The following is a 71,289-nucleotide window of genomic DNA, read 5'->3' as shown; positions in this document are numbered from 1 at the left end:
CCTCCTGCTGACACCAATTGAGTGTCGTCCCATCTAATATGCTTATGAGGCTCACGTGGGTCACTGAGTATCGATAAGCTGTCACCAGAGTCTGGAAACGCGAACGTGACGGCCGGTCCATAGATACAGGTCACGACATCCTCTAGCCCCCGGATCATCCCTATGGGGTCCGATCTCATGGCCAGGCATAGGTCCGTCAACAGAGGCATGCCTCCATTCACTTTCCTCCACTCGTCTCTTGTCTTTGGACTCTTTTCTTCACCAGTCAGGTGATGGTTTTGCATCAGTAGGTACTGCACCAGCAGCGTCTTTAGTCCGGCAGCACACTTATACGAATAGGTGTCAATACTCGAGTGTGCTCTTCCCATCGACAGAGGCTCTCCGTACTTCACCACCAGTTCCCCGTGGGTTAGAAGCACCAATGCCAAGTACCCGTCAATCCGGAGTGTGTCCACGCCCCGACTGAACATGTACGCTGGACCCATATTGAACAGGTACCTTGGGTAAACCAGGTACAGTGCCAGCAACAGACTGATGGGCATATTCAGTATTTCCTGTATGAAGGCTCCAAAGATGGTCTCTTTCGCGCTGTACACTCCAGCCAGGAACTCCTTTTTCCAACAAGGACTCAAGAACTCAAGAATCTCGTGATCCCTCCTCGTCCTCAGCTCACCCCTTGCGTGCTCCCTTCAGAATCCACCAATCGTGACTTCGTTGGCTGCTGTGACGAACCTGCCAACCGTCATTTCCCTCTTCTCGGTCACTTCCAGCTGCTCCTCAAGAAAATCCCAGATCTGCTTCACCAGAAGTGGTGCACCTTCTCTTGTCTTCTCCGTGACATTCTCCAGCCTTGGTGTCAGGAAGGGCCACCTGCCTCTTTCTTGTGTCAGTCGATACACCATCGACTCCAGCTGCTTCTCCGCTGCGGCCACGTTCTTCCTCTCGTTGCTCGGCCCTCTAGTTTTACTGGTGGAGCTTGTGATGGTCAACTCCGTGCTTCGAAACCACAGACTGGCCGTCAGGTGAGTCACCACTGGATGATCATCCCCTATAATTGGACTGAGCTTGAGTTGCCTAGCGAAGTTGGATATCTCTAGCAAGAGGACCTCGTCCATTACGATGAGGATGTCAGCCAACTCGTAGAAGCCCCTCAACGCGTGGGACACATCCGCCCACGCCGCCGCCAGTTCTGATTTCCCAAGTCTCAAGTTCGTAGGTTCCAGCTCCCGATTGGGAGCTGCCATCAGAACACGCCACCCATTGCCCTCTGCTATCAAGATCAAGATCGCATACACAAATTGCAGAGCTGGGGGCATGCTCGCGTACCCGGGGGACGTCGTGAACGCTACTTTTGTCTTGGAGCCAAATCGTGAGGCAACGTTCTCTTGTACTTCATTCATGGCCGCAAATAATGTCTGGATGGCTTCCCAGATCTTCTTCGGTGCCGGTTCATCACCCTTGAGCTGCTCAAGAAACCCCATCGCATGCAAGTGATCATTCATCCCTGCAAACAGCAGTAGCTCAGGCTCGCAAGGCATCTCCGATTTTATCGCCACCACCAGGGTTAACATCTGGTTTAGCTCCGCTCCCGGCAGTGAATATATCAGAGTTTCCGGCCAAAATAACTTGGAAGACGTTCCCTCAAAGTCCGATCCCGCCACGATGACCACCCTCGCAGCGGCTGGGTCTGCCCTGTCATAAACTGCCAAGGTTTTGGCCAGCTGCGTATTCCCGCAGGGTTTCCCATATCTGGGGTCGTTGGCCAATCTTGCACCTTCATACGCGGCGTCTGGTAATTCCATTTCTCTCGGATCCATCAGTTTTTCCACCACCCTCAACTGTGCTGGAGTGGCCACCCTAATCCTGGCAATGCTGGTTCGGTGCTTGGGAGGCTCCGCCACGAGTCCCGGACTCCCTAATGACTTGAGAGGTCTGTAGTTGATAGGTCCCATCACCGATTTTGTGGGAATCCCAGTCAGATCCGCCGTCTCCGTCATTTTCGCTCTCGAGAAATGTGTCTCGTGAGCCTTCAGCCAGTCCAAGCACTGGTGTCTACCCAAGTCTTCGTGCGACACCCGCTCAAGACCCAAAGCTTTCGCTAACTCCAGCCTGCATTCCAGGTCTTCCAAGTCCAGCTCCTTCACCTTCTCCACATATCTCAACCTGCTGGTCTCCGCCGGCCTCTCCGGTTTCTTCTTCTCCGCCACCACCACCGAGGATATTACTGATCCCTGAGGAGTTGATGACGTTGCCTCCTCCGCCTCCATGGGCGCGGTGCCCGGCAACTTGGTCCGGCTGTTCCTCGAACTCTCTCTAGAATCGGCCATCGCACCCAAGCGACTGGACAAAGCCTTCGGGTTGAAGAAGGGTGGATTTGGGGGTGGTCCGAATGTGACCTGTGCCGTCTCTAGCAACTCTGCCTCCAACGCGCTTATGTGCCTTTGGAAGACGTCATTTAACCACTCCACCCCTCTGGGCCTGTCAAAGTGAATCCTATCCGAGGATGCATCGTCAGGGAAAGCAGATAGCTCCATTTGCTCGGCCACATCCAACAACCCAACGGGGAGGACACTTCTTCGGTTTATCTGCCTGATTATTTCGTTCAGGTTTCGCACTTTTGTGTTCATCTCCATTGCATGTTGGTCCGCTTTCATGTTGTAAGGGATGGTGCACACCATAAGAATAGCCGGATCCATTTGAATCCGCAATTCCTCAAGAATGCAGCTCATCTTGTCGTGCAGCCTCGTCACCTTCCTTGCTTCCCCCTGGACACGTCATTCGTCCCGACCATCAGAATCACCGTGTATACTCTTGCCATCCCTAGCATCTCAAGTGTTGCTAACATCTGCGGCGTCGCAGCTCCAGCGAAGCTCAAGATCCCCGTTTGCCAATGGGACTGGATCCGGGTCAGCACCCGCAACAAGCTGTCCCCTATGATCAAGTGGACCGCCCCCTCGGGCACACGTGGCTGCGTGAGGTATTCCACCCAAGCCGCGTCATGGAAGCAATCTCTTCTGTCTCTCTGCGCCGTGCTCCAGTCCATCCGATTGTGCCTGTGGTATCTACCTTCCGTATTCTTCTTGTAACTTGAGATCACCACACTCCTGACAGGTTGCTCCCCCCACGTCGAGGGCAGCTCCGCTCTTGCTGGACTCTCGCGACTCCTTAGCTGTAGCCGCTCGTGCAACTCTTTCAGTCGTGACGAGCTACCACTCACCTGACTACTACCCGGGGTCGAACTTGGTGTATATCCAGGGAGCGCGACGTCCATCAACGGGCGTATTACTTGTGTCTGTAGACCACGCAGGGAGGATGCTGACTCAGTCGGTATCCACACTTCCAACCCTTCGTTCATATGTTCTTGAGCCGCGCGATCGAAGTTAAATCGTCCCTTCGACCTAGGAGCTTCATCCACCTCCATACGTGACTCTGGTCTTGAGCCGGTCACCACCCGCTCTTTGGGCCTAGCCCCTTTCTGCATGTCGAGCTCGCGTTGTCGTTGCTGGATCCTTTCAAGCTCCGACTTCAGCTGCTCGCAATTCGCGGCATTCTCTCGCACCCTTTCTGCCTGTAGCTGTTCAGCTCTCAACATGTCCAGTTCTCTCCGCGCTTGATCCCTCTCAAGTTTCACCTGATCTCTCTCGAGCTTCGCTTGATCCCGGTCGAGGTTTGCCTTGTTTCTCTCCCGCTGAGTCCTCTCAAGCTCTCTCTTCATGATACTGACGTCCGGATACGCTTCCCCCGTTTGCTGCGCCCGTGACATCAATGGCGCCTTGCTCGTGCTCTGGCCCGTGGACCTGACTGATGGTCTGACCGGCAGTGGGAACTCCCCTGCACCATACTCAGTATTGTTACTCAAGCCAGGGTTCCTCGCCAAATCGAACCCCCTTATTGCTCCATCCACGTTCCAGGACAGCCACCTGGTTTGCTCTTGATTGGATATTCCATCGGTGGTGTAGCCCACCATCAAAACCGCTTCTGTCGCAGACTCCCGGCACTCGCCCTGTTCCTCCAACTGGAGGATGGCATTCAACATCACTGCCATTCTCTCATCCACTTGAGTATAATCCAGGTCCCTCAGACGTCTGTACAACTCGTCAAGCGTGGGCATTTCCGTAATTTCCAAGTGATCTTGAGTATTAGCAACTTGAGTTTTACCTGAGCAACTTGAGTTTTACCTGAGCAACTTGAGTTTACTTTAGCAACTTGAGTTTACTTCTTGAGATGTCGTTCAATTTGCGTTCTCTTTCTTCAATTGAATACAGTTGGGTAGTCAATTTGACTTTACCAAATCAATCTGAAAATAACACCCGATTTTTAGACTAACAGGCTGTGTTCCTAACCTAAAAACCCCCCTTCACTACCATAATTAAAACCCTTTCCTTTCCGTCCTACTAAAATAGTTCAACTGGAGATCTTCTAAAAACATGCAGATTCATTTTATGTTTTAGCACCATCAATCATTTAAAATATTAATTGTCATGCCAATCACCTCTAAGATTCTTTACCTGTTTTGTACCCCCACACCTAACTCAAGATTCTTCCCTCATGCCCAACTCGAGACCCCGCGTACCCGACTCAGGCGATGCTCAAGTAGTATTTCTTGTGAAGATGCACCATTATCTCAGTTTCTGCGAAGACCACGTGTAGGATAGCGTACAATTTCCTTGGGCTCAATTTCCCCCTGTTTGGGTCATACACCGGCATTGAGACCTCCGTTATCCCTCTTTCAATCATGAAGTCTCGTAGTCTCGTTAGTGCCAACATCACGTGTTCAAGATCGATCGTGTTCCTGTCATTGACCCTCGTCACTAGGAAGCACAGGTATTTGCCCGGGACTTGTGGTACTGATGGTGGAAGCGCGGCCATTCCTCCCAGGCCCGGTTTCTGTCTAAACAGAAACTCCACGTTCTGGTACTCTCTCTTGAAGTCAGCTTCCAGTCTTGATTTGAAACTCATGTCCGCCGTGGTACAGGTTGCGCTAGTCCTGTCTGACAGAATGAAGTCACTATCCGTTATCAGGATATTTTCTGAGTATTCGTTCGGTATTTCAAACTTCGTTTTGAAATTCCGTCCTATGGTAGGCTCGGTAGGCTCGGTAGGAGTTTCTTTATCATCAAATTTTCGGTGTGGGTAAGTCCTACCCCCACTCCCCGGACAAAAATATTTATCGACGTCCCCGTCGATGATGCTGGGTCTGAATTATCTGGCGGAATGTCGAGCGGGCTCTCTGTTGCCGTCCAGCCGAAAAGAGGATCCTCCGTTTTCATGTACTTCCCCGCTGATATGTCAACTTGCTGTATGCTCTGTCCTTCCTCGCTTCCGTTCTTGACATCGCGCATCCATTCTAATATCCTCAGATTCGTATTCTCCCTCCTCTCTATCTCGCTCTGTTCTAAATCCGTCTCCCGCTCCGGCGTCGAGTAGTCTTCCTGTGGGTAGTGTTCATTATCATCGATGATCCGCCATTCACCATCTGCCGCCAGCTCGCCCACACTTATTAGTTCTTTGCTGAGGTTATCGGGCTGTATCTTGTCGATCAGGAAATCGTCCCCGTTCATGTTGTACCTCATGCCTGTGCGTTTGCGATTGCCACTCCTTGTCCCCGCTGGTATTGACAAGTCTGGTTCTGTCCACTTCGGCACCTCACCTTGCTCCGGATCGTTCCAATCTTCTTCCACAAAAGATTCCGCTTCAGAGTCCGCGTCTATTTTTTCATTGTCATCCAAACTCAAGTTCTCATTGCCATCATTCTTATCTCTGGTGACTTTCTCGTTCACTTCACATGCTGGTTCCACCAGTAGGTACTCTAGTACCTCCATGTCCTTTGGTATACACCAGTCCTCTGGGGATGGGGCATGAGGCTTCAGGTTCTCATAATGTGCTGCTCGCCCAGTACTCAAGCGGTAGAACCGTCCTTGTTGGTGTACTTCAGTTATCATGAATGGTCCTCTCCATTTCTTGAGTAGTTTCTTCGTCCCTTTGGGCGGTATCACATTCTGGAAAACCCACACATACCAGCCCACTTCATATGGCTTTGCCTGTAATATTTTTTCATCATACTTATCCCAGTCCGTCATGTATCTAGAGCAGTATACCCTCAGCATGTTCACCAACGTTCTTTTCTGTCTCTCTACCAGCCCGTTGGTCTGAGGATGGTAAGTCGTTGAGTGCGCTTGAGCGATGTGCGACCTCTTCATTAATTCCTTAGTCAAGTCCCCCACAAAGGCCTTGCCGTTGTCTGACTGAAAAGTCTTTGGACAACCATACCTTGATATCCAATGGGTTATCAAGTGGTCACAAGTCTCCTCCGCCGAAGCTGTTTGACACGGCACAGCTTCTGCCAGCTTTGTGAAGTGATCAATTATAACCAGTATCTGGTTATACCCCGACTCCGTCATACAGATCTTCTGATGGTCTATTTGCACCACTTCATTAAATTCCGAGCTTTCCACCGACTTGAGTGGGAATTTCATCTTCCTTGGCTCTTTCACTTGCAAGCATGCCAGGCATGCATTCACCCACCTCTCACAGGCTTTCCTCAATCCTGGCCAATCAAACCTGTGAAGTATCCTTTGTTGCACCTTGTCTATCCCCTGGTGCCCCATTTGGTCATGTGATCTGAACAGCACCTCTGTCTGGTACAATTGTGGTAATATGATGAGGTTGTGTTTGTGTAGTATCTTGTCCTCGTCTTTTCTCTTGCATGCTACCACCCCGTCAGCCGTGTGATAGAGTAACTCTTTCCTCTCTTTGTAGAACTGGCTTAGGATCTTGTAGCTGTCTTCTTCAAATTCCCCTTTCTCCTTGGACCCCGTTCGGATCCATTTGGAGAGATTGCTTGTCATCTTGTCTTCTAAGCTCTTATCAGGTCCGACAGCCTATATCTCGCCTTGACATTTTCCTTCAGCGCCATGATCTGCCCATTCATCTCCCCAGGGTTGTGGACGTCGTCATTCAGCTTCACGCATACTATCCTCCTTACTACCTTCATGTCATCTTCTGGCACCAGATTTGTTCTCACATTTGAATTGCATGATAGTTCCCTGAATGGCTTCCTCGAAACTGCAATCTTCTCAAGTTCTTCACCACCTCGTATTTCCTGCACGTCCAAGTTGAAGGTTCCTGAGGACGGATCTGTTTGTAATTCCCTGTCGTGGTGTCTGATCTTTTCTTCTGCCAATATCATGCAGAGACTATCTTGATTGTGACTGCTCGCTTCCGAGTCCTCATCCCATATTTCACACTCCCCGGCAAATTTTCTCCTTCAGTGTTTTCTTCTTCCGTGGACGTGAACCGCTCCCCGGACTCTTGACCTAGTCCCAGGTATTCAGCTTCTTCCTTGAACTCCACTCTCTTTCTCCTAACTCTGGTCTGTTCAAGTAACTCGGCTGGGATCTTTTCAACCAGTGACTGCACCACTTCCTTCCCATCAAGGTTAGTCACCTTCGAGGTATTTCCATCACTAGCTGTCCCGCTCTTTCGCAGTATTGTGACCTCAGGTTCCTCCTTACAGCTTTCTTGAATCACGGGCTTATCATCTGCTAGTTTCTCGAGTAACCTCTTTAAGTCATCGTCTATTTGTGCTTCCCCCGTCTCTACCTGGTTGAGTTTGTAGCCTTTTGCTTTGAGCGTCTCCCTCACGATCTTTGACTTGAGCATTATTCCTATCGGCATCCCTCGGTTCTTTTTCAAGATTGTTTCTTTCGTAGTATCTTTTGGTAACTCGGGGTGATCTTCTATTGGTTTGCCTGATTTGTCCAACCATCTCGTGAGAGGAAGACTGTCATACGTTTCCTTGTCCATGAAGGAGGAGCCATCCTTGATCTCAGGTCTATCTACCTCCCTCTGTTCTTGTCTCTCGTTGAACTCCGTCTTCTTGCTCAAGCTGTCAGCATTTTGATGTTTGTCTCGTGTTCTATGCTCAATTATCATATTGTATCCGTCCAGGCGAACTATCCACCTCCCAATGTAACTTTGGTCCATTGAGTACGTCTTCAGCCAGCTTAGTGCCCTGTTGTCGACTCGCAACTTGAATGGCTCACTGCCTAGGTATGCCCTATATTTCTCGACAAAGGTAACCACCGCGAACATCTCTGCTTTCGGTGCTCCGTACTTCACTTCCGTGTCACTTAGGACTTTGCTCCCGTACGCTATCGGTCTCAAGACTGTCTTCCCGTTCCATTCTTGTTCCTGGTGGAGTATTCCCGATATCGCTACTACCGACGCGTCCGTATCCAGCACGTACATCCCTTTCTCTGTTGGCATCCCTAGTACTGGTGCCTCGCACAACTCTTTCTTTATTCTCTGGAATGACTCTTCCGCTGCGTTGTTCCACGTGAACTTCTTGCCCTTGTGCCTCATTAACTGTTGCATCGGATAAACCTTGTCTGCATAGCCTTTGATAAATTCTCTGTAGTAATTTGCAAAACCCAGGAAGCTCATCAATTGGTGTTCCGTTTTCGGCGATTTCCAAGTTAGAACTGCTTCTACTGCGTCTGGATCTGGTCTGATGCCGTGTTTGTCCACCATCCTGCCCAAGTATTTTATCGAGTCTTTGAGTATCTCACACTTTGACGGTTTGCACTTCAACCCCGACCTCTTCATGCACGCAAATACTTCGTCAAGTCTCTCAATGTGGTCCTCCAGTGTGGGTGTCGCTATTACCACGTCATCCACGTAGCACATTACCAGATTGCCATACTTCTTCGTCACGCCTATCAGCGCGTGTGCCATCAACCGCTGAAAAGTGGCTGTGGCATTGTAAAGTCCAAACGGCATCCGTTTCCATTGAAACAGACCCAACTCGCAGGCAAACCCTGTCTTGTCCCTGTCCTGTTTCCTGAGTGGTACCTGCCAAAAGGCCGAGCCTAAATCAAGAGTCGTAAAAAATTTTGCATCACCTAACTTCGAGAGACTCTCATCAATCCTAGGTATGGGATAGGCATCCTTCACCGTGACGGAGTTCAGGTATCGAAAGTCACAACAAAACCTCAACTGGTCGCCTTTCTTTTTGGCCATCACTACTCCACACGCCCACGGTGATTTGGATGGTTCTATCATGTCATACTCTAGTAGCGTCTCAATCTCCTTTCTACACGCATCCGATTTGTGTGGGGTCATGCGCCTCGCCCCCTCCCTGTGCGGCATTGCGTTTTCCTCAAGTTCTATTTCATGCTCAACAAAATTACAACACCCGATGTCTGCTTTATGTCTTGAAAAAACGTCTTCGTTCCGTTCTAGTACGTCGTTGATGGCTTCGAGCTTTTCGTCCGTTAACTTGCCTCTTAAGTGTTCAATTTCCGGTAGGACCAGTTTATCACTCTGTATTTCGTCTAATGTGGGCCGTTCCGGGAAATTCGAACAGCTCGATAGTCCATCGTCTGTCTCTGACTTAAGTGACTTCACAAGACCTGATGAATCTTTTATTTTATTCAATCGTCTCAAGATACAAATTTTGTCCCTATGATTGGGACAATCAACAACTTCATTTTGTTTATGGTTTTCAGTCATTTCATATCGAGTTTTTACAGGTAAAGCATATCCCAGTTTCCTCCCCCTCTGTATCGTGATTGGCATGTCAAGGGTATTCAACAAGACACTCACGCAGAGGCCGCTCTTCGTGACCGAGAAGGATCTTCCTAAAACAGCAGCACTTTGACTATTTGGATTTTGGACTATGCATACCTGCTTGTTGTCACTTATTTCATTGTAATTTTTCATTCGTAAGCTTACGATCGCCACCTCGTTCGCCTTTAACCTCACCCTCCTACTCAAGAATACCGGTGCTTTGGTTTCATTTGCCATTATTAAATTTACCGGTTTGATTTCGTACCTCCTATCCGGGTTCCGTATCCTGAACATTGCATTGTTTAGATCAATCGCTACATCAAATTTCCTGATGAAGTCGCTGCCTAAAATGAATTGGTCAGACTCATCTAGGTTTTCTACCACAAGAAAGCTCATCCACAGGTTACGTTCCCCCAGATTGAGGGCTATTATCGGCGTTCTGCCTAACACCCGCAGAGCCCCTTTGTTTGCAGCTGACAACCGTATTCTCGAATCTATCAAATCATCTTTGTTGAAGCCCATTCGTTCCCAAGTTTCGATTGGTATGACACTCAAGACTGCTCCCGTATCAAGTAACCCACGTAAGTGAGTCTTTTAACCACTTATGTCTAGCACATGTGCTGTCACATCTGCCTCTGTCCCGATGTGCATTGCATCTTCTTCAAGCTTGGCGCAGTGTCCAATCGATCTCACTTTCAACTCTTCTTTTCCCACGTAGATTTGCCCAATTAGGTTTTCATCACAGGTTATCATTGTTTTCGTATAGATGTTGATTCCATCTATATTTAGCATCACCTCATGTGGACCATAAGCTTCTGTGTACCTGTTATCAACACGTACCGACTTGCTTCCCCCTCTCGTGAGTAGTTCCCTCAATGCTCTAGAAGTCGTCTGTGGGCTTATGCAACTCAAGTAATCTGCGTACACATCATTGTGCATTATTGTCTGATCACTAGGTTCGTTCAAGTTTCTCGTTACTTCATGGCCGCCCACAGTGATTATTGACATTATTCTTGCCCCAATCTTTGTTATGCCAAATGGCTTTCCTGTAACCATCTTTACAGTGTTACAGTTTCCATTTCTTGTCGACCCGTCAGCAGCTTCTGGTATTGTTTGTGAGCAACTTAATGCTTCGTTCATTTTCTGTCTTTCGATTTCTTGCTTCAGCAGTTGTTCTATTTCTTTCGCTGCCAGGTCCTGTTTCTAGGGCGTTCTTTGCCGTAGCCTCTATTGCACTATTAAATTGTGTTACAGCCTTCACTGTTTTTGTCGGTAGCTCCGCACTTGGCCTTTCTTGGTTTTTCGTCTCAAATTCACCTTGTCTAATTCTCTGGTTCTGTACCGCTGCTAGCGCCAACTTGTGTTTTGGATGACTCTGATTCATAACCGCCTCCCAAAACAACGGACAGTCCATCCTGAAGTGCCCCTCTTGGTTGCAGAAGAAGCATCTTGCACCTATTTTGATGATCAAGCCACTATAGAACTCGTGTTCTTCCATCTGGCTCATATCTTCCTCATCGGGAGCATATCCCACACTCTTCATGCCCTGTTTGTATGTCGTGCAATCCGCCACATGATGATCAGCTGACCCGCAGTTAGCGCATGATCTTCGTTTGTCCATGTCATCTCTGGGCTTGTACCATGACGACCTTTGTGGCTGACTCCCCCGCTGTGTATTCCTGTTGTCTGAGTACGAGTATTTCTTGGGTTTCATCAGCATGTACTCCCTTGACTTCTGCCTCATTTCTTCCGGAGTTGGTGCACTGTCTTTCGACAATTTATAGTATGTTGCTAACATCGTTCTCAAGTCATCACTATTTACCCCATCAATGAACTTTGAGGCGATGCTGAAGTTCCTTCGATTGGTAGATTCTTCCGTGTCACTCCTTCTTCTCAAGCTCTCAAGATCATCTAGGAACCTGTCTATCGATTCATCGTCCCTTTGTCTTCTCTTTTCAAATCGCATCATCGCTTGATGACCCTTCATGCCTGAGCCGAATCGATTTAACAATATTTCAAAGATTTTGTCCGCTGTATCGCGTTCCTCTTCTTTCTTCGCAACCACGCATTTCAATGCTGTGCATTCCAGATTGCTCAGTATCGCCGTGCATGCTTGTCTCTCATCGTTCAAGTTGTCTTGTTCCAAGTGCAACCTCATGACTTCTACCCAAGTGTCAATGCATCCATCTGAATCGTCTTTGAATTCTTTTGGTTCTTGAAAGTTTTTCTGGACTTGTTGCTTCCTCTGTCGCTCGAATTGGTGTTCCTTGTAGCGAAGGCCTCTAGTGTCTTGTTCATCAATTCCCAGGTGCTTGCCCATGTCATCGCATCCGGTCCCACTTTGTTCTGACTCGTGGAGTCTCCTGGACCACTAGTTGTGTTCGCTGTTCCATTTTTTATAATAGCCCTGGCCCCCACCGGTGCCGTAATCGCGGCCTCCCGGGTTGCTGCTAACGGTGTTGACTGTCGCTTGTTCCTTTGTGGTTCCACGAAGTCAACTCTATTACCTTGTGTCCGCTCTTCCGCTGGCCTGTCTTGTGGTGTTGAATTCCTCAAGATTGCGTCTAACTTTGTCTGTATAGCACTTGAGCTCTCAGCCTGGTTCCTACTCATCGTATCCATTCTCGTTTCCAAACTTCCCAACTGGCTATTCAATGCGTCATATCGCTGCTTCATTTCTAGCATGTCTTTTCTGATGTTCTTGTTTCGCTCTTCATCAGTGGTTTCTACTTTGTCAGACATCCGCTGAAGCTTTTCCTCCGTTGTTCTTGCTAGATGAAAATAGTTGTCCAGGTACTCATGTTTGTTGTTTCTCATTTCCTTCCTTATCAAATTTCTATCGACTTCGCTGTGCTTCAGTTTCTCATCTATCTGATCTAGCTTCGCCATCAAATCACCTAGCTCAAGAGTAGCTGTTCCATGGTCAGTTGTTGTCCTGTTGTTGGTTGCTGTTCCCGGTCTGATCTGGTCTTCGTTTTGGTCGGTGTCTGTCGTTCTCGTGGAAACTGTTCCGAATGTTTTGCCTTTCTCGGTTTTCGTCTCCTCCACTGCTGCGTCCTTCGATCTCATTCCGACCATCATCGCTAATATTTCAGTAAAAGACGTTCTCTTCTGAGACTCATCCTTCACCGTTTCTGGCGTCGTGTTGCCTGTTGTGTCTTCCACGTTGTCTATCGGTGAGAACTCCATGGGCTTCGGATTAGGCTCTTCCGCATTGGGCATCGGAGTTGACTCTGTCGTTTTCTTTCCCACTTCATCCACACTTTGATCCGGTGTCTCTAGATCAACCTCGATGGTGGGTTCTACTCGTTCCCCTTCCGTGCCCTCCTTTGCTCTGTTCTCCGTAGTACTCCTCGTGTTGACCATATTAACTGAAAAGTTCTTTATTGTTACCTTCGGACCCATTGATGTTGTTTTACGTAGCGACGAATTATACTGTGTTCTCGCCTCGGTAGATCTTTTTTCAGCTACCGGTACCCTGCTCCACCTCATTATTTACAATTGTTCCTATTTACAGTATTACTATCTACAAAATTCGACTCTAAGATTAAAACCTCTTTTGACAAAATTTTATAAAAAGAAATTGACAATTTGTTAAAAACAACTTTTACAAAGCTCTTGAAAATTCTATATGTTAGGATTGGATAGAGAATTTGATTTTACAATTGGTTACTTCACCCTGACTTAGTACTCTTTTAGTATCCCTCCTCTTCTTTATGCTGTTCCAAAACTTTCTCTCTACCGTCTCAAGACTATTCAGTGCTGTCCCAGTACTTCTTGTTAGTGTCCCAAGACTAATGTCCCAAGACCAAAGTCCCCAGACTAGTGTCCCATGACTGATGTCCCAAGACCACTGTCCCAAGACCAATGTCCCAAGACTAGTGTCCCAAGACTAATGTCCCAAGACCACTGTCCCAAGACCAATGGCCCAAGACCAATGTCCCAAGACCACTGTCCCAAGACCACTGTCCCAAGACCAATGGCCCAAGACCAATGTCCCAAGACCACTGTCCCAAGACCAATGTCCCAAGACCACTGTCCCAAGACCAATGGCCCAAGACCAATGTCCCAAGACCACTGTCCCAAGACCAATGTCCCATGACCACTGTCCCAAGACCAATGTCCCAAGACCAATGTCCCACGACCACTGTCCCAAGACCAATGTCCCAAGACCACCCACCCAAGACCAATGTCCCAAGACCACTGTCCCAAGACTGTTTAGTACCAAGACTGCTCTGGTCCAAGACTGTCCCAAGGCTGCACTGTCCCAAGACTGTCCCAAGACTGCTCTGTCCCGAGACTGTCCCAAGACCGTGTTGCTCCAAGACTGTCCCCAGACTGCAATGTCCCAAGAGTTCTTCGGTACTGTCCCAAGACTCGTCACTGAGTGTCTGGATGTCGGGTCTCTTCTTCTTCGTTGTAGGGACTGTTGAACCACTGTACTTTTTACCACCACTTCCCAAAATCCCTATCTTACTGGTCAAAACCCAAATACTGATCCCCCTGTATTTGAAACCCTAAATTCCCCGCAGGTATCTTGTGATCACCTGTTCGTTAAAATACCAACAGAAAATTTTCACCAAAACGTGAAAATTTAAACTGGAAAAATTTCAAAAACAGATGGATGAATTCTCCTGAAATTCAAGGTTGACCGAAAAATGTGTGGTACCCGATTGCCACGCGTTTTCCTCCCCCCTGCTAGCGATCTTATGGGGTATCACAAAAACTGTCTATGTCCGTTCCCCCCTACCGATCCGACCAGGGTACCTACCTTAACATGGGTTTAATTTTGGATATCCGCTTCTTATAACCAACGCGTGTGAATATCAAATGTAACTAAATCGACGATGCCGAACAATTAGTTACTCTAACGTGTCCCCCCTTTTTACAATTTACAACCGCTAACCTCTAACTTAACCAGCTCCCCTGCTAACCTCCCCCCTCTTTAGCCCCCCTCTTAAGCCAAAAAATCCCTTAAGCGCCGGGTGCTAAACCTCTCGAGAGAAAACCGTAGACCTGTTTCCAGGCCTGCTTGTGCAAAAACTTCCTCAAAACAACGGGGCTCCGCTTATCCAATTTTACACTTATCTCCTATAATGTAATGTGGATTCTAACGATACCCGCTGCCCAACTTGAGAACAACCCTGTGCGTCCTCTTGTAGTGATCCTGTGCTGGTTGTCTTTGTTCTGCACTTGACAGCAGCACCACTTTCCCACTTGGCTGGTCACCTCTTCCAGTCAAGTTTCCAGTGGGTTCAGCTCAGTACTTCTGAACCACTTTCCCACTCGGCTGGTCACCTTTTCAGTCAAGTCTCCTAGTGGTCCGGTTCGATCCTTGTGAACCACTTTCCCACTCGATCGGTCACCTCTTCCAGTCAAGTCTCCTAGTGGTCCGGCTAGGTTGCAATCTATCTGAAATCCCTTAACAACGCCCCCCACTAGGGCACCTTATTGAAGTCACTGGTTTAAATTGCTAGATTGATCGAAACGATCGGTCTTATAAAACAGTATGGGTATACTATTTAATTAATATAGAGGTTTGATCCAAATGGTCCGGTATCAAAGTCACTGTCTTTTACTTTTATGGTTTTTGTTCCTTTTTCTATACTTTTTTTTTGTTTTTGTTTCCCTAGTTGCCCCCTTTACTCGGTTAGCTAGGCCTCGTTCGGAGAGCGTACCAGGAAGTTTTCTCAAGTTTTCTTAAAAAGCTATCACGGTACAACCGGAAGGTTTACACGTTCCCGCTGAACCGTACCACCGGTACTCTAGAATGGGCATGCAGCCCGGAGCTGTGTCAAGTGGGTTCGAATCCGTAGTCATGATGTCGTAAAAACACCCAGGAGCGCCATAAAAACACTATGTAACAGTCGCCTACTTCAGTAACATAAGAGGCTTAAGAAAAATAGGCCCTATAACCATTGGCTCAAGAGTCAGGGAAACTATCTCTTGTGTTTTTCTACCTCAAGAACAGTCGGAGCCAATTCGGTTCGCTTGCGACATGAGACTAGAACCCGTTACAGCTTAAAGGCTACTACCAAAATATCCCCCACTCTAGAAAATAAGAACGTTCCTATACTTAGGTCTCAAAATACCCAAAATACACGAAAGCCGTTAAAAACAGGGTCGGAACAATCCGTTAAGTTACTTTGTATTGGACAGTGGAACTTTGATCCATTTCAGATGGATCAACCTAAAACTCGCCTTATCTCAACATAACGATCATAAAACACACTCGAGAAAATTAAATTAGGGACTCACATGTTGATGCACTCGAGTACAAGGAGTAATTAAATTGGTAAGCAACTCGAGAATTAGATAATATAACTAGATAAGTTTAATACTGGTGAGTTTTGGTAACAGAAGTAAATTCTGACTCTAGAATTTGAGTTTTTGGGACACTCAAGCTGTCCATCCTTCCATTGAAGGTTCACTCTGGTTTGTTCCGAATAGTTGTTCTCTCTTCTTTTTATTATCTCTCCTCCTTTTTCGGGATAAGACAGCTCTACTCGTGTCTTATTTTGTATCTGGAAATTGCGAATAGCAATTTCCCGCTGTTCTATTCAAGCACTTTCCCGCGATTGTAAATCGGTCGTTCTGATTCTTCACTTTTTGTGTTTTCAGTTGGTGCGAGAAAACAGCATGACAGGCTCCATTCGAAATTTTGAAAATAAAAACTTCACTCCAAAATCACGTATTTTCATGTCCCTCAAGGTCAAACTTCCAGATATGACCGACTGGCACAGTTACATTCATTTTTCGTAAGAGACAGGTTACGTCTTTAAAAGTATTCCAAAATCTTGAATATTTTTATTCTTCTTTTATTTCATTAGAGAAACAACAACAGTTTATGACTAAGTTCCAATTTTTGAAATAACGAATTTCGTTCCGCATCAGTATAATATCGCGAGAAATATCAAACGCGTAGCTCCAGCTTTAGCTGGGCCCTAGGTGTCATTCTTCGAAACATACGAAAATTGTGTTTCACCTAGTTTTTCAACTGCGTTTTTCTTCGGTATGATCTGTTCATTGTTTAGCTTGCTTAGATTGGTTTGATTAATTAGTTTTATTGCTCTTGCGATGAGCGTTACAAACCGGGTACTTGAGTTTTTCTCGGTAAAAAAAAATTGTTCACAAAATTTTGCAGATCTTTGTTTGCTTCACACTTAATTTAAAATCAATCAACCACCCAGCGCATCTTGGATAGAGGTGACTTACCTGGTTGATAGTTCAAAAGCTTTTGGCTCGAATGGGGCCTGTTTTTTTTTCAAATTAGACATTTTGCTATTTGGTGATATCGTCCGTCTGTTTTTTTGTCAGCTTAGTTTCCGTAGCGCGGACTTTTAATTGGAGTATCAGTTTACCTGAATTTTGGATGCCATTTCTAAAGCTCAGTTGGTAGAGGTAATTACGTTAGCAAGATTTCTTGCGGAGTTTAAGTTTATTACTTTTTTGTTACAATTTTTTTGCTCCGTTAAATAATGCGCACTGATTTTTTTTTTACGTATAACATGATTGTATTCAAAATTTTTTTTTTTTATTGTTTATTTTTAATTTACCAACTCCGGTTCGGTATAATTGTGTGTTTTTTTTGTTCACTCGACTTTGAGTTTTTTTGGTACATACTTAATTGGCTTAGTGGCATCATATTGCATCATTAGGTGAGCGAAACAATATTCCTTACGAGTGAGTCTTTTCAGGGGTTAATTGAACATTTTTGCCTCATCAGGTGTCTGCTCAAAAACTGGGCGCTTTAATACCGCTTTTTTTCAATACAAACGTAACTTATTTTTAATATTTTTTTAAATTTTACTTTCAAGACAAAGATATGAAAGTTTTGTTAGATCTTGCTTTTCTCGGTATGTTAGAAATTTTGTAAAATAGTAATATTGGTTCTTGAAATTGTTGGTTTACAAATTTCGAAAACACTTGGAAACTTTTTTGCTATCTTAAATCGTGATTTTTTATAACAAAGTTTTGTTGCTGTCAAAACCTCAGTCTACTTGAATTGAATACCGCTAGCATTAAAAAAAACGATTTTTTTGAGCAAACAGGAGGTTTGTGATAAATCAGATGAAAAATATCCTTCAAGTTCTGGAATTGCAGAAAAAATCAGACAAGTGTTTTATGTCCAAGTTGTCAATTTCTTTAGACGTTTTTCATTTGAAATATTTCTTTCACCATAGAATCGAAACATGGAGAGAAAAACGGTTTCCTTTTATTCGCAGAAATTAAATTATTTTATGGGAGAAACTATGATTGATAAATTAGCACCACTTACAAAACTGTTGTTTGAATTCTATCGGCGGCTTAAAAATGCACTATTTGAATCGCGTTCGCCCTTTTCCAAAATGAAAAGATCTAAAAACCAGTTCCAGATGTACTCGCTATGTTGCAATTGCAGAGACCTTTTCAGCAATCTTTGGGCCAATCGGATTTGTTGCAGCTGTTGGTGAATTTTTCTATGCATTGCAAATTGGATAACGCCGTCGACATCTTTATCCATTTTGTGAGCAGCTAAGATTCCCAAAATATCTTTTTTGATAACATTCATGCAGGGAATGAAGCCGTGTTTTTCGATGTAGTCTCGACTCTCGCGTCGTTTTCCGCTGAGAGTTCGAGCCAATACTTTCTTGAATGAATTGGAGTATCTACGCTGGTCGTTTGGCTTTGTTTGAGGCCCTTCGTCTTCTGTTTCTTCTTTCTTTTGAAGTTCTCTCAAAATCTGGTAGTTGTCTTCTATTGAAACTGTTTCCTGAAATGAAATTCACCGAGGTTTATATATCTGGTATCGTAGCGGTGATTTTTTGGTACTTTTCTTCTGGGGGTTTTGCTTTAAGCCTTCTGCTGAGATTTTAAGAGTCATGAACGTAGTGAATACACTTTTTATAGGTCTTGGAGATTTTTTGTTTTTTTTCTCTTTTTTTTCAGGAAAACTTAGGAAAATTTGTTCACGCTCAAATAAATTTCTCGCTGTTTTACTTTTGGTTTCTTTTTAAGTTTCGTCCGTTTCCTTTGTTTAAAGAAATGCCAACTCCATTATCGAACAGCAAGTGTTAAGGTCACGAAAAACGTGATCGACTTCTAGTTTCGAAAGGAGATTTTAATTTTCAGATCTCAGCGGAAAAAAAATTACCTCTCGATCCAGTTATCTCAAATTGGGTAATTTTATCAAAAAAAAGTGTCAATCTTAAATTGTTTTTTAAATTCAAAGAGCCTTAAAGCCATATATATATATATTTTTTTTGAAATTCTTTAAAAAAAAACAGGCAGTGTTTTTTGCTGTTTCCCTGCGTTAATTACTTTTCCAACTATCTGTTGGCTATGTTTTTTTTACCGAGGAGTTGATTTTCTCCATCAAAAAAGTCAATCATTAAACAGTTTTAACAAAATTAAATCAATCAATCTCCTCTCCATAAATTTTGGACTGTTTCCAAAAAAAAAATTAATTACTTTTTGTGTATGAATCTCAAATATTCGGAGGCTCAAAGTTTGACTAAGAGTAGTTCGTATGGATAGTTAAAATTGGGCAAAATATCAAAAAGGTTATCGAATTTTAGCACTTTAATGTGGGTTTAAATTATGCTATGAGACTCGGTGTTTCGAAAAATATATATTTTTTGTTTCCTGGGCTTACTGCAATCACAACGACTAGAACCATTTAATCTAACTGAACGATTTTCTTTTCCATAATTCTTTTCTTATATTATAAGATATAAATACAATATCTAGAAAAAAAAATGATGGAAAAGCAAATCGTTCAGTTAGATTAAATGGTTCCAGTCGTTGTGATTGAAGTAAGCCCAGGAAACAAAAAATATATATATTTCGAAACACCGAGTCTCATAGCATAGTTAAAACCAAATTAAAGGGCTAAAAATTTGATAACCTTTTTGATAATCTGATAAAACTTGCCCAATTTTAACTATCCATATATTAATATTTTTCCTTCAAAATATTTAGAACAAAAACATTTTTGTTGGTTGGTTGCCTTAAATTCATTAACGCTTTTCCAAGCTTCTTTCTCATTTTTTTCTCTACGTTGGTATTACTCCAAGGGTATATAGGTCTACGGGGAATTCTAAGGGTCCGAGTTCTTGGAGCTAATTGCACACCAACCGATTGTTATTTAATTTCCGCGAACAGTTCTTACCTTGAGTCGTTCGAACTGTGATAGTAAGTATTTCTCTACATAACTCCACACTTCGGGTAGTCTGTTGCTGTCGTACATTGGCGAGTTCAGAGAGTGCACGACTATCTGAAGACACTCGTAGTTTCGCAGTTCTTTCAGCTCCTCTGCTACTTTCAGCCAAAATTCAATTCTCTGTGCAATTTTAGTTGACTTGAGGTGTCTATCAGAGAGAATCGAAGACGGAATCTTTTCCGCTATTTCTTTGTTCAGGAGTATAATTTTCATCAGAGGAGAGTCTGCGTTTAGCTCTCCCTGGGCGTATTGCACTATTTCAAAAGGTTGCATTTCTAATAAATAATTGGAATATTTGAATGTCAGTTGTTTCGCGACTTCTTCTGGAGAAAAAGGACAAAATGATTTGCGTTGGGATTCAGGTGTGATGTTGTAGTAGCTTCTGGAACCCATGCTGTTGCTTGAGCCTATGTTTCGAAGCTCTGAAGAGTTGGACAGGCTTCTTAAAGGAGGGCGCTTTTTGGTTCTGTTAGCCAGACTCTGCACTTGCCTGTAAATAAGATAATAGTTGGAGTAAGTTAAAATTTACAAGTTATGACATGTTATCTACTAGTTACAAATGTTAGCTTTGGAGATCAAACTTGAAATGGGAAATGCATTTCTGATCATTCTGGTATTCAAAGGATCTAGTAAGCGTTTGGGTAAATAAAACGCAAGGCAAAGCAAAGCGTTGGGTCTTAGAAATGGTCATTTGATTTTGAGAAGTTTGCCCTCTGCTATTATCTAGATATAGACTTTCGCTTATATTGCTTTATCTGCACACGTAGAATTTCTGCGTGGTATGAAAGCTGTTCGAAGCGCCTTCAGATACAATTGAAAGCCGAACTGTTTTGTAGTCCGAAATGTTTTGACTTAGTTACCTAATTTTCTCGCATTACATGACAGGAGTTGCGACTGTTAGACTAACAAGTTGTTTATTTATTTGTTTGCAAATCATTCAAATTTGGGATAATTTTGGCCTAATTTGCGGCGAAAAAGTTTATCGACCTAAATTACTAAAGGTTGCCGGCACATGTACGTTTTGACCCTCTAACTGGCCTAGTTCGTCAATTAAGTTCCTGTGCGAGGTATTAGGAATGATTAAACCACCAAATATAAAATCAGACATACTGGCATCCAAAAATAGAAGGAATTAATGGTTTGATCAGTTTATGAAAGTCGTACGCTATTCGAAATATGCGTGGGTTTCGTTAAAAGTAGTCTTCTAATTTTCCCCGTAAATGAGCCTTTTCAGCGTAAATGGATTAAGGGATCCTAAGTACGTCCGCCCTTCTTCCCAAAGAATTGATTATAACGGTACCATTCAGCGTAAATATGAAATTGACGTCAATGGCAATCGTAACTTAAATTAAATATAACGGTGCTGTATGACTCACCTAGGATCTTGGCCTTGGTCGAAATTCAATCGATTTCGACTGCTTTTGGGACAAGTATCGAAATCATGAGCCGAGTTGAGAACCGGAGTCTGTTGGATGAAATTCAACTGCAGTTTGCTGGGTAAAACAGTCCTTACGTGTGCATCGTTTCCGGCCGAGAAGCTTCTCTGGGTTGGTGTTGAATCTGACGCCTGGGTTGGTGTTGAATCTGACGCCTGGGTTGCTGTCTTGATTCCGCTAGTTTCGGGGTTTGTTTCTAGAGGGTCAATGAAACATTTGACTTTAACGTCTAATAATCGTTTCTGGCGTTCTAAGGAATGCTTCAGGTGTACCGAATTTATAAGTGCACTCAGCGTGATAAGAGTCGAAAGCACTTCTAGACCTTGGGAGTCCTGGAAGTCTTTGGAAAAGCTTTCCTTCCATTTCAGAATCATAGCTTTAGCGTTTTCTTTTACTTGCTCTTCTAAATCTGAGGGAGATTTTTTCCAAGATGAGTTTGATTTTGTACTAGTCGATAAAAGACGTTTAGCGGACGATAGAAGTTGATTCGAAAGCGTTAGTTTATCAGTGAATAACGAGTATTGCTCTAAAAGGATATCTTTAAAAAATGGGTCGTCTAGTTTGCGATGAGGTGCCAGGCATTGTTCAACTACCTGTTCAAGGGTACCACTTTTTACTAAGTAGTATTTCTCATCATCCTCATCGTGCGAACTTCTGAAGACTCCTAAAAATAAGAAACATATGCTATGATATGCGCTAAAAAGTCAAAGATTTAAGTTGTCGCAGTATAAAAGAGGAGAGGACATTACATACGTTCATTGAAGAGCCTTTCATTTTTTTGATAATTAGTTCAAGCGTAATAGCGGTGTATTGATCCCTTAACCCCAAATTAGATTTTTATTTTATTGGTTAATTGTAACCGCCGCAGTCTAGCGAACGTGCTGCGAGCTTGGGGGTAATACTCTGTCCAGAGGGTAAGACTCGGTTTAGAGCCGGTTAAAAAAGTTAGAGTCGGTTATTGCCGCGAAGCGCGCCCATCGGCGACCTTAGACCTCGAAAGTCAAGGTTGTAGTGATGTTAAATGACTAAACAGAGTTGAATGGCAGTTGGTGAAATTGTGTGGAGCTAAAAGGGTAGAAACCGTTTGTTTTGTGGATTTTTATTTTGTTTGTAATAACATGCCTTATAACACTGACCTGACTTGACCCATTTACCAATTGTGCTGCCATTGATTCCCAAACTCAAACTTCCTCTTCTCAATGATCCTTTTCTCTGTTGCTGTGTTCCATGCGACTCGAAGTTTTTATCACTTTTCCCCACAAGGAACTCATGGTGATCTGATTTGACGAGAGTCGATTGTCTCTGACAAGAGTAGAACTGTGCTCTGCCGACCTTGTAAGGCGATGCTTCTGGCGATGCTCCGGGTTTCTCCACGCCATGTTCCTCGTACTCGCATTCCAATTCAGCTTCGTCAATTTCTTCGACACTTTCAGGTAAAACATCTCGGATTTCGAGTTCAAACTGCGACAACTCCTGTTGCAAAATTGAGTTTCGTCTACCGTGGAGAAACAACCCATTGGCTGCAGAAGAGTTTTTCCCTGCTTCGGAGCTCGAGGACTTAGTTGAATGATTACTGGCAGCACTTTTTCGACTGCCTGAAATTCCATTGTTGTAAAGCGAAGTGCGTCTACTGAAATTGTATTCACTGGCTTCAATTGAAGATCTCCGTCTTGCAGCTTGTTTGAATTGATCTGCGATGTCGGATCTCGATTTCTGATGATTGTTTTTCCACATTGCGTTGTGACATGAACTCTTTCTGTCCACTAAGGAATCTGATGTTTTGGTATTAGTATCGTTTGCCATAGGTGTGTTTACTTAGTTGGCCAATTAAATTATTCAACATTAATTTTGCATCAGTTGCAAGTATAACCGATCGTAAAGCAAACTGACTGTTCAAATAAGTGAAAACTGAAGATCTATGAATGAGGTATGAACTTTTCTCACTTAGTAAAATTATGATTGTTTGGTGTATAAGTAAGAAATGATATAAAAGAAGTTAAATCGTGCGCAAGCAAGTTTCAATTACGAGCCTCTGAATTGTAAGGTAATTTAATGAATGAAAGACGGCACCAATCATTGCCTTGAAAGGGCTCTACTTGGCAGACAGCCGTCAGTAACTCTATGAAATATCTGATCTCGCATTAATAAATCCGGGATTAGAATGATTGAACCAATTATATTAATCTAGACGAAGGTGCTGACTCGTTTTGGTAAGAATTGACAAGATTGAAGTAATCGGTTTTGCCATTCCAAATTTGAGCGGAATAATTATCGAACAGTAATAATCGTTTCTTGCTTCCAAACCAGTTTCAATTATTAAACTGTTTTTTTTAATGCTAGCTAGAGAAAAACTGATTTTTCGTTTCGCTGACTGCGCGTCGTATTTAGTGAAGAAAAAACCGTTGTTTATCAGATTTTTTGAATGCAAATATATCTTTTTGCACGTTGTTTTTGGTGTCTTTTTAGCTGTTGGTATATCTACATTTTAAGTGTATTAAGTAGGTAGGCATACAGCGTTACTTTTTACATGGCAAAATTTTGACATGGTTGCGCTTTAAGGCTTCAGTAACGGCGCAAACAAGCGGATTTCATTTTCTAAACGGCTCAAAACTAATATTTTATTCCACAATGTTTCATTCTGCGTCTCTAAAAAAATGCCAACAAAATAAAAAACGTGCGGTGAAAATAAGGAATTATGCAAACAGGATTTAAAAAACTACAATCAATTTGTGTTGGTGGAAAGAAATGACGTGCGGCTTTTGTGACTGTCAATGTTTACCTACGTTCATCTGCCACCATTTCCGGCCGAAAATAGAGGTTAAAAATTTACTCACCTGGAAATGTGAAAAGAACGTTTGATATAACGTGAAGAGATTTACTTGTTCACGTTTGTCATCTTTTCGGAAGTATTGCAAATTGCAGCGAAATCTGTTACTGTTCCATAGAAACCACTGAAAACTGTCAGTTAAGATGTTAGTCAAATTGTTGACATTTTTAAGTTATGGCGTGACATACTGTTGCTCATTTTAAGTAATGGTGCGCACGGTTTTAGACGTCTTGCGTCGTTTTGTGAGAGTTGGTATGAATTGGTATGTCAGAAGAGATGTCGCAATGGTTACTATGGTTCGGCTCACAGCCAGATTGATTTTCCATTTCATTTAGAGTTAAATTGCAAATTCTCTTTATAAATAAAAAGACGAATTTTGGTTTGATGCTTTTGTCTCGATATGTTAACTGTTTTATTTATTTGATTGTTTTTATCTGTTGAGCTGTTTATTTATCTTATTGAATCTCTCTGATTAATGAGACGATTTTGTCTAAAACACTACTAGTATATATTCAAATTTTGAAGTTATTTTTAATTAAATCGTAGTTTCAATAACTTTTGAAGTGCTTTTAAACATATTAAAAAAAGGTCATCTAGCTTAATTCAAATAGTCAGTTAGAAAAAGTCAAATGAGTAAATGTTCTATTTGTCAATTAGCTTTGTTTTGTAACCAGCTGGGCTTATTTGTCTGTGCGTAAAATGTACTCCTTAGAAATTAATTTTGATAGCTAGAAGAACTTAACCGGTCAAAAATTGACCAGATGCGAGAACATGAAACGTTTTTGTTTTGTTGCGATCTTTTGTATGTTTGTTCCAACAACTTCAGAGGGTGTTTTTTTTTTCGGCCGAAATAAGTTACTTCTGGGAAAATTGTTAGGGAGTCAAGCCTGGTTTCATATTTAATTTCTATTATTCGTTACTGGGATTCCAATCAAAAATGTCCAAATTTATTGTGCCAGTGTCGAGAAAATAGGTCTAATTTTTTTTTAAGTTTTTCAGACTAAATGACCAAAATTTACAAAAGAACGAAGATACTTTATTCTCATATCACTTTTAGGGCGATTTATACAGCCTCCTGCAGTATTAGGTGTTTTGTAGCTTTTTAAGAAATTCGACTGTTCTTTGCCTCACAAAATTACAAAAATTTAGATCAAAAAATAAAAACGAAAAAAAATCTGGTTTTTTCTTTTCTGCACTTATTGTGGTCGGATGTTTCTGTCCTTTTTGATTTCCTGGACGCTAAGCATTGTGGGTTATCCTGCTTTTACCCTTGCGATAAGCAAGAGCATTGTAGACGGGTTTTGGGCTTTTTTTCTCCCGTAATTACCATTAAGAGGATCTTCGATTTCAGAATCTCTAGTGCTAGTCAAGGTGCAGCTTTAACAGCTGTTTTTCTGGGCCTGGAGGAACTGAAGTGATGCTGAGTCTCCAACTGGAAAAATGTTCTCAGATATTAAAAGATTTTTTTGTCGGCTCTATGGATTTCGTTCGGCTTTCTTGCCTAGGTGTTTTTACTTCATTAACTAGTTTTAAATTTATTTTTCGATTTAATTTTAAGGAGCCGAAATTTTTTTCATGGGTTTTGGATATTTATACACGCTGAGTTTTTCTGTTTGAAAAGAAGAAAAAGTTAACGATTTTGCAGGAGAAAGCTTATTGTTGCTATAGGTTTCCAGTTTTTTTGAATACGGTTTCTGATGAGCAATGAATTTGAATTTATGTGCATCAGAATTAGGCTCTTGCACAGAAGCTTCAATTTAAATCAATTCAAGGCAATGGAACAGCGTATTGTTTTAATGTTTCACATTTCGCGAACGAAAATTTCGAAAATTTCACGAAAGTTTGTTTTGAAGTTTTGACTTGTCTGTATTGTCTACGATGGTATTTGATTAGTGTCGCGCGAGATTCAGTAGTGTGGTTCTTTTTTGTTGAACTTTTGAAAAAAAAATGATCTTTTTTTTGTGTTTTTTACCTAATGGGCGTCTTTTTTATTGTAATCTATATTTCTCATAGTTCAGCTTTATTACCGTTTCGTATAGGCTCCATGTTTATTATTATTTTTGTAATTAAGGTAAGTTAATGCTCTTCAAGTTCATAGTCTTCCAGAGTTTTTCTAAGTTTTCTGCAATTTTTTTTGATGTAATTGTTTGAAAATTGGATCTTAGTGTATAGCTATCAATGGATTGGGCCTTTTGATACCCCCAAATTACTGATGAGCATGCAGTTTGTTTGGTGCCTTTATTTCTAGCAAAATACCTTGTTCATTTTGATTTGTGATTTTTGATCGAAACTTCTTTTAATCATCTCAATCCATTAGTTATGAGAAAGAATTGAATGTATTTGATGCAGCTCGAATCGTTATTATGATTTAGGCACTTGATTTCTATAAAGTATGCAAAAAGTACACATTGATCTGGTTTTTTCAAATGCGTTGCATGATCGATATCCATCTTAATGAAACTTCCGATCAGCAATTGTTTTTGTGATTGGGCTAGATTTTTTCCTGTGCTTCGAAGAATTCTATTTTAAATGGAAATAATGACTTCGTAGAATGTAAAAAAATATGTTGACTTTTTTACCTTCCTGAAGTAATTTTTTTTTCATTATCTGATTTCTTTTGTTTTCTATTTGTATTTCGATTTTCTTTTCATTGTTTTCAAATATCATTTTTGTTATAATGGATTTTAAGTGTTGATGATTGAAACTATTTGTCCAATATTTAGTTCATATGGCTTTTGTTTATTTTTCTAAACGTCTTTAAAAGTTTCTGACGTCCCCCCCCCCCTCCCCGGGATTCGTCCCCCTCGACAACCAAAGGGTCCCCCTTTAGTATTATTTTATGACGTGCATTTTAGGCCGACCAACCCCCCTAAATTTTTCTAAAGGCACTTTTGTGGCCAATATATAATAATTTTGAAAAGGAGCGCGCGCTGAAAACCGCAAACTTTCAAAGAAAATTTTCTAAAAAGTGCACAAAAACAGCATTTTTGAACTTCTCAAAAATTTTCTGTTAAAATTAGGTTTTTTTAGTGTTCTGAGACCGCTCGGAAAATCAACGTGGTCGAGCTAAAAATGAGGTCGATAAAAATTTTGAAAATGTGTGCCCGCTTGAGAAAAACCTAGATCCACCCCTGGTTCTATATAATTCAAATTTCGAAAAAAAAATTTTGTGCTGCTTTGAATTGTTGACTGTTTTCCAGCGATTTGATTGCTTTTTTGTATTTTACGAAATTTTCCACATCTTTCAACGAACACCAAAGCTTATCATCTGCTAAAGTTTTGAGCAAAGGTGTTTCTACTCAGGTTTCTTATAAGATATGTTTTCTTTTTCAACAAATTCGCAATTTTTGTGTTCTTTTTTTGGCCTGTTTGTTCGTGTACTATTAGTTTCTATTAGCAAACATTTTGAGTTATAATTCCGTTTGAACAAATGACCTTCACTGCTGCTTGCTTGAATTTCTTAATTTACAAAAAGTGTTGGTTCGTTTTGTTCTCGAATTTCAAGGGCCCCGTTTAGCCGTTTCTTGTGTTTTTCAAATATGTTTTCACCTCTCTTTGTGTATGCATTGTGTAGGTTTTCCGTGTGTTTTCTTTCTGTTCAATTATTTGAAATAAGTGTCAAATTGAGCCATAGTTTAGCCTTGGTTTGTTCCCAAGTTTTCAGGCACTTGAAAACAGGTGTGTAAATGAAAGCCCTTTCAGTCGTAGGTCGGATTTCAAACAGTTCCATTGTCGACAAATAATGTGAATTTTTCGAGAAAAAGGCGAATTATGTTGTAAGTATTTTTAGTTCAGTATTTTTTTTGCAGTTGTATGGTGGTTTGAGCATGCTTGAAAATAAAAGCGCCTTACTTTTTTTCAAGGCGTGTATAGTATTTTGGAGGTCTAATTTTGGCTGGTTGTCGAGAGTATTCATTATAACAAAGCTCTTTGAAGTCCGTCTAATTAGAGGCTTGAAAACTGTTTCAAGGCGCAATTCAGATTTTCTGTTGCGATTTTATGGTTTTTGCTTGTTCAATACCCTAGTATCTCCGCGAAATATAATATGCATCATTAACTGTAGCTTTTTTATGTTTTCGATTGCCTTTGTGGTTTTTATATGGGAGAGGAAAATCTTGATGATTTGTCAATTAGTTTGTCCTGCTATGTAAGGGTTTTATCGCGTGTAGCGCGAAGCTTCGCCTCTCTTTGTAAAATTATTTAAGATGCAGTTATTTCAGTTCCAAGAATTCGGATTTCTTTTTGTAATTTTCAAAGAAAAAGGTTTATAAAGTATTTTATTGTTCGGTTTGTCAGTTCATCTGCAAGTAGTGAGATTCATTCATTGTTCTATCGCTTTGCTTCACCTCTGTGTTAACTTAAGCTTTAGTACTTTTTCGTTCTTTATACTGCCCAATTTCCTTCCCTCATTACCCCTTCTTGATTTTCGCGGCTGGCGCCTTGAATCGAACCCATGATCCCTGGTGTACTAATCGCGTATTTTAATCTTGTGCCACGGGTGCTTATGTGATTGAATAATTAATTAACTCTGAATTATTCGAAATGTCTGTTTTTTGTATTTCTTGTGTTAAACACGACGAGTATGGCGGTAAAAATCCATTTGCTTTTGTGTAATATTATAGTCTTTACATCAATTGAATATTGTTTTGTAGTTGCAAATTTGCCAACTCTGATTTTGAATAGTTTTTTCTTCGAGTTTTTTCGAAGAAACGGTTTCGGTTATCTGATCAGTCCACTTTTTTTGTGTAGTTTTGGTGTCAAAATAATTTCTAATGGATTGTAAAAAGTTTAATGTAAACAACTCCCCTGATTCCGGCCCTGCACTCAGCCATTTTTTAAAAGTAAGTGATTATCTATTTATGCTCAGAACAGAAGGCTTTAAGATAGTATACCTCTGATTTTAGCTCTTTCCCTGAGTTGGTTTTTTCTTTCGAAGTTTCTTTGCAATATAGGAACGAACTCTAAAAAAGTTTTCGTGTATACAAAAAATGAAGGATTATTTGTGCTCGGGCTGCTTTTCTTCAGACAACTTTTGGCGCTTTTCAACTTTCCCCCCACTTTGAATTTTAATGTTGAAAAACTATTTTCAAGCTCTTATAATGTAATGAAATTTTGTATGGTGAACAAACTAATAAGTTCTTCATACCTTACATCGTAAAATCACGCATGTAGCCATAATAACACGTAAGGCAAATGGAAAAAGTGAAAACACGTTAAGCAACTGTAAATTTTAAAAATATATATTTCTGTAAATATAAAGATTGCCAATTTGGGACAATCAACGTGCAATATAATTCGTGCTATTAACGCGTAAGCGGAGATTCAATCTGTCTTAGAAATCGTTCCAAATTGGGTTGAAGCATGTTTTTTGGTCTATTCAATCTTCTGCTATATGCAAAATATATCAGTTTGCACAGTGCTGATTTAAATAATACGGACAAAACGAACAAAACTTGAGTTTTCAAACACATTTCTCTCAAATTGCGTTAGGATTAGACAAAAAGTGAAGAGGACAAAATTCGCTTAGAATTTCATCAGAAGTTTTATGTTGCAATTTTTTTTCCAAACTTCTCAACCAAAATTTTCCCCAAAAATGGGTCATTTAGGGTTTTTCTAATTAACTCAAAAATTACGCTGAAACTGCTTTGTTAATTGATGGGTTAATTATACCACAAGAAGCCTCCTACTCAGCCAAACAAAGTTCTACAAGGATTAAATCTCCAAAATTTTGACTAAATTGTCCAAAATTTGTTTTCAAGCAAAGATTTTGAATTTTATATAGTAAAAAATCACCTTTCTTGACTATCAATCAAAAATGTTTTCTCTTACATGGGTTTTTGGAGGTTTAACCCTTTTAGAACTTTGTTGGGCCGTGTAGGAGGCTTCTTGTGATATAACTATCCTATCGATTAATAAAGCAGTTTCAGCGTAATTTTTTAATTTAGAAAAACCCTAAGTGACCCATTTTTGGGGTAAATTTTGGTTGCGAATTTCGGAGAAAAAATTGCACCATATTAATTTTGATGAAATTTTAAGCTAATTTGTCTTGTTCTATTTTTGTCAAATTTTAGCGCAGTTTGAGAAAAACATTGTTTGAAACTTCAAAATTTATTCATTTTGTCCGGATAATTTAAATCAACACTGTACTTTACATAGCGTGTAGTAGAAAACCTCAAACAAAAATTTTTAGAAACTTTTTCCTCTTTGCAAAATTCATCAATTATTTTAAATTAAACTACTCAATAGCAATTAAAATGCAGGCGGAACATTCAGGACTTCGCCCTGATACGTGTCGGAACAAAAAACATGAAGTTAATTAGGCTCCTGGTATGGTGTGACGTTTAAACACGCATAAAAGACTACGTTTCACTTTGTTGTAGAAGTACACATGCGTTGTTTTAGATACCAAATGACGTTTAATTTTGTAAGTTATAACGAAAGGCTGTGTCAGTTCGCATATTGGTTTAAAGCAGACCTTTGTTATTTAATCAACAAACTGTGTTTTAAGAATGATTAACTATTCAGCTTATTTTCTTTCAGACATTATTGTGTAACATTATGAAGTGAAATCAAGCTATTTTCCGTGTTGGTTTGAAACCTAAATTTTGGAAAGTTTATATTTTTGTTAGTATGAAAATGGTTCCCTTACATCAGAGTGCCCGCAAATTGAACTATTACGTGCGAATGTTTACTAAAGAACTGATGGATGAAATCGACTACGTTATCAAGAATTCAGCAGACGATTCAGTGCCTAAACGACTCACAAAAAGTATAGCTAAGAGCGATGACTTGAAGGTTTATGTTGACAAGTTGAAAGTAATACACTCCGAAAAGGACGATGATGTTTTGTGCGAAAAGTTAAACGAGTTTATTTCGTCGGTATCAAATAATAATTTATCAGGCGATTGGGAGACCGAGTTAAAACAATGCGTTCGTGTGTATGTTCCAGATGATAAAGTTCCATGGAAGGTGAAATTTGAGTACGAACCGACTAACTACACTGCATGGCCTGTTTTGCACACGACACTAGACCCTAGTTCTCCGAAACCCCCGTGGGCCGATGAAGACTTCACGCTCAAGTGAGTTCTGTCTTCAACTTCAATTAGATTGAAGACATGGCTGATATTAAGATTCAGTTGACGTGGAGTGCGGTCAAAAAGCAGACAACCTCTATTTCATACCGTTCAAACTAAAGGTAGACAAATACTAATATAAATACAAATATAAACCAATTAGAATCCAGAACAAGAAGCAAACTTATTTATTAATTAATGTCCTGAATTTGCTTTCTGTTCTCAATTCTGATTGGTTAATATAGTATTTGTCTACCTTTAGTTAGAACGCTATGAAATAAAGGTTGTCTGCTTTTTGACCGCACTCCACCGCACATTTAACTTTATTCAACTGATTACGTAACAAAAAGTAGACAAGTCATAAAGTATAGACATATATATGGGTGGCCAGTCAATAAGCAGAATGGTCTAAGAGCAGATTGGGTCCAAGAGCAGAAAAACAGAATAAAATTAATTTTTGCATCGGTAAATTACGTATAAGAATTGTCGGACCAAGTTAACATCCTCAATCCCCCCAAGCCGTTTGGGGGGAGGATTTTAGCTTGGTTCTAAGTTGGCAATTTTCAGCCAATCAGAATCGAGCATTTTTACATGCAGCGCTTAGCAAATTTAATGCGAATTAAAGGCTGGGGTGGAAGATCTTAACTTGGTCTATCTGGGAGGGAGGATGTTAACTTGATCCGAATTGTCAATATTACCAAAGAAACTAATATTTTATGGATAATTTGAGTAATCAAGATTTTTTAAATATTTCAATTAAAAAACTTAATGAAATTATTCAATTCATGCATAATTTATTCATTTTCGTGTTATTATTGACGATTCTATTAATTGTTTTTATCAATTAGCCCGTATAAACCACCAAAAATCATTATTTTTTTGTTTTTCTGCTCTTGGACCCATTCTGCACTTGGACCATTCTGCTTACTGCTCCAGCTCCAAATATATGGTTATTAGTTTCGGAGAAGTAGAAATATATACTTATATAAATATATAACTAATATTAGTTCCGGAGAAGTAGAAAGGATAAGAAAAATTATCGAAACGAGAGTACAATGTGTGGCCAGTTTGGTTGCCTAGCAAAAAGTAGGCACGTCATAAACTGGACGGTGAATTTCTATAGGTCCCAATATTCATAGCTCGCAAAATAAAAAATCAGTCGCATAAGTCCCAAAATTTATCTTCTTGAATTCTGATTGGTTGAAATTTGAGCCAACGAATTTATGGATTCATTGTTTACTGTTCAAGCAGCATAAACTCAAGCTGCAGAATAGTGACCGCCGCAGCCGGGCCAACGTGCTGCGAGCTTGCCACCAAAGGGTAGGACTCAATACGAAATTTAGAGCCGGTTATCGCGGCGTAGCGCGCCCACCGGCGACCTTAAACCGAGACTCGGCTAATTTAGTTTTTTGATCAATTGAAAAGATTTGGGACTTATGCGACTGCTTTTTAATGTGGGGTCTATGGGACTGATTTTTCAATTTGGGACCTATGAATACGCACCAAACTGGACACATCACAAAGTAGGCAACTACTATATTTACCAATCAGTATCGAGAATCAGACTCAAAGGGAAGACATGAAATAACTCGGCTCAAATAACTCGGCTCCATGTGCTCAAACCATGAAAGAAGGAATTTATATTCAGATTCGTAGTTTAAAATTGGAATTCAGCAACTAAAGAAGTTCTTGCTTGCGATTAGCAAGCATTATCAAATCAGAGTATAGAATTTTTTCGGGTTAACAACTAGCTTAACCAAATCATTTGGGCATCCTTCAGTTCAAATTTTTATTGTAAACGCAAGTATCTTTGATTCTTTTATTACCCTTGCGATAAGCAAGGGTATTGCAATCGGGTACTAAATTTTTTTCCATAAATAACTTTGTTCACTATGTTTTCATAAATAACAATGGTAAAAGTTAGAATTTGACTGATTATTTGTCTACTTATGTTTTGTCGGCTTATTTGCCACATCGTTTAATTGTTTCTTTTTCTGACTTAATTTACATTGAAATTGTTCTTCTGATTCGATTTAATTCGGCTGTTTGTAATTTCTTGACTTGGTATTATTTTTGGTTAAAACTATCTACCCAAATGATTTCGGTTTGTATTTAATTGGCTTAGTGGCCTAATGCTGAGTCGTGTCATATGAAAAGTATTTTTTATGCTCACCTCTGGATTATAGCGGCTTTATGGCCTCATATTGTTGCGTCTTTTGACGAGTGAAAAAAAATGTGTGTGTGTGTGTGTGCGTGTTTTGAAGCTGAGGGGGGCTTATACAGTTATTCATTAAATGTGTTTGACTTGTTTTCAGCTTTATTTTTTTTACTTAAATTTTTTGACGTTTTTTTTGGATTATAATGTTTCGGCCTAGATCATGTTGGCTCAGTGGCCTCATCTTAATTCATTTGACGGGTTGAAAAATTTTTGTATTTGTGTTTTGAGAGCCAGGGGAACCTCTCATCTTTTTTGATAAGCCTTAAGTCTTGTTCATTTTTTTTTTGGCTTCAAGGGTTTCTGCTAAGGTATTTTCGGCTTTTTTTACCACTTGGTAAAATTTCTTCCGATGCTAATTTCACATTTTATTGTCTTCGCATGTTTTTCTTTCAAAACTAGCCTGCATCGTTTTGATAGATCAAGTTTGTCACAGTTTCGAATGTTTTTTTTTTTAGTTTTTTTAACTTAGCTTTCTTTGGCTTTCTTGCCTTGTATTGTTTTGTATCGCTTCGCCTCTATGTTTAAAGAAGAAATTTGTCGAGTGTACAAGTTTTTTGTCTTTTACGGGCATTGTTGCAAATTTTCATTAGAAGTACTTTTGTCAACTTAAGTTTTTTCCTTAAAACGAAAGATCTTTAGGTCGAAAAAAAACGAGCTCAAGCATGTCAAGTGGAACCAAGAGGATGAGTTGGAAGGCAGAAAGATAGACCGGAGAAGTAGAGAGGAAAATATCAAAAAATACGAATTGGACCCCAAGACAGGACTACCCAGGAATCCAAAGGGAAGAACGGGCATGGTCGGAAGGGGACTCCTCGGAAGATTCGGACCCAACCTTGCAGCAGACCCAATTGTATCTCGGTAAGAGTTCATGTAGGGCATGGTTTCTCTGAAAGACAAGAACTAAACATATTCCAAAAAAGGGGCGTATGGCTTGAAAAACGTGAATGACCAACTTTTCAAAATATAACTTCAAGTTTCAGACTTTGAGTTTCCAGCCGACCAAAATTGTAACTGTTAACTTCTTGTCTCTAATTTGCTAAGTTTTATCTTAAAGAGTCCATCATAGAAGATTCATGATATTCAAAAAGAATTAATGTGATTTTTTTTCTAAAGTTGAAAAATGTTCACAAAGTTTTTCGGTTGCTTTGAGCTTATTAGCTTTTTTCAGGCTAGCAATTTGGTCCAATTTATCGCGTTTACTGGTTCAGTTCTATGTTTCTAGTCATCTTAATAGGTCTGGTCATCAATTTCAAAGTACCCAAAAAGTAATTTTCAATTTGTACTTGTGGGATTAGCAATCTGTGTTAAATCGGAATATATACTTTATTATTTTTTTTCAAGTTACTTAGTGAAATCAGCGAAGTATTTCGCCAGACTTATCTGGGCAAAATATTAATTTTGGTTTTCGTGAATTTTAATTTTCTGTTCTATTCGAAACGTATGTTCATGTTGGCTTAAACAAACTGATTTTTATATATTTCTTTTCGTGTTCTTCTTGCTGTCAATGGTTATTCGGCTATAAAGATTTTGGTTGATCTTACATAGACTTATCGATAATACTCATTCATGTACATGGTGGGGATATGTTAATTTTGATAATTTCGATTTGAATATTTTTCTAGCTCATTGTATTATAATTGAGTTTTTTCCGGCTCTGGGCGTCTAACCAAGTTTTGTCGGCCAAACTGCCGATTTGTGAAGTTCGTTTCGATGCTAATATCCTGCAGACAAAAAACGATTCGTTGTTGTTCATTGTTATATATTATACGATTTAACCTTTTTCTAACCCAACTCAATTTCGAGTTTAAATTTTGTACTCAATATCATTGGCTCCTGTTGCCTTTTCGCTTGTGTTCGCAAAGTGCAGCTGCGCTTGAGCTAAATTTTTGTTTTAATGTTGCTGAAAAAGTGTTTGATACGGGTTTCAGAATTCATGAAGTATTCAAAATTAATCAATGATTTTTAAATTGCGTTATTACACTTGCGAAGCAAAGTGTATAAGTACGAACTTTCTTTTTTTCCAACCTGAATCGCAAATACAAGTGCTACTTTTGGTGGGACTTTTGAATCGCTAAGCTGCGGTAGCAGTATTCTAACATATATGCTTCGTCATGTGATTAGTAAAAAGTTTATACAGCTGATGCATTTTTTATTTCTCAAATGAACTGAAAAAAGTTATGTTTCCAACAGCAGTACCATGATAAAAATTTTGATTTCAGAATTTTTTCACCTCAACGTATCTCACATATACAAAAGGCAATCACATAAAGGCAAATAATTTATACATAATTTGCCTTTATACTTTCCTATGTTTCACATGCAAAATTGTGTCTTTTGTATTGGTGCTACTTTTGGCGGCATCGAATTTGCAATTTATTAGCATATGTAGCTGCGTTATTGGTGGCTAGTTGTTGGGGATTTTACGCATCCGTGGCTGCTAGGCCGCATATTCGAATCTGACAAGCAGCCGAGTTTTTGCTAAATCGAGGCCTGTTTCTAATTTTTTTAAATTCACTTGATAGAACTGCTTTTTGGTAGTGCTCTTGATTGATGGTTATTTTCATTTTTCTATTTTAAATATGTGTTTCTCGCCTTAATAATTCTTTCGACTAGCAAGCGTCACCAAATCGGAATGTAGTTTTTTAAAAGGTTAATAAGTTGTTGAGCAAAAGTACCATTAGCGCTGCCGACATGCTCAATTTTTTCAAAATCTATTATCTATCTATTATATATTTAAATGCGGGCTTCACTATCTCGCCATGTTTAAGCTTTTTCAACGTATTATTTTTGCATGTTTAAGCTATATCGTATATTGCAATGGTTAAGAATTTTTTTTCGTCTTTCCAATTTGATTTTAGTGGTTATTTTAAACGACTTTAAATTAAGCAGCTCATTATCGAATTAGGGGTTTCGAATTTGGCCTCAAATTTTGAATGCCCGAATCATTTTAGTTAACGAGATAAGACGATCTTTGAGATTTTTTCAAAAATGTTCAGAAATTTCAAATAACAAAATAATTTAAAACTTGAAGTTCCCAACCCTGTAGTTGGGTGCTGTCAGAGTACTCTAAGGAGTTACAAATCTTGCCTCCAAATCTGACTGTTCAAATCCTTGTAGTTTTCGAGATATGACGTTTCAAAAATTTTCAGAAAACTTAAATTATTATTATGTTTTAAAAATCTGAAATTCCCAACCCTGTAGTTGGAGGCTGTCAGAGTAATCTCAAAGATTGCGATTCTTGCCTCCAAATATGACTGCTCAGTTCTTTGTAGTTTTCGAGATATGACGTTTTTTGTGATTTTTTCAAAAGTTTTCAGAAAACTTAAATTATTATTATTTTTGAAAAATCTGAAATTCCTAACCCTGTACTTGGTACTGTCTGAGTACTCTCAAGGATCGCAAGATTTGTAACGCCTCAGAGTAATCTGACAGCACTCAACTACAAGGTTGAGAATTTAAAATTTTGAGAAATAATTAATTAAAATTATCTGAAAATTTTTGAAAAATCACAAAAAGTATCATATCTCGAAAACTACAAGGATTTGAGCTGTCAAATTTTGAGGCAAGAGTTGCGATCCTTGATAGTACTCTGACAGTACCCAAGTTCAGGGTTAGGAATTTCAGGTTTTGAAAAAATCATAATAATTTAAGTTTACTGAAAACTTTTGAAAAAATCGCAAAAAACGTCAGATCTCGAAAACTACAGAATTGAGCAGTCATATTTGGAGGCAAGATTTGCAATCTTTGAGATTACTCTGACAGGACCTAACTACAGGGTTGGGAATTTCAGATTTTGCCAAAAAAAATTAAAATAAGTTTTCTGAAAATTTTTTGAAAAAATCACCAAAAAACGTCAATCTCGAAAACTACAAGGATTTGAACAGTCATATTTACAGGCAAGATTTGTTACTCCTTAGAGTAATCTGACAGCACTCAACTACAAGGTTGAGAATTTCAAATTTTGAGAAATAATTCATTAAAATTTTCTGAAAATTTTTGAAAAATCACAAAAAGTATCATATCTCGAAAACTACAAGGATTTGAGCAGTCATATTTTGAGGCAAGATTTGCGATCGTTGATAGTACTCTGACAGTACCCAAGTACAGGGTTAGGAATTCAGTTTTTTAAAAATAATAATAATAATTTAAGTTTACTGAAAACTTTTGAAAAAATCGCAAAAAACGTCATATCTCGAAAACTACAAAGAATTGAGCAGTCATATTTGGAGGCAAGATTCGCAATCTTTGAGATTACTCTGACAGGACCCAACTACAGGGTTGGGTTTTTCAGAGGATCGCGAATTTTTTAAAAATCTGAAATTCCTAACCCTGTACTTGGGTACTGTCAGAGTACTATCAAGGATCGCGAATCTTGCCTTAAAATATGACTGCTCAAATCCTTGTAGTTTTCGAGATATGATGTTTTTTGTAATTTTTTCAAAAATTTTCAGAAAATTTTAAAAAATTAATTCTCAAATTTTGAAATTCTCAACCTTGTAGTTGAGTGCTGTCAGATTACTCTGAGGAGTTACAAATCTTGCCAACAAATATGATTGTTCAAATCCTTGTAGTTTTCGAGATCTGACGTTTTTTGTAATTTTTTTCAAAAAGTTTTTTGAAAACTTATATGATTTTTTTTCGTAAAATCTGAAATTCTCAACCCTGAAGTTGGGTCCTGTCTGAGTAATCTCAACGATTGCGACTCTTGCCTCCAAATATGACTGCTCAATTCTTTGTAGTTTTCAAGACGTGACGTTTTTTGTGATTTTTTCAAAATTACTAGAAAGTGTAAATTAATTATTTTTCAATATTTGAAACTCCCAACGCTTAAGTTCGGTGTTGTCAGGGTACTCTAAAGAGTTAAAAATCTTGCCACATGCGATTGCTAAAAGAGACTGCTCAAATGCTTTTAGTTTCCGAGATGTGACGTTTTTTGATTTTTTGAAAAATTCTCAAAGAACTTATCTACAACGAAATTTAAAAAATTTGAAACTACTAACCTTATTGTCAGCGTACACCCAGGCGTCTCAAATCCTGCCTTTTAATATGAATGCTCAAATCTTTTCAGTTTCCGAGATAAGACGTTTTTTCAATTTTTTTTTCTGGAAACAGGTGTAAAAAAGTTCACAAAGTTTTGGATTCCTAACCCTATAGTAGGGTGCTCTCAGTGACTCTCAGTGGTTGCAAATCTGGCCTCCAAATGTCTCGAGAGGCCCATTAAGTTAAATTTAAAACTTCGAAATTACCAACCCTGTAATTAGATGCAGTCAGGGTACACTAAAAGTTTGCAGATGTTGTTTCCAATATATGCGGTTTTTCATGAGTTGTCGAAAAATTTCGAAGCACCGAAGGTGCGTTAAACGCTCATCTAAATTTAACTGCTGGTTTTTGTCACTAGTAACTACTGATAATTGCTATACCTGGGATTCCAACCATTTTGTATTTATCATAGAATTTCGATAATCTTTTTTTGTGATGATTATTCGGTTTCCTGGTTGTTGAAGCACTATCGGTTAATTTTTGAATAGCTTATATATTTGAATGCGGGCTTCACTATCTCGCTACATTTGAGTTTTTCAACGTATTATTTTTGCATGTGTAACGAAAGAGTTTTTACACCTTAAAGCTATATCGTATATTGCAGTGGTCAAGATTTTTTTTTTGGTTTTTCTGTCTGAATTCAGTGTTTATTTCACCATGTTTAAACGTAGCAACCCATTAATGGGATCCTGCTAGGGTACCTCCATAGGTTGCGAATTTGGCCTCCAATTATGAGTACCCAAAACCTTTTAGTTTATGAGATACGAAGATTTTTGTGATTTTTTTTTTCAAATGTTTTCAGAAAACTCAAATTAATAAATAACTCACAAAATATTTACTGTAGTTGGGTGCTGTCAGAGTGCTCTCAAGGATTGCGACTCTTGCCTCCAAATATGACTGCTCAATTCTTTATGTTTTCGAGATATGACGTTTTAGTGATTTTTTCAAAAATTTTCAGAAAGTTTAATTTATTATGATTCTTTAAAAATCTGAAATTCCCAAGGCTGTAGTTAGGTCCTGTCGGAGTACTCTCAAGGATTGCGACTCTTGCCTCCAAATATGACTGCTCAATTCTTTGTAGTTTTCAAGACGTGACGTTTTTTGTGATTTTTTCAAAATTACTAGAAAGTGTAAATTAATTATTTTTCAAAATTTGAAAATCCCAACGCTTAAGTTCGGTGTTGTCAGGGTACTCTAAAGAGTTAAAAATCTTGCCACATGCGATTGCTAAAAGAGACTGCTCAAATGCTTTTAGTTTCCGAGACGTGACGTTTTTTGATTTTTTGAAAAATTCTCAAAGAACTTTCTACAACGAAATTTAAAAATTTTGAAACTACTAACCTTATTGTCAGCGTACACCCAGGCGTCTCAAATCCTGCCTTTTAATATGAATGCTCAAATCTTTTCAGTTTCCGAGATAAGACGTTTTTTCAATTTTTTTTTCTGGAAACAGGTGTAAAAAAGTTCACAAAGTTTTGGATTCCTAACCCTATAGTAGGGTGCTCTCAGTGACTCTCAGTGGTTGCAAATCTGGCCTCCAAATGTCTGGAGAGGCCCTTTAAGTTAAATTTAAAACTTCGAAATTACCAACCCTGTAATTAGATGCAGTCAGAGTACACTAAAAGTTTGCAGATGTTGTTTCCAATATATGCGGTTTTTCATGAGTTGTCGAAAAATTTCGAAGCACCGAAGGTGCGTTAAACGCTCATCTAAATTTAACTGCTGGTTTTTGTCACTAGTAACTACTGATAATTGCTATACCTGGGATTCCAACCATTTTGTATTTATCATAGAATTTCGATAATCTTTTTTTGTGATGATTATTCGGTTTCCTGGTTGTTGAAGCACTATCGGTTAATTTTTGAATAGCTTATATATTTGAATGCGGGCTTCACTATCTCGCTACATTTGAGTTTTTCAACGTATTATTTTTGCATGTGTAACGAAAGAGTTTTTTCACCTTTAAGCTATATCGTATATTGCAGTGGTCAAGATTTTTGATTTTCCTGTCTGAATTCAGTGTTTATTTCACCATGTTTAAACGTAGCAACCCATTAATGGGATCCTGCTAGGGTTCCTCCATAGGTTGCGAATTTGGCCTCCAATTATGAGTACCCAAAACCTTTTAGTTTATGAGATACGAAGATTTTTGTAATTTTTTTGTCAAATGTTTTCAGAAAACTCAAATTAATAAATAACTCACAAAATATTTACTGTAGTTGGGTGCTGTCAGAGTGCTCTCAAGGATTGCGAATCTTGCCTCCAAATATTTTGGCTACTTTTCGATTTCGAGACATGACGTGTTTTTTGATTTCTTTTCAATTTTTCAGAAAACTTATGTTTTAATAAATCAAAAGATTTGAATTTCCCTACCTTGTAGTTGGTACTGGGAAAATACTCTCAGAAGTTCCAAGTTCCAAATGTTGCGTCGAAATGCGCTTGCTCTAATGCTCTTAGTTTCCGAGGTGTGACGTTTGTTATGTCTATTTAAAAATTGTTCAAAGATCTTCCTAACCCTGTAGTTGGGAGCTGTCAGAGTAATCAGGAATTCATCTGCTGAAAGTGATGTAAATAGTACTCTGCAAATACGAACGTGGAAATGGTGTGAAGCAACGTGAACGATTTCTTAATTCGAAAGTGGAATTTAACTTTCATATTTCTAGCGGAATAAAAATCTTACCTATTGATCCAGTTTTCTCTATTTGGGTTCATGCTATCAAAAAAGCGCCAATCTTAAATTGTTCTAGAAATTCAAAGAGCTGAAGGGGCATCTATTTTTTTCTTTGAAATTCGAAAGTGTTTTTTTTTAAATATTTACTTGCGTTCATGACTCTTTTCCATTCTTCGATTGGCTATATTTTTTAGAATTTGAAATTCCTAACCCTGTAGTTAGTGGCTTCCAGGTTACTCTCAGGATTTGCGCATCTTGCTTCCAAATATGACTGCTCAAATCTTTGAAGCTAGCGAGATGTGACGTTTTTTTATGGTTTTTAAAAAACCAAGAAAATTTAAATTTGAACTTTGTTAAACTTTGGCATTCCCAACCCTGTAGTTGGGTACTGTGCGAGTACTCTCAGAAGTTGACAAATTTGCGTTCAAATGCGACTGCTTATTTGTTTTTAGTTTCCGAGTTGTGATGTTTGTTATGTCATTTTGAAGTTTTTTTAAAGAACTCAACATAAAAACTTCAGAAGAACTCAACATAAAAAAGTTTAATGGTTCTTTATAATTGAAAAATTAATGTAAATTCTACATCTTCTCCGGCAAATGTGGCCCGATGGCAAAGTATGTCTGGGACGACAAACGTCCCTAGTTCGAATCCAGTCCGGCGAGGACTTGTTGTATTGCAAGATATAAAAAATTTCCTCTTGAAAGAAAGGTCATATCGTTTGTCTGCTTATTTTTTGTCGGCTTAGTTGCCACATCGTGTTTTTTTGAGATCTGAAAAATTTTCACTATATCAAGAAAATGTGATTTCTCGCTTATTGTATATAATTTCCCTTTTAATTTTTTGTAGTTTTTATTTGCTTATTTCGGCTACCATTGTGTGTTCATTTAATGCTGGCGGTCATGGGGGATTGTTAACTTTGTTAATAAATTCGAGTTCGGTTTTTTCATGCAAATAAATTTGTTTTTGGCTCAACTGGATTCTACCACAGTATTATTGGCTTAGTTGACGATTATTTTTTGAGTGCTGTTTTAATGCTGACGCTTGTATCACTCGACTTTTGTGTTTTCGTTAAACCGAACAACTCTCGACAAATTTACGGAAGTTTCACAGATTTTTAAACTTTTTTTGACGTAATGGCTTGCTTCTCATTTTTTGTCACTTAGCTTACTAAGGTTTGTTTGTATGGTAGTGCAAGTGTTGCGAAGCTCCGCTTCGTCTTTGTGTTTGAAATTTACATCGTGTATGTCAAATTGAATTCCCACATTTTGCTTATCATAAAAATGTGAGTTTTTATGAGTAAAAACAGTATTATTGGCTTAGTTGCCGCTTATTTTTTGAGTGCTGTTTTAGTGCTGACGCTTGTATCACTCGACTTTTGTGAAACCGAACAACTCTCGATAAATCTACGAAAGTTTCACAGATTTTTAAACTTTTTGATTTTTTTTGACGTAATGTATCTACCACAGTATTATTGGCTTAGTTGCCGCTTATTTTTTGAGTGCTGTTTTAATGCTGACGCTTGTATCACTCGATTTTTGTGTTTTCGTTAAACCGAACAACTCTCGACAAATCTACGAAAGTTTCACAGATTTTTAAACTTTTTGTTTTTTTTTGACGTAATGTATCTACCACAGTATTATTGGCTTAGTTGCCGCTTATTTTTTGAGTGCTGTTTTAATGCTGACGCTTGTATCACTCGACTTGTGTGTTTTCGTTAAACCGAACAACTCTCGACAAATTTACGAAAATTTCACAGATTTTTTAAACTTTGTTCTATTTTTTGACGTAATGGCTTGCTTCTCATTTTTTGTCACTTAGCTTACTAAGGTTTGTTTGTATGGTATTGCAAGTGTTCGAAGCTCCGCTTCGTCTTTGTGTTTGAAATTGACATCGTGAATGTCAAATTGAATTCCCACATTTTGCTTATCAAAAAATTGTGAGAGTTTTTATGAGTAAAAACAGTTTTATTGGCTTAGTTGCCAATTATTTTTTGAGTGCTGTTTTAATGCTGACGCTTGTATCACTCGATTTTTGTGTTTTCGTTAAACCGAACAACTCTCGACAAATCTACGAAAGTTTCACAGATTTTTAAACTTTTTTTTTTTTTTGACGTAATGTATCTACCACAGTATTATTGGCTTAGTTGCCGCTTATTTTTTGAGTGCTGTTTTAATGCTGACGCTTGTATCACTCGATTTTTGTGTTTTCGTTAAACCGGACAACTCTCGACAAATTTACGAAAGTTTCACAGATTTTTTAAACTTTGTTCTATTTTTTGACGTAATGGCTTGCTTCTCATTTTTTGTCACTTAGCTTACTAAGGTTTGTTTGTATGGTATTGCAAGTGTTCGAAGCTCCGCTTCGTCTTTGTGTTTGAAATTGACATCGTGTATGTCAAATTGAATTCCCACATTTTGCTTATCAAAAAAATGTGAGAGTTTTTATGAGTAAAAACACAGTATTATTGGCTTAGTTGCCGCTTATTTTTTGAGTGCTGTTTTAATGCTGACGCTTGTATCACTCGATTTTTGTGTTTTCGTTAAACCGAACAACTCTCGACAAATCTACGAAAGTTTCACAGATTTTTAAACTTTTTGTTTTTTTTTGACGTAATGTATCTACCACAGTATTATTGGCTTAGTTGCCGCTTATTTTTTGAGTGCTGTTTTAATGCTGACGCTTGTATCACTCGACTTGTGTGTTTTCGTTAAACCGAACAACTCTCGACAAATTTACGAAAATTTCACAGATTTTTTAAACTTTGTTCTATTTTTTGACGTAATGGCTTGCTTCTCATTTTTTGTCACTTAGCTTACTAAGGTTTGTTTGTATGGTATTGCAAGTGTTCGAAGCTCCGCTTCGTCTTTGTGTTTGAAATTGACATCGTGAATGTCAAATTGAATTCCCACATTTTGCTTATCAAAAAATTGTGAGAGTTTTTATGAGTAAAAACAGTTTTATTGGCTTAGTTGCCAATTATTTTTTGAGTGCTGTTTTAATGCTGACGCTTGTATCACTCGATTTTTGTGTTTTCGTTAAACCGAACAACTCTCGACAAATCTACGAAAGTTTCACAGATTTTTAAACTTTTTTTTTTTTGACGTAATGTATCTACCACAGTATTATTGGCTTAGTTGCCGCTTATTTTTTGAGTGCTGTTTTAATGCTGACGCTTGTATCACTCGATTTTTGTGTTTTCGTTAAACCGGACAACTCTCGACAAATTTACGAAAGTTTCACAGATTTTTTAAACTTTGTTCTATTTTTTGACGTAATGGCTTGCTTCTCATTTTTTGTCACTTAGCTTACTAAGGTTTGTTTGTATGGTATTGCAAGTGTTCGAAGCTCCGCTTCGTCTTTGTGTTTGAAATTGACATCGTGTATGTCAAATTGAATTCCCACATTTTGCTTATCAAAAAAATGTGAGAGTTTTTATGAGTAAAAACACAGTATTATTGGCTTAGTTGCCGCTTATTTTTTGAGTGCTGTTTTAATGCTGACGCTTGTATCACTCGATTTTTGTGTTTTCGTTAAACCGAACAACTCTCGACAAATCTACGAAAGTTTCACAGATTTTTATACTTTTTGTTTTTTTTGACGTAATGTATCTACCACAGTATTATTGGCTTAGTTGCCGCTTATTTTTTGAGTGCTGTTTTAATGCTGACGCTTGTATCACTCGACTTTTGTGTTTTCGTTAAACCGAACAACTCTCGACAAATTTACGAAATTTTCACAGATTTTTTAAACTTTGTTCTATTTTTTGACGTAATGGCTTGCTTCTCATTTTTTGTCACTTAGCTTACTAAGGTTTGTTTGTATGGTATCCCAAGTGTTGCGAAGCTCCGCTTCGTCTTTGTGTTTGAAACTGACATCGTGTATGTCAAATTAAATTCCGACATTTTGCTTATCATAAGAGTTTTTGCTCATCATAAATGGCGGCTTATCATAAGATATAGAGAAAATTATCTTTTTCTGGCTTCGGTTTTTGTTTTTTGGACCTATTTAGTTATTTCCAAAGAAAGAAAGATGGCTTGCTTCTCATTTTTTGTCACTTAGCTTACTAAGGTTTGTTTGTATGGTATCCCAAGTGTTGCGAAGCTCCGCTTCGTCTTTGTGTTTGAAACTGACATCGTGTATGTCAAATTGAATTCCCACATTTTGCTTATCATAAAAATGTGAGTTTTTATGAGTAAAAACACAGTATTATTGGCTTAGTTGCCGCTTATTTTTTGAGTGCTGTTTTAATGCTGACGCTTGTATCACTCGACTTTTGTGTTTTCGTTAAACCGAACAACTCTCGACAAATCTACGAAAGTTTTTAACTATTTTGTAAAGAGTTCAATCCTGTCAACAAAATGCAACCGAAACATGAGCTAACTTTAAAAAAATTTGTGTTCTTTCTGACAGGTTCAAGAAGATGCCGGATGGAAAATTTAAGATAGTAAATAAAAAAAAGGTGTTGGAGTGCATCTTCATCCAGAGAAGGGACAACCACGAGTGGGCTATTCCGGGGGGCATGGTTGAGCCGGGCACTGTAGTGTCCATGACACTGATCAAGGAGTTCAGAGAAGAGGCACTGAATGTGTGCCACAATGACAAGGAGAAGGCTGAGAAGATGACCAATAAGTTGAAGCAGACACTCTTCGCAAGTGGTTCAATAGTGAGGCTTTATTTGACCATAAATCTTAAAAAGACTCTAACGAACTCAAAATTTGACTCTAACGAACTCAAAATTTGTAATTTGTTTTCTAAAGGTCTTTTATACAAGATAATCAGCTCTTTGTGGTAAAATAATGTGATTATGACACAAGATTTTCGTGTCATTTAATCATAAGCAATAATGGCATTGGATTTATTTATGCAATGGGATCACTATGTAATATTTTCACGAGAGTTAGTGACTTTGTCTATCTTTTCTGTAACTATAAGTGGTTTAAATATTTTGAATCAAAGATATTGATGTGTATTACGCGTGGGGTTTCACTTCAGATCTACCAAGGATATGTGGATGACCCTAGGAATACAGACAACGCCTGGATGGAAACAGTGGCCAAGAATTTCCACGACGACACAGGCATCACAAATTCATTCCAGCTAGAGGGAGGAGATGACGCTTACAACTCCAAGTGGCAGGAGTGCTCATCGGAGCTGAAACTGTACGCCAGTCACAAAGAGTTCATACAGAAGACGGTGAAGAAACATGCAGCTCATTGGTAGTGGAGGTGAGGAATCACGAGGCACCGCACACATCCGCCCAACATTCTAGAACTAAGAAGTCTGTCTTGATTGTTCTCCTCTGTCTCTCGGATATCATCAGTATATCATCGATTAAACATCGAAGAGAAAATTTTAAATGAAGGCCAAAAAGTAATGCTGCAAATATGATGTTCTATTATCTTCCTTTCTTGGTTCAATATTTGTTCAATATTTACAATGCTGTTTATAGGAGAGCTGTGCTCCGACTCTTCTCAGTTTTGATTTTCAAACGCCCCTCCCCCCCCCCCCCCCCACCATACACAGATAGTATTCGCGGCATCAATTTTTGACAATCTAGAAATATTTTGAGGCAGCTGGGGTGTAGATGGGCTTTTTTTGGTCAAAAGGCAACCTCAAAAGTTCAGTATCCAAAGAAAATTGCTAAATGAGGCCACTGCGGACAATGTATCCTTTTTGTTTTTCTGTTATCTTTATCAGCATTGATTTCTCGAATACTACTACGCTATAAATAATACATATTGGTATTTAAGTGGAATTGATCGCAGTTTGAAGATAAGCTGTAAAAAATTTTAAATTTCATTTATATTGTTATGTTACATTGAAGTAATTAAGCAGTGTTCTATTTCTTTATAGAGTAAGTGAAAACAGATATAACCCACAAGCCGAATTAATTTGTAAATTAGAAATTTTCCATTATCTTTTGAAAGTAGTTAGTTAAAGGATTGTATCGAGGGATATGTCCAGAAGTAGTCGTGCCCTGGAGCAACCACCTCGGAAAAAATGCCCGAAATACATGAAATGAATGGTTCAGGTGAAAAACAATTTATGAAAACGGTCGAACCTAAATGATGTATTGGTCGAAGTTTTCCAAGTGCTTGAAAAATCTTGTTTTTGGCCTTTTTTCAAAAATTTGCATGCGGCGCAGAAATTTTGGTCAAATTAGGGTCTTTACAGTGGTTTAAGAGCTAAGAAATTCAATTTGGTCGACAAAATTTTTTTGAAAATCCCGCCCTTCCAGAAATTCCTAGATCTGCGCCTGATACTAAGCCTTTATTCGATTATGAGTCGCATATTTCATTGCATTGCCTAGTGTCATAACAATGTTTCTATTGTGGGATTGCCGCACACTTTATAAGCGTTAGCTTACAACGCTGATTTAAATTATCAGGGCAAAACAAGTAAATCTCGAAATTCATAACGCGTTTTGCTCAATTGTCTTGGGAGTTAGGAAATTAGGCGATAAGCAAATTAGACGGATCCAATAAAACGGAATTAAGGCGTTAAATTGTTTTTGCAAAACTAGCATTTAGATGGAAAGCAAAGGGCTAACAAAACTTACTGCTAAAAACAAGTTTTCGTAATTACAGAAATAGTATATGATCCCATTGCAATTCGAAAATTTTGTCACAATCGATTTATAAAACGTTAATCTCAATACTGTAAAACTTTTTTGAAATGCATAAATTATACAATTACGGTATAAGAAAATTGCGGCATGTGAAAAGTTGATTTGCATTTAAGAAAGCTCGAACGAAAGTTAATTGTAGTCAGTAAACAAATTTCAGTCACGAACAAAACAATTACGTCCAATTTCCCACATTTGTAATTTTGCATCGACGTCTAAATTTCAGAAACGAACTATACAATTACGTCCAATTTCCCGAATTTGTAATTTTGCATCGAAGTCTAAATTTCAGAAAAAAAACAATACAATTACGTCCAATTTCTCAAATTTGTAATTTTGCATCGAAGTCTATATTTCGTTTTTGTTGGTCACGTCTAATTTGCTTTTCGTCTAATTTCCTAGGCCCCTTTGTATTGACTAAGACAAAAAAATTGATGAGGACAAAACATAATTAATACGGCGCATTTTTTGCAATAATCGGGCCCAATCTCTGAGCTTCATATAGAGCCCAACAGCGTTTATGAAGGTATAATCTCCCAAAAATTCAGTATCACAAGTAAATATGTAAATATTGTTTTCAAATAAAATATTGGTATTTTATGTTAAAAAAATGACTTTTTTGACTATCAAATTAATTTCATCTGACTAAATTGACATGGTTAATAACTTCCTAATAACACTTGGACTAATAGGAGACTAATTTTGATGTAATTTTGTTAGGATTTAGACCGGTTGTTTTGGTGCAATTTTCCATTGACTAAAAAAACCAAAAAATGACTCATTTTTGGGGTGGAACATTGTACCCGAATTCGCGAAATTTTGATCTTGCTAAAACTCTAAACACGTTTCTTCATCATTCTTTGTCTAATGTCAACCCAATCTGATAAAAATTCGTGTTGATTTTCTCCGGATAGTTTTAATCAGCACTTAATTTCCAAGTTAGATTTTTTGAAACTAATTTAGTGCAATGTTTAAAAGCAGGGCATGGTATATGTTAGCGCATGAGGCCATGCTTCCCTTGCAATTTTCGAAAACATTTTTGGCAAAGTTTGCTGAGTTTTTGCTGAAGTATGCAAAGCACATGTCTCATTCTATGTTGAAATCTGCAGCAAAATGACTATCACTGCTACATCAATTTATCAAAAACGATTTGAGGAATTACTGTTACCATTTATAGAAGGCATGAAAGAATAGGTCTCTAGCGTAACTGTATAAGCATTAACACCACTATAAAAGAAATGCATAAGGATTTTTCTCGACAATTGTATAACTTTTTTAAAAAATTATCCAAAACGATTGAGATTCGACTAAAACGGCTATGATATGATATCTCTTATTTCCTGCTTACGAAGATATAGCCTGCTTAACATATGGGTATGGTATATAAAAGCGCATGAGGCAATTTTGAAAACATTTTTGGCAAAGTTTGCTGAGTCTTTGCTGAAGCATGCAAAGCACATGTCTAATTCTGTTGAAAACTGCAGCCAAAATACTATCACTGCTACATCAATTTTTCAAAAATGATTTGAAGAATTACTGTTACCATTTTTAGAAGGCATGAAAAAATAGGTCTCTAGCGTAACTGCATAATCATCAACACCGCTATCAAAGAAATGCAAAAGGATTTTTCGACAATTGTATAACTTTTTTTAAAATTATCCAAAACGATTGAGATGCGACGAAAACGGCTACGATATGATGTCTCATTTATCCTGCTTACGCCGGCCTGCCAATATCTAGATAAACAATGGTCCGACAACCGTTAAAATGATGTTTCAGTTTTCCGAATGAATCGTTGAAATCGTTACTTATATTACGTTGTCTATTTTTCCCCACCTTCAGTCGCAAAAAAGAATGATCATTTGTTCTGAAGCTTAAGGCTTCGAGTGCATTTTTTGCCAAAAACCAGGTGCAATGGGTAGTAGGTCAGTAAAACGAAGTATGAGCAACCCGTAAACGTGCAGACCAGATCAGTAAACCGAAAATGAAATTACTTGATCAGTAAACAACTTTTATCGGGTTAACAACTTGTTTAACAGAATCAACTGTATCTTGGTTCATAATAAAGTCAAACTTTAAGCCTGTCCAACACTTAGCCATGAGGCGAAGAATACGCCTGGGACGCCCAAGGTCGTGGGTTCAAATCTGGCCAGCAAAAAATGTCGGACTTTAATTTGTCTGCTTTTATTTTGTCGGCTAAATTGCCACATCGCAGAATTGATTGTTTTATGCAATTTTCAATGTTGATTTTTGTGTTTTGAGTTACTTGTGCAATTTTTTGTTACTAGACTTCACTTATATTTTGTTTTGCTGTTTTTTTTGCTTAAAAACTATTTTCGGCTTAAATGATTTCAACCTTATGTTATCGGCTTTGTGACCTAATTTGCGGTCATTCAAGGGAAGGTAAAGTATTATGCTTCATTCCGGATCGCATTGAATGCTGAAGTTATTAGAATAAAATTTAAAGCTCAGTTTTTCATGAAAAAAAAAAACATTGTGTTGGTTCTACGGGAAACTTAAAGTTTCGCCAGCTTAGTTGCCGCTTGTTAATTAGTTTCTGAATTTTTATTAATTGCTCTGCTTCGCCTCTGCGTCAAAGTAGCGTTTTTTATTAATTAAAGATGCCAGGAATTATGCGCAACATTGTTGTAAATTATGTCACACAGCTAAGAAATTGAAGTATTGCAGTCAATCTGTGGAAAGTTTTTCAATTTGATTCCTTGATAGATTTTTCCATAGCGGAGTTGGTGACGCAACTGGTTATGACGCAACTGGTTAAGTAAAAGTTCAGTAATTGTTACGTAATTGTTTCATAGTTTGATTCACTGATATGGTAATTTACCGATACATCGACTTACTGCACGCACACGGCAACAATAATACCCCGTACCAAGTCTTGAAGTTATTGGATATTGCCTGAAAAAAAAAAACATTTTGTGCTCCGTGTGAGACTAAAACGTCTCCGAAAAACAAGCATCCAAACTCTAGGTATAAAAGAGTCCGAGAACCTTGAATGGAATGATCATGATTTAATTTGGCTGTCTTTGAAATGCTTCTTCAAATTAATTCCTTCGATTCATCTTTCAACCCTGCTTTATTATAATTTTATCTGCTTTAAGTGTCAATCAACAAAAAGAAGACACCTTGTTAAGTCTGGTTGATTTGATTTTTTATTTTCTCTTGAGCAGAACTTTTTAACCCTACAATGTTATTTTTTCAAGTTTTCTTTGTGATTTTTTGGCATAAGTTCATTGACACTTTTCCAACTATCGTCTGTTGGCTATCTTTATCGCTAGCTAAGCTGATGGCTGTCCCGTTTATGTTTTATCTTTAAAAAAGCGGAAAACTTATATACCTTAAACCTGATTATTGTTTTCAATGAGTTTAAGATGATCCATCGTTCAATTTCAATCTTGCTTCTTGTTATTAGCAAGGAAATTGCAATCAGGTACTACTTTTTTCTTAAAATGTTTGATCCCAGAATTGTTTTATTTTCTAATAAGTTTCGTCAGTTACTCATTTTCCTGTAATTTAATCTGGGTTTTTTGCTTTTTTCGTCTCAATCAATTTTGTCCAAAGCATAAGCGGTAAGCGAGGGTATTAGAATCGGGTACAAGACTTTTTACTCGTAAACAACTGTGTAAACAACTGAAAAAGATTTTAAGATGTACGTTGATTTTTTTGCCGGCTTTATTGATTTCGACCCAAATTTTGTCGGCTTACTTGCCGGGTAATCAATGCTGCATTTTTTGGTAGTTATTTTGTTTCTTTTTTCTTTATTTTCATGATCGTAAAGAGTTCATGATTTTCTGGTATTCATAGGCACCAAAATTTTATCTTAGAAAAAAAAACATTTTAATTGTCTGCTAGAATTTTTTTCAAAAAAAATATTTAGTTTTTTTTCGGATGCATGATTTCCGATTTTTTTTGTTCTAAAAGTGCGTAAAGCTAGTTGCAGTTTTGATTAGTTGTGTGTGTTTTAGGTTTAAACAATTTTATTTTGAAATTGACTCAAGTTGATTGTTAAACGTATTGTTTCAATTTTGTCAACTTGTTTCCATTTTTTTGTCCGCAAAGGAATATGGCGGCAATTTGTGCACGAGCTCTTTTACCGTTGCGTATAAATTTCTTAACTGATAGTTCTTGCGGTAATTGCGTTTTTTCATAGGCTTTCAGAGTTTTTTTAGATTTTCTGCAATTTCTTTTTTGTGGAAATTGTTATTGGATATGGGGATAGTTTGGTTGCAAGATTTAATGAACAGTTTTTTAGTACAGTTAGGAATTATTGTATTTCAATTTTTTGACCGAAATGTTTTCTTATCGTTTTCATCTATTGGTCACAAAAAAGAAATGAAAGGAATTAAGCTCAAATCCTTCTTTTGTTTTGAAGGTAATTGACTTTAATAACAATTGCAATAATTTTTTTTCGATTTATCAGCCTACAATTTCTTCAACAAAATTCATCCTTTTTTTTCAATTTTCGTTTAAGACACATTATCTTTTGATTTTTGGAGCTTTATTATGAATCGGAAGTGCTGTGAAGCTCATTTCCGCCTCTGTGTTAGAACATACTTCATTTCCAATGAATTCGCTTTTTTCGGAATTAATTGCAACATCATTTTTTGCCTAATAGAAAGAAATTGCTTATCCTAATTTTGCTGTCCGTTCACAGAAATAACTAAACGAGTCACATGTAGACGTAATTTCAAATAATTTTGCCTTTCTCTTACTTCTCTTGCTGTATTTTTGATGCGATAAATTCATTTGGTTTGGTCCAGTTTTTAAGGTTTCACTTCTTTATCAAGTGGCTTGTTGAGATACTTTTATTTGCTTTTACTTGATTTTTTTTAATATCGTTGATTACAAGAGTTAAAGTTGGAGCGTAAGTTGTCTCTGCCAATTTTTGTTTCCCGCGAATTTTGATGATTGTTTGATTAAAGCGTTTGGCACATACATTGCAAGTAAAAAATATAATTCAAGTTTATTTTCAAGCGAGCACTTCTTATGAAATTGTACGTTTCAAACTCAAGTTTGGCTTTGGGAATACCTTAAAGGCATCAGCCTGTCGTGTGGCATCTCCACAAGCAAAATTTGTTCGCCTACAGATCTACTTTTTTATAATTTATTGTTATTTAAATGCGGGCTTCACTATCTCGCCATGTTTAAGCTTTTTCAACGTATTATTTTTGCATGTATAAGCTATATCGTATTTTACAATGGTTAAGATTTTTTTTTTTCAATTTTCCAATATGGTTTTAGTGGTTATTTTACCGAATTTAAATTAAGCAGCCCAATATCGAATTAGGGGTTGCCAATTTGGGCTCCAATTTTGAATGCCCGAATCATTTTAGTTAACGAGATAAGACGATTTTTGAGATTTTTTCAAAAATTTTCTGAAATTTCAAACAACAAAAAAAAATAAAAAAACTTGAAGTTCCCAACCCTGTAGTTGGGTGCTATCAGAGTACTCTAAGGAGTTACGAATCTTGCCTCCTTTCTTTGTAGTTTTCGAGATGTGACGTTTTTTGTGATTTTTTCAAAGTTTTCAGAAATTAAAATTAATTATTTTTCAAAATTTGAAATTCCCAACGTTATATTTCGGTGTTGTCAGGGTACTCTAAAGAGTTGCAAATCTTGCCACATGCGACTGCTCAAATGCTTTTAGTTTCCGAGATGTGACGTTTTTTGATTTTTTCAAAACTTCTCAAAGAACTTATCTACAAATAAATTCAAAAAATTTGAAACTACTAGCTTGATGAAGATACAACCTTATTGTCAGCGTACACCCAGGCGTCTTAAATCTTGCCTCTTAAGATGAATGCTCAAATCTTTTTAGTTTCCGAGGTAAGACGTTTTTTTTCAAATTTTTTTCGGGAAACTTAGGTTTAAAAAAGTTTACAAAATTTTGGATTCCTAACCCTATAGTAGGGTGCTCTCAGGGACTCTCTGTGGTTGCAAATCTCGCCTCTAAATTTCTCCAGAGGCCCATTAAGTTTTCGAGTGACACTTTTAAAATGGGAATAAAAAAAATTTAAAAGTTTGTAATTGGGAGCAGTCAGAGTACACTAAAAGTTTACAGATGTTGTTTCCAATATATGCGGTTTTTCATGAGTTGTCGAAACATTTCGAAGCACCGAAGGTGCGTTAAACGCTAGTTGAGATTAAATAGACAGTTCTCAAAAAAGACCGCACAAATTCTTTAAAACAATTAAGAATGCAAAGAAAAAACTGAGATCCAACGTAATATTCATTTTTAGATATTCTTTCATAATCAAAAAAGATGACCCAATTTTCATAATAAAAGCATGTAAGCTTACAATATCAAGCTTTAAAAAATTCGTTATCACAAATATAGAGGTCTATTATTTTTGAAAAACTATTCCAAAGAATTACGCTTCATGAAAAATATTCAGTTGTAAAAAAATTACGTTATAAAACACAAACTTTAATTTCGATAATCTTTTTTGCTCTTGAAAAAAGCTTAGTTCGCTTATTTTTATACATTTACATCTCGAGCCAGTTTGTTTGTTCCGAATGTTTCGGACTCTCCCTTAATTAGTTTTTAATAGAAAGCCAGCAATTCGTGTGGAGGTATTGTTTTTCCCATGGTGTCTTTTAATCTTTTTAATCCGTCTTTTTACCTGTGCCATAGATCAGAACAATATATTGATATGTTGGTTGAATGCAAGTTTTGTATGTTCTGAGCAGAGTAGAGGTGTAAAAAGAATATCCGATTTGGTAAATCGAGCGAGATTTAGCTGCTCTTTCCAAAGTCTTATCGATATGTGTTTTGAAGTTTAAATTTTCATCAATTACAACTAATTACTGCTGTTGTTTTCCAGTTTCAGTTTGTTTTTGTATACAATATACAATCATCGGCAAGTATTATTACATTGTGTTGCTTACAGACGTTAAGCATATCAATTTTACAAAGCAAATTTCTTGTTTTAGTTCCCGAATTTGAAATGTTATTACTAACGTACTATTTACGATTCTCTAGCTGTGGCCCCAAAACAATTGCAAATTACATCGTAAACCGTATATTTCGCTCTTTCTAATAATATGTTTTCATCACCTGTGTCAAACGATTTTATTAGATCTAATAATATAAGGAGCCAACATCTTAGATCTCCCCTATATATCTAGTCACTTCCAAGATAGCATCAACTCTACTTTCTTCCGTACCGTAATCCGTACTGACATGATGTCAATACCTCCTACTTTGCTGAAAACTTCTCAGACGATTTTTAATCTACTTTTCGAACCCTATAATTTGTAGAAGAGATATAGGTCAGTTGTTGCTGTAATCCGACGTTGTGCCATTTAAATCATTTGGTGGATTTTGAGCAGTCTTAAAAATGAGAGATATGTCAACTGCAGATTGATTAAAAAGGCATTTAACAAGCTAAGATATAACATGACTATTTTAATGGTTCGGTTTTAAGTTTGATTTTAAGTGCAAGTTTTTTTTCACTCTTATTATTTCTAATTACTTCAAAATTTTTCTAATTCTCTACTTTAAAATTCTGTTGTCCTGTGTTTTTAATTTCGACTAACTTCTGATCATTTTCAAAAAAATATATATTAACATTCTTCTGCACTCGGTACGCTCTATTCTGATCTCGCTTGCTCTTGCTTCTCTCCGATCTCACCTATGACTTATGGTTTTTGATTTTCGACACAAGCTTTTCATTTTTTTTTGTTCATGGAATTACTCACATTTCTTAAGTGATTTTTTAGTTTGTAAAATTTTATTTGTAGCTGTTATACAGCTTTTTCGATTTTGAATTTTAAAAAGTCTAGTTATCCAAGATTTCAAGTTCCCATTTTTCAAGATTTTGTTTTTCAAGCAAGTTTTTTCTGAAGTCGGAAATGAGACCTTAATTTTTACCGCTTCCTGCTTTCGCAGAGTTGTGTTGAAACATCACTGTCATCAACAAAATTTGGTAAAAATTACGTCTATATTCGACTGGCTGCTGCTTTTTTTTATTCTAGTACTATCTTTTCTTTTAAAAACAAACACTCAAACAGGCTGTTTTCAAAGTTTAGAGTGACTAGTCGACTATCACAAACAACATTCAAGTATTCGCATACACTGCGCATATCTCCTGGCTGCATTTTCAGCTCGAACAGATAGTCTTGTATTGTAATTGATCAAGAAACATACATTTGTTCATGTGAAGCACCTTATACACAACAATTAGATAATTTTTCTCCTCCTCGTTTGACATGAAATTATCAGAGTTTGCTTTTCGTCTGAAATTGCTTTTTCAATTTATTATATCAAATAGCTTTGCCTACGTAAAAAGCAACACCTGCACCGAGTATATTTCTGTCCTCTGTTTCTGAAAACTGTTAATATAACTTACGATTTTTTGATTGTCGACAAGCTTTTCATTTTTTCTTTGTTCCTGTAATTACTCACGTTGTTCAAGTGATTTCATAGTTTTCTCAAATTTTAGTTTAAGCTGTTATACAGCTTTTTCGATTTTTTAAAAAACTAGGTGTTGTCCAAGACTTCAAGATGCCGAATTTCTAGATTTTGTTTTTCAAGCAAGTTTTGTCTGAAGTCAGAAATGGGATTTTATTTTCGACCGCTTCATGGCCTCGTATAGAGCTGCGTTGGATCATCACAGTAAAAAAAAACGGTGAAAACTACGTCTTTGTTTGATTCGCTGCTTTTGGATTATTCTATTACTATCATTTAAAAAAATGCTCAAATATGAACAGGCTGTTTTCAAAATTTAGATTGACTAGTCGACTATGACTAATCAACATTCATGTACTCGCATACAGTGCGCATATCTGTTTGACCGGCAGAGTTCTGCTGATTCAATGTATTGGCTCGTTCCTATTTAGGTCAGTTTCATTTCTATTTTGTTATTAATTTAGTTCAATTTAACCATAACTTATGAAAGCGCAACTATGGGTCTTTATCTCAATTGAATAATTTTTAATTCCGGTTGCTGAAAAATGCAACGACACTACTACTAGCTGACTAATTTGTCTCAGTAAAAAACTAGAAAACATAGTTCAGCTGAAATAAAATTTTTAGAACAATTAAAAGAATCGAAAAAACAGAAACAGAAAAAAGACAAGTAAATTATAGTTAATGATATTCGCAATTAATCTCAACTACAAAGAATTTTCATCCTAATTGACTTTTTCGCTTGTAATTGCAACATGAGTAAAGATCTCTTGATTGTTGTAAAACAAAAAAATTACTTTACCGTTGATTTTGAGCACTAAAGTTGTTCTTGATTCAAAACTAGATGTAACAAAAAAGGAGTTTCACCTGTAGGAGTTTCTTTTGTCTACGGATGAGAAAAAAGTGATCAATTGTCGAAAAGAGCAGATAATGAGAAACTGACTATTTTCTTAGAAAAATTAGTTTTTTCGTAATGCCAACAATTTTGCTCATTCAATGGTTTTCAACTCATAGTTTTAGCTACGAGGGACTGCTCCCATCTCTAACAAACAGAGTGCATTCGAAGTCACACGCTTTTAATTTCCGCGTTTTCACTTTTTCAATTCGAGAATAACACTATCATAGAGTTTCTTGATTTTCCCATTCGGCTGCACCGCTTTGCAAATTTCGTCGCCCTTCTATCCATGGGTTGTTTTTGATAGCATGTCCCATAGTTTTTAAATTGTCCGTGTCCCCTTTTTCATACCGAACTTGCCCACGCTCGTTTTTACACAAAACAATTACGCTGCAAATCCACGATGATGTGATGAAATCAGTTTTGATTGCTTCTTAGCTTATGTTTGTCTGAGTTGGAGGGAGACGTTCATTCGTGTACACTTTCTTCCCATTGTGTGCTTTTATTCAAGTTTTTTTGTAACTTGGAAATAACCTATTTGTCCTTCAATCTGAGCGTAGGAGTCATCCATCGGGTAGGTTCTCAGTATCCGGATTAATCTGGTACGCACTGAATGAGCTCTCGGTTACATAAATGGATCCCAAATATTGGAAAAATACAGTCATATCACAAAGAAATTGATTTTTTTTTCTTTAAAATCACCAGAGTACTTTCTCAGATCAATGGAGGTTTTTTGATTAGAATCGAATCCTTCACCTCTCGTTCAAATTTTAACAAATAGTTTAAGCTCACTTCTTCTACCTGATTGATGATATCATTCATCTGCTGTGGCATGTTCATGATATGATTTTTTTCTTATACAATAAGTAAAAATAATTTTTAATGAAATTGGCTTTTTCTGTATTCTAACAACGTAACTTAGTTTTTAAATGGGCGTTCAATTTTTTCTAGATTGATAGATTGCTTTTGAAGGTCAACAAAAGAGCAACTTTTTCTCAGATATGTTTCGTTTTCGTTTTGCAGAATTTCCGTTTCACTTTTTCTAGTATTTGTAATTTTTATTTGTAGTTTTGTTGCAGCTTCTTTACGCCTAAAAAGGCACTGATTGAATACACGTTTTTTGAAAAATTTTATATTAAAAATGAACTAAATCTATCAAAATAGCCTATCAAAACCTCGTCAAACATTTTTAATTTAACTAATTCAGTATATTGGATTTGAAATTGAAAAACACGTTGTTGGTATGTATGCAAAATGTCCTGCAACGCTAAGTTTGAGTTCTTTAGTCTTTTGAGTTCTTTCTCAAACTAGGTGCTCTTTTAATTGCACGTCTCATCATCCTCCATTTGTTCTTCATCTTCTTTGTGAGTGTGTCACTTTTGCCGATGTTGAGAGTCTCGCCTGCCGTCTGGAAATCAGTTGAAGTCTCAGAGAGACTGTCGTCGTGTTGCTCCATAGTTTCATTTATATTGTCCAGACTGCCGTAGCGAGTCCTAACCAGACTGTGGGAACTGCTGTGGGTCTGATGTGCCAGGAGTCTTCTGGCGACCATGGGCGAACAGTAAGGGTTGTTGTTGATTGCGCTCTTTGTACCCCAACTACCGTTACAAGAAGGAGTGGTGATGCTGTTGAAGCTCTGCATGTTGCATTGATTCCTCAAAGCCTGCTCGTTTGAGTACTGCTTCTGATATAGAGTATCAGTGTCTATGCTCAAGGTACACCTCGCAACAGGGGCGTTTCCACTCTGGGATCCCGCGAATGTTGAAAGGAAACTGTTGCGGTTGCTGGAGATAGGGTCTTCGATATAAACTTCTAAGGGGTTGGAATCTATCGTTTGATGTTTTTGGGGTCTGAGCGTTGCCTCTTCGTAATCTGTGTAGGAGTCTACACAGTAGTCTAAATTGGTAGTGACTACTTGCTCTTCGCAATGTGGGGCGAGACTGTAGATTTCGTTGGAGTATGACCTCCGGTTGAAGTGAGATGATGGTGGTAGAGGCGTCTGTCTCGGACTCTGCTGAATTGGTGGGTTAAATGTCGAGAAGTGTTTCCTCATAATGACGTCACTCGGCTGACTGTGATTGTTCGAATGTTGTCGTACTGGCGGGACAGGTGGCAATTGAATGGGTGTCTTTGAAGGGTCCAACGAGCGTGAAGGGGAAAATTCACAAGTGCAACAACAGTCATTTTCTTCTGCTTCTTTCTCTTCCTGCACAGATTCGTAATACAGGTTGAAATGTTCTGTTTGTGTTCCTAAAACAAAGATTAATTTGAAAAGAAAGGCCTTCCATCGTGCATTCGCCTACGAAAGAGCCCTTTACTTATTAATTTTGACATCCAAGTATGGGTAACTCATCATTTTACTATGTTGATGAGATAGCGCGACCAAAAATGTACGAAAGGTTCTCATAAAAGGCATTTTTGTGCGTTTTCTTTTTGTTTGCCGGGTCCAGAACATTTTGGCTCTTAAATGAAAGCCTTCAATTACTGCAAAGATCCTAATTAAAATAAGTCGTTTTTGTAGAAACCTTCCGATGCGACGGAGATGTCGGAGCAACTGCAGCAGGAGCACGATGAGTCACTGTCTTGACCATCCGAACAGAGACTCAGACTGCAGTAGTCCTCACAATCACAGCAACATTCGTTCTCTTGGCTCTTGCTTGCATCACAGTCGTCATAAGTGTAATCATAATTGTTATCATTGACTTTATAATTGTCATTTTCTTGGTCATCATCATCATTTGTAGTCTGACTCGATCCTCCACAACTACATTGCACATTATTAGATGGTTCATTATGTACAATTATGTTAGACATTCGTAGATGTTGGTGCCCACGATCCCAAAATTGTCTCAAGTTGTCGCAGTCCAAACTATTGCGTCGTTTCTCGTGATGATTAGGACTAAAACTTGTCATTGTCTTTGATCTGCAGCTGCAAAGTACTGAACCATTTTCGCAATCGAGTTCTGACTCATGATTGTCTAAACAGTTCTTGATTGAGTGATTCTCAAAAGGGTTCTGATATGACTTAGGGTTATGATGAGGAATTTCGGCGTGAATCTCTGAATGACCGTTGCGATGGTTTGCAACTTTTATCAGCTTAGTGGACGTTTCCGGCGAACATGCACACCCGCTATCTTGGTCAACTCCCTTTTGGGAACTTAAGTTTGAACTGTCTGTAAAAGCACCATGATTAACAAAAAGCTGTTTGTCAGAAGTGATAGTTTTGCTGCTATTGCGGTCGATGCGGGATAGAACAGCAGTTCGAACTTGGTTCTTTTGCTTCTGAAAGGGAGTTTGCAACTCCTCGGAGTGGATTCTGTGGAAACAAGGAGGTCCACAAGAACCGTTACTGTTCCTTTCTTCCCACTCTACTGCTGATGTTTCGAGGGAGTTATGATGATTTCCATGTTGATGCGTGTTGTCTGAATACCCTCTGTGTTTATTATGTTTGGTTTTTGTCTTCTGTGGAGGGAGGGAACAGTTGTTCCAACTCACACACGCTCTCATCTCATCGCAGCTTTTTCTACCTTCAGGGTTGCTGTCCAATGTCTCTCGTGTATTCGCTGTGAACAAATCAGTAAATAATCAAGAGTAGCCAGTGTTGCTGTGCAAGTAGCACAGAAATTTCCGGACCACACGAGAGAAATCAAACAAAAAATCAATCAAAAAGTTGAAAACAGAAAAATCGAACAAAACTATCTATCGGTAAAGAAGCGCTAAATGAAGCTTCAAAAACTGTTTTATTTGTAGTAAAACTTAGTTTTCAGAGCTTAATGTACCCGTTCGAAATTTTACCAAAAACAGACAACGTTTTGGCAAAAACAGACAACGTTTTAGAAAAAAAAACAGACGTTTTAGAAAAAACAGACAACATTTCTTGACAGACAACATTTTTGAAGTTTAAAATGTCGAGTGATATATCATATTAAAGCCGTTTCAGTCGTAATTCGAACGAAATTAAAAATTTCGAAAAGTTTTTCTCAGTGTCGTTTTGATGTTTGGTCTAATTTCGAGCGATTATGGTAAGCGAGCAGGCTTAGAATGGCTTATTGAGGCTTGATTTAAGTCATAAAAATTTAGTTTTACCCAAGTAAAGTTATTTAATTGAGTTTCTTTGCGCCATTTTGGGAATCGAAAACTTCCAAAAACATTGTTTCAAAATTCAAATAATTTCTGTGAACATTTTTTGTTGATTTTTCACGATGGTTTTTTTTTCGTTGTTCTATTCATTTTTCTACAAAAACTGTTTTCCAATTTGCCTATTACATTATGACTGTCGAATATGCCTAAGTTTTAGAAAAAAAAAACTTTTTTGTTGTTTCAAGACTATGGTCGGAACATTGTGCTACTTGACCTGTAACCGGTTATCATTTTTTTCTTTAACTGTTTGTTATTCTGGCCTTTAATTTCTTTCCCACCTAAGAAAACGAATGAGTTTTTCTAAATTTTTAATTTAGCAGAAGTTACGGAGCTCGGAACATTGTGCTTTTCTTGCAGCAACAGTCTATATAGTGTTTCGACTCATTTACAAAGCGAAGGGAAGGAACTATAACGTACGGAGGGTTTTTCCCAATTTTTAGGTGTCTCAAAAAACTAATGGATCAAGTGTGTTTTTCAGCTATTTAAGCCGAAATTCGGATTCCATAAAAAATCGTTCTGGAGACTAATGATGTTTTAGACTGGAATTTCAGACTGAATTTCCTGTCTAATTATAAGTTGTTTTTTCATATTTACGCTATTTTAAGTAGTTACTATACTTTTAACTTGTCTCTTCGCACTTATTAAATATAAACAACATATAAACAATTTTTTTTTGCATTTTTAATTACTTTTTCGTTAAGTTAGAAAAATTTGCGTGGTCTCAAATTCTGTGCTACTTGCACAACAACCAAATTTCCTTGCCTTTGAGATATCTTTCCAGAAAAAAAAACTAAAATTAAATATTATTTAGTGAATATCAAATTTTAAGCACTAACGTAAAATCACCGAATTCCTGGTCCCACATATTATTTTTTAACCTTGAAATCATAAATTATCTGCTCTCAACAGAGTTGCAGAGTAACTAACTACCCGTCTTTGAATATAATCGTATTGAGTTAAAGTATATTTCATTAGAAAATATAGAAAATATTGCAATGGTCCCAAAATTTTAGCAGAACTCAGTGTTTTTGATGTCAGATAATCAAATCGAATTATGCCATTTTTAAAATTATATTAATTGAGTAGAAAATAATTAATGCACAATTTCAGTACCTGATCGCGTGATGAAGAACGGTTCCTCGGCAGACAAAGAAGATGCGTTTGAAGAGGCGGATTGTATGTGTGTATGTCCCTCATGTTTACCATGATGGTCATGATGATTTTGTTGTTGTTGTGCTCTGAGAGTGTCCAAAAGAGCCAAACATGCCTGGAACTTCTCTTCCACAGTTCTATTCTGACCCCCTTGTCCTTGTAGTGACCCCCCTTCTGTTGATTCTCCTGTCGCGGGGGAGGGGACTGTAATGTCTCTCTTCAGATCCATCATCTGTCGCTCCAACTCTACCCAACTCCAATCCATCATTTTTCCGCTCTCTACTCTTATTTAGACTGCTCAATATCTAGTAATTTTTACTAACAATTCTGTGAGAGACGAACTAACTGGTCTTTGATGTTAAAGTACTTACAAGTAGATGGCTTTTTGAAAGCTGTAATATCGATTTTTGAAAAATTGATAATGATGAAAATTCGGTTTTTATGGACAATTGTTAGAAATAGCTATCGAAAATGGGAAAATGGTTGTTGCTTTTGCTGTTTTGATAAAAAGTTCCACTACAAAGGAGTCTGCTTCGAAGTTAAGGAAAGGAATCTAAAGAGTTAAGTAAGTTGTCACGTGAATTCGTAAATATTTACGATGACTGAGTTTTGTTATTACTTTCCTTGGATCTAAAACGTCTTCAGAGTAAAAGTGAGTGATGAAAATGAGTAACAGTCATCATCTCAAAAAGAAATGGTCAGAATTGAGAATTCATTTAGGAGTTTCTGTCGAGGAACGATAGTTTACCAAATAAACATTACAGAACAGGTACAGGAGATGTCATGGCGTCCGTCATTCGATTGCCGAAACTGAAACTGATTACTCACTGATACCATGATTGCCAATCAACAGAAAAACGTGAAATAACAGGGCCAACTCGACTCAACGACGTCAAAGGACAATGACTAATGTCTCTCTAATCTAAATGGATACCTTTTGGACCACTTTGTTTATAAAGCGAAACTTAAGCGTAAATATGTTGTAGCCAAACTAATACTTAGGTGATTACCAGTCATACCAAACAGGCTGAAACTCTTTGAAAGGATGAAAATTAATCCGAGTACGATAAGCTCCTTTTTCTGTTACAGACTATCTTTGTAGAGTTGTTAAATGAAACAATAATCGACTGCAAACAATTCTCTAATAGTCCGAGTGTCTGGCGCCTTTTAAAAATAAAAGTGCCTTCAGGTCATCTTTGAAAGGCAGCCGCAAATCAAAGATTCCGAAGACTTAAAATCGTAAGACTGTAGTAGCTTAGTCGAAGTTAAAGTCGTTGGCTATTTGCTTTCTAGTAGAACAGTCAAAACGTAAACATGTGTTCAGCAGTAGAACTTCAGGTAATTTTAATTGGATCGAGAATAGTCACGAGAAATTTGCTGTTCCGAAAAACAATCCAAGAAGTTAGGTTGAGTCTGCGGTTTTTGCTTCTCTGAGTTCACCTTTTGGTAACTCTACGAATAATCGCTCTAAATTACAGACATTGTTTTAATGAAGGTTAATGTTAAAAAATAGTTTTTAAATTATCGGCCAACAGCGTTCTGTAAATCAAATTGAATGCTCAGTGAATAAAAAACAAGCTTGCAGCTTTAATTATTCTTGGAGCATAATCGAAATGGAGTTATTTTTGGAAAACAGTAGTCGGAACATTCTGTGCCAGAGGGACCGCAAGCAGTTAGTAATTTCTGTTGTTAGAATTTATATGCCTTAGGAAGATGATAACTTCTGAAACCTTCTAAGAATAATATACATATATAATGGTTGAATAAATTGGTGTGCGGCTGAGAACCTTTTCGCCATTAGGTTTCTGAGCTGGTAAATAAATTAATAATATTCCAGACATCCGCGTAGATAGTACTGGTTCCATTAACTAGTTATAACCTGGGGGTTGTTATTTTTATATCAGCCACGCTCCGTGTAACAACCTGAGAGCCACATGATCCCATGTCTTCTTCTCAAAAACAGCTTCGAGAAGATTGACTCTTTTCGGTTAGTTTTGAAACTTCCGGTGTGGGAATTGGCGGGGATAAGTTTCAGTTGGTAGTTTGTTATAACACTAACAAACAACCCAGAATATACTAACTAATTCGCCATAACCGTCAGGGCGAGAATAGGAATAGTATAAACAACAATTTTGCCCCCTTGGGCGATTTCTGTTAGAAAATATGTTAGGAAAAAGTACAGATTAAGTACTAACCGGTCAACATTGGAAGACTATTGAATTTACATATGCTGAATCAGTAAGACCTGCAGCAGTATTGCTAATGGCTGTTTGAATAAACAATTAAATTCTCAAGCTTTGCATCAAAAGTTGTCGAGTCCCTTTCAATTTTAACACCATGTTGTTACTTGAACAAAAGTCACTCACATGAGAGAACTTCATTAGAACAACTCAAACCATAATTCTGGTACACTTTGTTAAAGGGGACTTGTAGTAAAAGCCAACAGTTCTGGCCGACTAACGAACTAAAAAAAACTGTTTTCGAGAAGTAGAAGCTCAGATGTGGTTCTGGTTGCCTGTCGAATCGTGATTAAAGTGTCAATAAACCACTTTGTAATTTCAAACCACGTGTCCACATCACTTTCAAAAATAAGAAAAACTAGGCAACCCGGTTCAGTAGTCGTCTGAGCTAGAGCAGAGCAGTTGTTAATTATTCAGCAAATCCAGACTTCTAAGCGCCTAGATCGAAAGAAAAATTACAGATAACCGTATTTTCATCTATGTTTGGGTCGACGTGCTCAACTTGTTTTTCGAGTGGTCCGACTAAAATTGGGTATGTTTCGACTGACTTAAACTAATTTGGTCACCCTTCAAGTTTCTTTTTCAAAAAATGTGTCGTAATTTAGTGAGCCGGCATACCTTGAGTATATCTTAACCCGTCTCAATTGCATCAACCGAAAAAAAAACGTGTTTCGTTGAGCTGGAACCAATTCGGATGTAAGTTGTCTGGAACGATCAAAGTTTTAGCATCTCCACAGATAAATTTCAGCAAATAAAATTTAAAAAAAAAGTAAGGTGATTCGGCTAGTTTTGAGCTACATGAAGATGCAGAAAAGAATTTTTGCTCGTTTGAATGTTACAAATTAAAGAATTGAACATTGGAGGCCGCATGCAATAACCAATGCCTTAACTAATGATGCATCAAAACTTGGAATCACGAAAACTGTTCAAAAATAGGAATTGGGTTAGCGGGGGAGCAAAAAATTGAAAATCGAAACAAAAAAAAGTGAGGTAGAAGTTGCCGAATTCAATGGCAGTTTGTAGAAATCAACGAAAATTCATTGAGTTCACCTCATTGGTCAAAGCTCGTTTGTTAAGTTTTCAGAAAAAAATGTCTCAACGTTTTTTGTAATCTTCCTGTAGGTCAAAATTAAAGTCTTAAAAATTTCGAGCCTTCCGAATAGGTACTGAGGCAACTCAATTACATTTTTTTAACCAATATTGTCTTTTAAATGTTCATATTAAAAAGATGACTTTTTTAATCTCTATTGTGATCAAATATTTCTGGCAACGTCAAAAAAAACCTTTCTAAATACGTGTTAACGGCATTAATAGCAGCAATTGAGAAAATTAAATCAGCAGTTTTAATCTTTTGAATTGCAGCTATTAACGCAGCTAACCTGTTTTTTTAACTTTCAGAAAAAAGTTGGAGCACAGCTAAGATAATCAATACAGATTTAAACACTCAACTTTATAAGTAGTTTTAGCCAAAAGTATGCATGAATACTTAAAAAGATATTAATTTGAAATCTATTTTTTCATCAGATCAGCAATTATGTGGATGTCTCAAAACTTCAAGAATGTAGTAAGACTTTGCCTGCAAGTTCTTGGCGGCAAATTTTGTTGTTGTGTGCTCCAGATGAGATCTTTAATTAGGTTTTTTGAACATAATTCAACAAAACAAGTTCTCCAAAAATTGATTTTAACCTGAGCAAAAAATTCAAAAAAAAAACAAAAAAAATCTGTACTTTTTCTCCTTTTTAATCAGTCAATTTTTTCAGTCAAGTAACGCCCTAATTTTTCAATACCATCTAAAAGATATTGCTTTCCGAACTTCAAATTAAAAAAAAATAATTTCATCGACTACAGTGATGATTTAAATTATCCGGACAAAACGAACAAAACTTGAATTTTCGAACACGTTTTTGTCAAAATTGGTTATGATTAGACAAAGTGAAGAGAACAAAAGTTGTTTAGAGTTTCATCAGAAATAATATGGTGCCACTTTTTCTCTGAAATTCGCAACCAAAATTTAACCCCATTTTGACTTTTTTCAGACACTCAAGAATTACGCTGTTAATTGGTGAGGAATATATATCACAAGAATCTCCTTACACAGCTCAACAAAGTTCTAGAACAATTAAATCTCCAACAATTTGTGTTAAGTATTTATAATTTATTTTTAATCAAAGATTTTTGGTTGTATATAGTGAAAATCACGTTTCTTGACTATCAAGCCAAAATGATCTCTCTTATACTGGTTTTTGAAGATTTAACCCTTCTAGAACTTTGTTGGAATGTGTAAGAAGCTTATTGTAATATATATATTGGGGTAAAATTTTAGTTGAGAAGTTCTAAGAAAAAATTGCACTGTATTATTTCTAATGAAATTCTAAGCAACTGTTCTCCTCATTTTTTGTCTAATCTTAAACCAATTCCATAAAAACGGGTTTGACAATTCAAGTTTTATTCATTTTGTCCGAATAATTTAAATCAGCACTGTATTTTCTGACCACGCGTAAGCGGCACATTAATGCGTTCCAAATTAAGTTAAGGCAAATCATTTGGTCATAATTATAGGAGAGACATTAACTGCTTCGCTTTGTAGCTCACAGTAGCGAGTGGGGCAAAAAATTGAAGAAAAAATAATAAAAGTTTTTCGTTTTTAATAGTCAATTTTTAACTGAAAACTTTTTACTAAGCCTCAATGGGCGATAAGAACATTTACGTGCGTTTATTCTTTTTACTTGGGTTGACTGACTCTTTTCCAATAACCTGTAGGCTGTGTTTAATGTTATGAAATATCTTATTTACTTAGTCCAGGCAATTTCTACAAAAAAATATTTGAACAGATATGGCTTCACAGAAATGTGAAATGTTGTGAAATATCTTATTTACTTAGTCCAGGCAATTTCTACAAAAAAATATTTGAACAGATATGGCTTCAGTTCTTCTGGGATATGGAAGGTTGGAATTTGTACAGGAAACAGAGTGCATGTTTGATTCAACATGTAACAGTTAATATGAAAGATTGTAGCTATCTTGCAAAACATTTATGAAGAAAAAGATAGACAAAAGATGTTCTCATTTGAAGTTTTTTTCATTGAAGGGGATTTATTCACTTATCGAAAACACCAACATAACCTCAAAAAAAGACGTGGTTGTGGGTTGAAGCTATTTTCAGTAACTAGCCCAATCAATAAAAATTAATCGAGATTAACGTCATTTTTATTGGATAAAAGGCGACCTACCTTTCAACTACTAAATGGTGGATAAAAAGGCAAAACGCAATCAATGGTATTGACTACTGGTTTCGTCACCACGATGCTAGAACACTGTCGGCTCTATTTATTTGGTGAAAAACAAATGAATTTAAGCGTGTTGAAAAAATAAGCGAAATTCAGCGTCAGCAGTCCAAGTATACAATTTTGAAATGCAAGCCAAAATAAATACTGAAGCTCAAATTTTGCATATTTTTGCGCCGTAAAAACTTTGAGCCTTATTTAAATATATTCAAATCATTTCCGTTTCAGACCCGCATTTTTGCATTATCAAGTAATATTAATTTTTCACGACGCTGTATCCCGTACTAGACAAAATATCCAGTTTTTCACTCTGAAGAAATCAAAGAGTTTTGTTACTTGGGCTGAAAAAAAACAAATTGTCAACTCATCAAGCTTTCAAAACTAGAAAAGACGTTGCAAAACTCTAGTAAGCTATAGAAAACTATTATTGACCTTTTCTCGGCTGTTGAAAAGATTAATTAGTATTTTTCTTTTTAAAAAACGATAATTTTTAGTTTCAACTGGTTCTGGGCACGATATATTTTCGGAATTTCTGTTAGATAAATCACCAACGAACTTCATCATTAAGTTATCTTCGCAATTATTATTGCTAAAAGTTTCTTGCTACTGTAGCTGACAAAAAAAGCATCTTGACAGCCCATGATACATTAAGATGGAACTCAGCAAGCAACCTTGGCTTGTGGTAGTAAAATTTTATGTATATACAAGAAAAAATCGAAATCTCGATATACTTGGAGTTATTTATGCTCACAAAATTAGAAATTTCATGCAAAATGTACCAAAAAGCAAAAATAAAAAAATTGAAACGAATGTTGCCAACATCTGTCTCTATGCTGTTTTTCATTACAAGTGACGCGAAAAACAAGTAAAGTCTTCTTTATAAAGTGCATCAAAACTTTTTTTAGTTCCGGTTGTTTCTCAGTCACTTAGAACATAATCGACAAAACTTTTGCCAAAGCTCTTGACTCGCGTCAAATCATTCGGACAATTTTTTAAAAAATCCACCTAGAATAATGTTTTTTTTCCACATTTATAATCTCTCTTATAATCTATTCATGTGGATTATGTTAAAATCACTCATGAAGATCATTTTTTGAATATTGAAAATGCCTGATCAAAATTGGTTAATTGCTGTAACAGTTGAATGAAGTTTGTTACGGTTGGGTGGTTTTAATACAAGTTATTCACAAAAAAAAATATTGCTGGCAGGATTGAAATTAATTACCATCCCCACTCTTAATCAATCTTATCAACCAAGTTCTTAAAAATTTTCTCTCATTTTTTGCGCTAGTTTTGCTGGTTTTAAAATTAACCATTTTTTAATATTACCGATTGTCTGTTATATCTAAACAAAACGTGTGTTTTCATTTCAGACCAAATTTTTAAAGTTTTGCTGAGAAAAATACTTTCTGAGAATTGAGAAAACACAAAAAATTGTCGCGTTCTTTTGAAGTTTTTTTATTCGAGATTAGATCGAAAACTTAGAAAAGCCGCACAAAACAACTAATGTTATTAATCAGCATAACAGATGTGTTGAAGACTTAATCTCTTGATTTTCACCAAAAAAAGAAACGATTTCTTTTCTCGTGAAAGTTTTGCTCTTTTGAAAAAACTGCTGCATATTGGCTGTTCATTTTTTTAAATCAAAACAGATAATTGAAGGATTAATTTTATTCGGGTCTTGGTTTTTTTGCACATGTGTTTTTTGAGATTGAATAATAGTTAATTGAATCACCAAAAATGCACTAACATTTCCAATCCAATAAGGGATGCTAGCCTCATGTATTCAAAGCATCATTGTTCTGTTTTCAAAGCGCGCTAAAGTACAAAATTTTTAATTTCACTTGAAAAATTGTGTTCACTATACATACGATTGTTTTGAGAAAGAATTTGTGATTGATCAATTAAATTAATCTTTCTAGATTACTCACAGATTTTTTCACTTCGTTTGCAAAAAATTCTTCTCCAAAAGCTAATGTGGACATGAAACAAACCAATTTTTTGGGAGAGAAAATATAGTTGATTAATTAAATTACTTTTTTGAAGACTACTCACTGACTCCTTCACGTCAAGTTCACTGGATAAGCTGTCGGTACTTCCAGTTAATTAGTTATAATTTTGAAATAGCTTGACATGCTGTTGTTCTTATACTCTAAAATTCCAGTTTTTTTTCCTTAAGAGATTCGTTACAAGTATATGTTTTTTTCTGGTTACTCTATATTTTTTTTCAAAAACTGGATGCCTGGTTCTAGTTTTTCGACTTTTTTGTTTTTTTTTCACTCATTGGTAATGATAGTTTTTTTTTCTCTCTGAAATTTTCAAAATGCCATCTTTTATATAATCATTCAAACTGAAATTTGTTCTTTTTTTTCTCCTTTATTATATAAAGCTATTTTTTCAGAATTTTTTTTTTGATATGTTAAGACTTTCAGTCGCGTTCTTAAAACTATCAGTTAAAACCATCGCGGGAGTAAATCATTATTGGAGTAACACAAATGGTGTATCAATTTTTAAATGATTTATTGGAATGGGCTGAGTAATTTAACAAACTAAAGTCCTTACTGTCGTGACTCGAATATTTTAAAACAATTTCGAACAACGTTTAATAAGTTGTCGATTATTTTGAACTCAGTAATTTTCTATGCATTTCTATGGTTAATAATTTTTAAATTGATGGAAAAATAACAAATTCTAAAGTTTTTATGAATGTGATCAGAACATTTTGTACTTCTTGTTTTTGCTATTTTTGCTGATAATGCGTTGCTGATATATGTTTTTGTTTTATATAGATATCTTTTGAAACTGTGTGGTAAATCTTGCGTTACAAGAACTCGACGTTGAACTTGATTGATAATTTGAGTACCAAGATTGCTAACTATTTTTTTTGTAATCGTTTGTAATTGTAAAGCGACAGTTACCATTATTCAAAAAACAAGTAATGTCCATCACCTATTGAATCCTAGTTTTTTTGCAATAAAAGAAAAAATAGTTTTCGGCAATTTGCTTACAATTTTGATGTTTGCCACTAGAATAGATATAAGACTTTTTCTTTTCATCTTTTTGCTTGGCAGGCACAATTCCGTCCTCGTTCATGTAAGACAAATCATACATTTGTATATACAATATCTTCAGAATCTTGTACCTACCTTCTTCTGTCTTTTATATCTCATAGAAGATCTGATAATCGAGATAAGTTTCCATTACGTTCAATTGTGCGCTGATAACTTGACATTTGAGCACCGTCCGTCGTTTCAACGCACCAAATTTTCATCAGTGGTTTTGCCTCTTGTTCTAGAGGCTCTAGGTTAGTACTGACGACTGTAGCATCTGGTAGGAACCTTGTTGGATGTTTGGATGCAGCACTCTCTTCTTCTTCTTTCCAGTAGGATCCGTTACTATGCCCTCATTGTCCGATTTGTATGTTTCCTTATCTAATCCACGTTGCTTCCTTTCTATCAACAAAGATCGTATCGCCTCCTCTGACATGTC

At 37.3% G+C, this 71,289-nt stretch overlaps 3 protein-coding genes across 4 annotated transcripts; 1 reads left to right on the top strand and 2 right to left on the bottom strand.

Annotated features, from left to right (window-relative positions):
- Positions 1-17,769: 17,769 nt before the first annotated feature.
- LOC134844583 (uncharacterized) lies at positions 17,770-24,603 on the bottom strand. Of its 2 annotated transcripts, none has more exons than XM_063861329.1 (5): positions 24,591-24,603; positions 22,344-23,547; positions 21,148-21,871; positions 19,721-20,261; positions 17,770-18,322 (listed from the first exon to the last, which is right to left on the bottom strand). In XM_063861329.1, exons 2-5 carry the CDS (start codon positions 23,008-23,010, stop codon positions 17,867-17,869), a joined length of 2,388 nt encoding a protein of 795 aa, XP_063717399.1. In that variant the 5' UTR covers positions 23,011-23,547; positions 24,591-24,603; the 3' UTR covers positions 17,770-17,866. The 2 variants fall into 2 exon arrangements, with proteins under 2 accessions (XP_063717399.1, XP_063717398.1); XM_063861328.1 differs by lacking the exon at positions 24,591-24,603 and adding an exon at positions 24,042-24,533 and having other exon boundaries at positions 22,344-23,853.
- A 5,837-nt stretch (positions 24,604-30,440) lies between these two features.
- Positions 30,441-46,915, top strand: LOC134843908 (ADP-ribose pyrophosphatase, mitochondrial-like). Its single transcript, XM_063860248.1, has 4 exons — positions 30,441-31,113; positions 33,965-34,183; positions 45,447-45,699; positions 46,029-46,915. The coding sequence occupies exons 1-4, from the start codon at positions 30,665-30,667 to the stop codon at positions 46,254-46,256; spliced, it is 1,149 nt and encodes a 382-aa protein (XP_063716318.1). The 5' UTR covers positions 30,441-30,664; the 3' UTR covers positions 46,257-46,915.
- Positions 46,916-58,153: 11,238 nt separating this feature from the next.
- On the bottom strand, positions 58,154-64,567 carry LOC134844353 (uncharacterized). Its single transcript, XM_063860998.1, has 3 exons — positions 62,238-64,567; positions 59,510-60,547; positions 58,154-59,234 (listed from the first exon to the last, which is right to left on the bottom strand). Exons 1-3 carry the CDS (start codon positions 62,542-62,544, stop codon positions 58,267-58,269), a joined length of 2,313 nt encoding a protein of 770 aa, XP_063717068.1. The 5' UTR covers positions 62,545-64,567; the 3' UTR covers positions 58,154-58,266.
- Positions 64,568-71,289: the final 6,722 nt, after the last annotated feature.

Source organism: Symsagittifera roscoffensis, chromosome 4 (genome assembly GCF_963678635.1).
Source record: "Symsagittifera roscoffensis chromosome 4, txSymRosc1.1, whole genome shotgun sequence".
Classification (NCBI taxonomy): Eukaryota; Metazoa; Xenacoelomorpha; order Acoela; family Convolutidae; genus Symsagittifera; species Symsagittifera roscoffensis.
This window is presented reverse-complemented; position numbering and strand designations above follow the sequence as displayed.

What these genes read in the sequence shown, in the direction of transcription:
- LOC134844583 (XM_063861329.1), bottom strand. Translation starts at nt 23,010, where the DNA reads ATGGCAAACGATACTAATACCAAAACATCAGATTCCTTAGTGGACAGA. An exon ending in TGGTAAATGGGTCAAGTCAG is followed by an intron (nt 21,872 to 22,343) that starts GTCAGTGTTATA and finishes TCTTATTTTTAG; the next exon opens with GAGTCTTCAGAAGTTCGCAC. An exon ending in GACCAAGGCCAAGATCCTAG is followed by an intron (nt 20,262 to 21,147) that starts GTGAGTCATACA and finishes TCTTATTTACAG; the next exon opens with GCAAGTGCAGAGTCTGGCTA.
- LOC134844353 (XM_063860998.1), bottom strand. Translation starts at nt 62,544, where the DNA reads ATGATGGATTGGAGTTGGGTAGAGTTGGAGCGACAGATGATGGATCTG. An exon ending in GTTCTTCATCACGCGATCAG is followed by an intron (nt 60,548 to 62,237) that starts GTACTGAAATTG and finishes ATTTGTTCACAG; the next exon opens with CGAATACACGAGAGACATTG. An exon ending in CATCTCCGTCGCATCGGAAG is followed by an intron (nt 59,235 to 59,509) that starts GTTTCTACAAAA and finishes TCTTTGTTTTAG; the next exon opens with GAACACAAACAGAACATTTC.
- LOC134843908 (XM_063860248.1), top strand. Translation starts at nt 30,665, where the DNA reads ATGAAAATGGTTCCCTTACATCAGAGTGCCCGCAAATTGAACTATTAC. An exon ending in GATGAAGACTTCACGCTCAA is followed by an intron (nt 31,114 to 33,964) that starts GTGAGTTCTGTC and finishes AAAGATCTTTAG; the next exon opens with GTCGAAAAAAAACGAGCTCA. An exon ending in GCAGACCCAATTGTATCTCG is followed by an intron (nt 34,184 to 45,446) that starts GTAAGAGTTCAT and finishes TCTTTCTGACAG; the next exon opens with GTTCAAGAAGATGCCGGATG.